At 35.9% G+C, this 72,089-nt stretch overlaps 1 long non-coding RNA gene across 1 annotated transcript; it reads right to left on the bottom strand.

Moving 5' to 3' along the window:
- Positions 1-42,712: 42,712 nt before the first annotated feature.
- On the bottom strand, positions 42,713-63,169 carry LOC144338607 (uncharacterized). The gene is made up of 3 exons (XR_013412854.1): positions 63,065-63,169; positions 50,645-50,778; positions 42,713-43,710 (listed from the first exon to the last, which is right to left on the bottom strand). It is a non-coding gene; the product is annotated as an uncharacterized LOC144338607 (long non-coding RNA).
- Between the last annotated feature and the right edge of the window lie 8,920 nt (positions 63,170-72,089).

Below are 72,089 nucleotides of genomic sequence, written 5' to 3'. Positions count from 1 at the left end.
ATATGTACAGAGGACAAGAGTTGAGGCTTGAGAGTCTCTGCCTAGATTTCAGAGGATATATGGAAATGCCTGGATGTCCAGGCAAAGGTCTGCTGCAAGGGCAGAGCCCTCATGGAGAACCTCTACTAGGGCAGTGCAGAGGGGAAATGTGGGGTTGGAGACCCTGCACAGAGTCCTCACTGGGGCACTGCCTAACGGAGCTGTGAGAATAGGGCTGCCATTATCCAGACCCCAGAATAATAGATCCACCAACAGCTTGTACTGTGTACCTGAAAAAGCCAAAGGCACTCAATGCCAGCCATTGAGAGCAGGCATGGGAGCTGAGACTTGCAAAGTCACAGGGGTGGAACTGCCCGAGTCCTCAGGAGCCTACCCCTTGCATCAGTGTGCCCTGGGTTTGGGACATGGAGTCAAAGGAAATTATTTTGTGGCTTTGAGATTCAATGACTGCCCTGCTGGCTTTCTGATTTGCATGGGGCCTGTAGTCCCTGTGTTTTAACTGATTTTTCCTTTTTGGAGTTGGAGTATTTAGCCAATACCTGTATTCCCATTGTATTTTGGAAGTTATGAACTTGTTTTTTTTAGTTTACAGGCTTATAGGCAGAAGGGATTTGCCTTGTCTCAGATGAGACTTTGGACTGTGGACTTTTGGGTTAATGCTGAAATGAGTTAAGACTTTGGAGTACTATTGAAAAGGAATGACTATATTTTCCAATGTAAAAAGGGCATGAGATTTCGGAGGGGCCAGTGGCAGAATAATATAGTTTGAATTTATGTCCCCACCAAATCTCATGTCGAATTGTAATCTTCAATGTTGGAGAAAGGGCCTACTGGGAGGTGATTGGATCATGGAGATGGACTTCCTCCTTGCTGTTCTCTCGATGGTGAGTGACTTCTCAAAAGTTCTGGTAGTTTAAAAGTGCATAGCACCTCCCCATTCACTCTCTTCCTCCTGCTCTGGCCATGTAAGATATTTTTGCTTCCCTTTCTGCCATGATTGAAGGTTTTCTGTGGCCTCTCCAGCCGTGGTTCCTGTACAGCCTGTGGAACCATAAACCAATTAAACCTCTTTTCTTTACAAATTACCCAGTTTCAGGTTTTTCTTTTTAGCAGTAAGGAAACAGACTAATACAGCAGTATTTATAGTAGCAAAAAAATTGTCATCAATTTATCTTTCAAAAATAGAAAATTTCTGAATTATAATGCATGTATTTTTAAATTATGTAATTAATATAATGTTAATTATTATAATTAATTAAATGGGCATGTGTTTATTTTTCACAAAGTGGAAAAAATCTGATACAGTATATATAGTATGTACAATACTTTGCCATATATATTTATTTGAATAAAGATAGAATAGAACCACACCAACATTGTTAAATTGTCACCTCGGGCTGATAGAATTAGGAAGTATATTTTCCATTTTTAGTCCTTTATATATTTTGCAAAATTTTTGTACAATATGTGATCTGTTATAAAATCAGAATATAAATAACATAAGCATAGGCATGAGCTTCAGGTCAATTAAGCCCAACATGACAGAAAGAGATAGAGAAAAGAGTATTGTATAGTACCTCTTACTCCATTTTTAAAATATATAATCCTGCTTTCTTCCTACTATTTGTCTAGCTTTTCATTCATATTTACAATATGTAGACATTGCTTCCCACCCTGGCCATGTGATTTCATAAATAAATGACCCAACAGTAGGAAGGATAGCTTAATTATATCACACATATCAACATTCTGTTTATATACCTAAGGTATAAAAATTTTTATATTTACACGGGCATATATAGACATATAAAAGTATAAATGTAAGCATACACATAGGTATGTGCACATATATATACACATCCATGCACACATAGACATATATTGCATATGAAGAAGAGAGACAGAGAAAGAAAGGGAGACAAATGGGTGATATATTTTCCCATGGACCTGTGTTGATCTGAAACTAAGTCTAATAATTTTATTTAAAAAGTAAAAGATATATGAGAAACATAAGAATGATGAATGATTTTTTTTACCTTTTATAGAGTTATACTTAGAAATTTATATAGAATGGTTGCCTTTCCTAATTTTTAGTGTTAATTTTATTTGATATTAATATTATGGCAATATATAGTGCTTTGTTGTATTTTTTTAAATTGACATATAATAGTTGTACATATTTTTGGAGTACATATGATATTCTGATTCCTGTATACAATGTGTAATAATCAAATCAGGGTAACTGGGATATCCATCACTTCAAATATTTATCATTGCTTTGTTTTGGAAATGTTTCATATTTTCTCTTCTAGCTACTTTGTGATATACAATAATTACTGTTAACAATTTGTTTTTTTAATTATTTTTAATTTTTTAAAATTTATTTTTTGAGATAGAGTCTCACTCTGTCTCTGGGCTGGAGTGCAGTGGCACGATATCGACTCACTGCAACCTCCGCCAACTGGGTTCAAGCGATTCTCCTTCCTCAGCTTCCCCAGTAGCTGGGATTACAGGGCATGGTGCCACGCCCAGATAATTTTTGTATTTTTTGTAGGGACGGGGTTTCATCATGTTGGCCAGGATGGTCTCCATCTCTTGACCTCGTGATCTGCCCATCTTGGCCTCCCAAAGAGCTGTGATTACAGGCATGAGCCACCGTGCCCAGCCACTGTTAACTATTTAATATAATTCCCCTACTGTTAATACTGAAATTTATTCCTTCTATCTCACTGTATTTTTATAGCTCTTAATGAGCTTCATCCACCTTCCCAACTTCCCTTCTCAGACTCTGGTAACCACCATTCTACTCTCTACCTTCCTGAAATACACATTTTTAGCTCTCACTTATGAATGAGAACATGCAGGATTTGTCTTTCTGTGCTTTACTTATTTCACTTCATGACCTCAAGTTCCATCCATGTTGCTGCAAATGACAGAATTTTACTAGCTTTTATGACTTAATAATATTCAATTGTGCATATATACCACATTTTCTTTATTCATTAATCTGTTGATGACACATGGGCTCATTTTATATGTTGGTAATTGTAAATAGTGCTATAAAAAACATAGGAGTGAAGATATCTCTGTAATTTACTAATTTCCTTTCTTTGGGATATATAACTAGTGGTGAAATTGCAGGGTAACATTGTAGTTCTATTTTTTACATTTTTCAGAGACCTCCATACACTTTTTTATAATGGCTACATTACTTTATATTTTCACCAACAGTGTACAAGTGTTCCCTATTCGTTCTGTCCTTGCCAGGATTTGTTAGTTTTTCATTACAGACATTGTAGCTAGGGTGAGATGATACTTCATTGGGGTTTTGATCTGAATTTTCCTAATGACTAGTAATGTTGAACGTTTTATCATATACCTGTTGGCTATAAGTATGTCTTTGTTTAAGAAATCATATTATGTTTTCTCAATGTCCCTTTTAGTAAACTAAAAACTTAATAACCATATGTAGGACATCAACAAAATAGGTAATATCTACTGGGGCCATCCATCACTAACATTGTATGAGCCCGTGTTTTGAAGCTACTGTCTTTCGGAGCCCTCTCCACTCAGACCTTGCATGTAGCTGCTTATATAAGACTGGCCCCAACTAGAGGCCTTGGAAGGTAAAATCTTCCCTCAAATGGGGCTTACAACAATAAAAAAATCCCCAAAAGGAAGTTGAGTTTCCTACATTTCCCTATCCCATCCTTCCAGAAGAGAAAATCATCCATCTCATTGTGGTTTGGAGCATGGGAAAAATGATGAAAAAGAATAAGGAGGAGAAGGCCAAGTTCTGCGAATAAACTATTAGTGCAGCAATGTAATTGACAGCAATTTCCTGGTTACTTCTGAATTATAGGGATAAAAACTGAATTAATCATTTCTCATCCCTTACATACATAGGTAAAAGCTGCTACTGAAGCTATGGTTTCTGCTGCTGTTATCCCCCACAGCCTGCTAAAGGCCTTTTTAAATCTTTTACTTGGGCTTTCCTAGTATCTTCCTGGTTCTATGCTCAGAATGAGCCCTCCAAGTCAGTCTCAGATGAACCATCTAGAAAAACTAATTCTGAACTCATGCCTCTGCTTAGCTCTCTATGCCTGCTGGCCAGAGATCTAGGGGCATTCTTAGATGGCAGATGCAGTTGTGACATCTGGAACAAAATCAAGGATTCAAGTTACTTGGCTTCTTTCCTTGTGGAACACAGCCACTGCCCATTTCATGTCTTGATTTTTTGTATTCATTCTGGTAGAAAACAACACTAAAAAAAAAAGAAGAAAATAATGTTTTTGTGTCTTCTCATCATGTGATAGACGGAGAAAACATTTTGATCAGTTATTTTTGCAAAAGGCAACTGGCCATGCTCTATTTGAGATAAATTGACACAAAGAAAGTACACATGAATGACACAGTCTATATATGGCAATTCTAACACACCCAATAGTATCTGCGGTTGCTTGTTCCAGCACAACAAGGCCGAGAGAATACTATTGTGGGTCTGAAATGTGAGAAAGATTCGCCAGGCCACAGCTCCTTAAATACTCCTTTCCTGCAAGTTAAATTGAGGCTTTGTAGGAAAAGGGTGCCTCTTTGTCTGATTAATGAAGGTTTAAGTTCTCCTCCTGTCATCATACAAATTCCTTCTGAGGTATGCACTCCCGATTAAAAAATAATATATAATTTAAATATTTATATATTTAATAATATAATATATTAAATATTATATATATTTAAATATTTAAATATATTTATATATTAAATATTAAATTTAAATATATTGTTTAAAAATATATATTATTTTTTAAATGGGAGTGAGTAACCTATACTTGATTATATATATTATATATATTATATTTATTATGTATAATATATAATAAAATCAAGAATTGGCTGAGGATATTCGAAACGTTGCATCATAAACATTCATGAACAGAACACTTGACTTTGATAATGATTAAGCCCTGTTTCTGGCTTAATGCCACTCAGACAATGAATGTTTGGGCAGGAAGTGGAGCAAAAGACTTCCATGGCTGAGATCAGAGTCTTCAGAAGCTGTGCTTTCTGTTGCTCACATTAGAGGATCAAGGACATTTCACATCTGTTATTACCTTTAAATGTATAAACTTACCAGAAGGTAAACTACCGTGGGATTTTGACTGGACATTAAAATAGATCATTGAAACATAAATTTCATTTGCTTTAAGACATATCGATGCACTTTTGTAAAAGTAATTACACCCCCATAATTATCACTACAAACAGAAAAAAAATTGAATCCAGAGTACTTACATAGTCAACTGACACACTGTCCCCTCTGAAATCAACTGTCATTTATTAAAAATAAATTATTTTAAAGCATTGTGGTTTTTTCATTTTGTTTTGTTTTATTTGTTTTGTTTTGCTTCAACCAGGAAGGAGAAATTCCAGAAGACGGCCAGTTTGTTTGTTATTTGGTTTTACAAAGGTGCCTAATGTCTCAATTCATTTTGTGAAAACATGTTTACCCATCTCTTCATTTCTTAACTAATTTCCTTTTTTAATTCTTATTTTAAGTTCAGGGGAACATGTGCAGGTTTGTTATGCAGGTAAATTGTGTATCACAGGAGTTGGGTGTACAGATTGTTTTGTTATACAGGCAATAAGCATAGTACTAGATAGGAAGATTTTTATCCTCACCCTCCTTCCAACCTCCAGCTTCAAGTAGGCCCTGGAATCCGTTGTTTCCTAATTTGTGTCCATGTATATTCAATGTTAGTCTCCCATTACAAGTGGGAACATGTAGTATTTGTGTTTTTGTTGTTGTTGTTGTTCCTGCATTAGTTTTCTTAGGATAATGGCCTCAAGTTCCATCCATGTTGGTGCAAATGACATGATATCCTTCCTTTTTAAAACTGCATAGCATTCGATGGCATATATGTACCACATTTTCTTTATCCATTATATTGTTTACAGGCATTTGATTGATTCCATGTCTTTGCTACTGTGAATATTGCTACAATGAACATACGCATGAATGTGTCTTTATGGTGGAATGATTTATATTCCTTTGGGTATATACCTAGTAATGAGATTACTCTGTTTAATGGTAATTCCATTTTCAGTTCTTTGAAAAATCACCATACTGATCTCCACAATGGCTGAATTAATTTACATTTTTACCAGTAGGGTACAAGTGTTCCCTTTTTTTCATGATCTCATCAGCATCTGTTATTTTTTTACTTTTTATTAATAGCCATACTGACTGGAGTGAGATGGTATCACATTGTGATTTTGATTTCCATTTCTCTAATGATTACTGATGTTGGACTTTTTTATAGGCTGTTGGCTGCCTGTATGTCTTCTTTTGAAAAGTGTCCACTTATGTCCTGTGTATACTTTGTAATGGGGTTGTTTGGTTTTTTTGCATGTAAATTTGTTTACATTCTTTATAGATTCTGAATATTAGCCCTTTGTCAGATGCATGGTTTGCAAACATTTTCTCCTATTCTCTATGTTGTCTATTTACACAGTTGATAGTGTCTTTTGTTGTGCAGAAGCTCTTTAGTTTAATTAGGTCACATTTGTCCATTTTTGTTTATTATACAATTACTTTTGTTGTTTGTTATAAAACCTTTGCCAAGGCCTGTCTGTTATAAAACCTTCGCCATACCTCCAGAATGGTATTTCTGAGGTTATCTTCCATGGTATTTATAGTTTTAGCTTTTACATTTAGTTTTAGCTTTTACATTTTACATTTACAATTCATCTTGAGTTGATCATTGTATATTGTACAAGGAAGGGGTCCAGTTTCAGTCTTCAGAATAGGGCTATCCAATTATTCCAGCAACATTTATCAAATAGAGAACCCTTTCTCCATTGCTTGTATTGGTCAACTTTTTTGAAGATCAGTTGGTGTAGGTGTGTGACATTATTTCTGGGCTCTCTATCCTCTTTGATTGGTCCATGTGTCTGTTTTTGTACCAGGACCATTTTGTTTTGGTTACTGTAGCCTTAGAGTATAGTTTGAAGTCAGTTAGCATCATGCCTCCAGGTTTGCCCTTATTGCTTAGAATTACCTTAGTTTCACAAGTTTTTTTATTCCATATGAATTTTAAAAGATATACTTTTTTCTAATTCTGTGAAGAATGTCACTAGTCGTTTGATAGGAATACCATGGAATCTACAGATTTCTTTTGACAGTATGTACCTTTTAATAATATTTATTTTTCCTACACATGAGCATAGAATGCTTTTTCATTTGTTTGGTCGTCTCTAATTTCTTTGAGCAGTGTTTTGGACCTTTTGGTGTATGGAAATGTTGCTGAAATTTGTACATTGGTGCTGAATCCTGAATCGTCGTTAAAGTTGTTTGTCAGATTTACAAGCTCTTGGGCAGAGAGTATGGGCTTTTCTATGCATAGAATCATAACATCGAAAATCAGATAGCTTGACTTCTCTTCCTATTTGGATATATTTTGTTTTTCTCTCTTGCCTGATTTCTCTGGATAGGACTTCCAGTACTGTGTTGAATAGCAGTGGTGAGAGTGGGCATCCTTGTCTTTTTCTGGGTTTTTTTTGTTGTTGTTTTGTTTTGTTTTGTTTTTTTAAGAGAAATACATTCAGGTTATCATTCAATATGATGTTTATCATATCATTCAATATGATGTTTGCTCTGGATTTGTAATAGATGGCTCTTATTAATTTGAAGTATGTTCCTTCAATGCCTAGTTAAGGGTTTTCAGCATAAATGGATGTTGAATTTTATGGAAAGGCTTTTTCATGTCTATTGAGAGAATAATGTGGTTCTTGTTTTTAGTTGTGTTTATGTGGTAAATCACATTTATTGATTTGTGTATGTTGAACCACCATTGCATCCCAGGGATACACTCTACTCCACAATGGTGGCTTAGCTGTCTGATGTACTGCTGTACCGTTTGCTAGTATTTTACTGAGGACTTTTGCATCTGTGTTCATCAAGGATATTGACCTGATATTTTCTTTTCTTGTATATCTGCCAGGTTTTGGTATCAGGATGATGCATGTCTCATAGAATAAGTTAAGGAGGAGTCCCTTCTCTTCCATTTTTGAAAATAGTTTCAGTAGAAATGGTTCCAGCTCTTCATACATCTGGTAGAATTTGGCTGTGAATCTATCTGGTCCTGAGCTTTTTCTGGATCTTAAGCTTTTTATGACTGATTTAATTTTGGAACATGTTATTGGTCTGTTCAGGGATTCAATAACTTCTTGGTTCAATCCTGAAAAGTTTTATGTTGCCAGGAATTTAATCATTTCTTCTAGGTTTCCTACTTTGTGTGCATAGAGATGCTCATAATAGTCTCTGAGGGTTTTGTTGTTGTTGTTGTTGTTTTGCAATTCTGGGTACTTATGATAATGCCCACTTTGTCACTTCTGATTGTGTTTATTTGGACCTTTTGTTTTCTTTATTCGTCTAGCTAGTGGTCTATCAATTTTATGTATTTTTTCCTAAGAATCAACTCCTGGCTTCATTGATCTTTTTCATGTTTTTGCTTCCTAATTATATTCAGTTCAGCTCGAATTTTTGTTATTTCTTGTCTTCTGATAGCTTGGGGATTGGCTTACTCTTGTATTTTAGTTCCTTTAGGTATGATGTTAAATTGTTAATTTGTGACCTTTCTAATTGTTTAATGTGGGTGTTCAGCATTATAAACTTCCTTCTTAACATAGCTTTAGCTGTGTCTCAGAGATTCTGGTATATTTTATCTTTGTTCTCATTAGCTTCAAATAATTTCTTAATTTCTGCCTTAATTTTATTGTTAATCCAAAATTTATTCAGGAGCCAGCTATTTAACTTTCATGTAATTGTATAGTTTTCAGTGATTTTCTTAATATTGATATATATTTTTGTGTGCTATGGCCCAAGAGCATGTTTGGTATAATTTTTTTTTTTTAAATTCACTGAAGATTGTTTGATGGCTGACCATGTGGCTGATTTTGGAGTATGTCCCACAATAATGACAAGATACTTCAACACACCACTGACAGTATTAAACAGATCATAAAGACAGAAAACTAACAAAGATATTCAGGACCTGAACTAAAAACTTCATCAAATTGGCCTAATAGACATCTACAAACTCTCCACCTAAAAACAACACATATACATTGTTAGTCTTCCGCCTTTATGATCTGTCTAATACTGTCAGTGGGGTGTTGAAGTATCTTGTCATTATTGTGGTGTTATCTAAGAGTCTTTGTAAGTCTCTAGAAATGAATTTTATGACTCTGGGTGCTCCTGTGTTGGGTGAGTATATATGTAGGATAGTTAGGCCTTCTTGTTGAACTGAACCTTTTTCTATTATTTGTTACCACCAGAACTGCCACCATACCACCAGAAATGCCTTTTACTTATCTTTCATGATGATCATTAGTTTTAGTCTGTTTTCTCTGAAATTTAAATAGTAACCCCTGCTTTTTCTGTTTTCCATTCTCTTGGTAGATTATTCTTTATCCTTTTACTTTGAGCTCCTGGGTGTCATTGCATGTGAGATAATCTCTTGAAGATAGCATACAGTTGAGTCTTACATCTTTATCCAGCTTACCACTCTATGCCTTCTAATTGGGGTGTTTAGACCCTTTTATATTCAAGGTTAATATTGATGTGTAAATTTGATCTTGTTAGAGTGTTGTTACCTGGCTATTATGCAGACTTCATTGTATAGTTACTTTAGTGTGTCAGTGACCTATGCACTTAACTGTGTTTTGGCTGTGGCTGGTAACAGTCTTTCCTTTTCATATTTAGTGCTCCCTTAATGACCTTCTGTAAGGAAGGTCTGGTAGTAACCAATTTTTCTTTGCTTATCTGAAAAGGATCTTATTTCTCCTTTGCTTATGAAGCTAAGTAGTTTGGTGGGATAGACATTATTTGTGGGAATCTCTTTTCTAGAAGAATGCTACATATACTCCCCAGTCTTTTATAGCTTGTTAGATTTCTTCTGAAAGGTCCACTGATAGCCTAATGGAGTTATCTTTGTAGATTACCTGCCTCTTCTCTGTATCTTTCTGTATAAGTACATTTTTACACTGCTATAAAGATACTACTTGAGACTGGGCAATTTATAAACAAAACAGGCTTAATTGACTCAGCTCCACATGGCTTGGGAGGCCTCAGGAAACATACGATCATGGTAAAAGGCAAAGGGGAAGCATGCATCTTTATTACAGCATGGCGAGAGAGAGAAGGAGTGAGCTGGGGAAATCCCAGACACATATCAAACAATCAGATCTCATAAGAACTCCCTCACTGTCATGAGAACATCATGGGGGAAACTACCCTCATGATCCAATCACTTCATGCCAGTTCCCTCCCTTGACACATGGGGATTAAAATGTGAGAAGAGATTTGGTTGGGGCTCAGAGCCAAACTGTGTAATTCCACCACGGCCCCTCCCAAATTTCATGTCCTTTACACATTTCAAAACCAATCATGCCATCCCAAATGTTCCCTAAGTCTTAACTCATTTCAGCATAAACTCAGAGGTCCTAGTCCAAAGTCTCATCTGAGACAAGGCAAGTCCCTTCTGCCTATGAGCCTGTATAATGAAAAGCAAGTTAGATACTTCCAATATATAATGGGAATACAGGCATCAGGTGGATGTTCCCATGCCAAATATGAGAAATTGGCCAAAACAAAGGGCCCACGGGCCCCATGTAAGTCCGAAACCTGGCAAAGCTGTACTTAAATCTTTTTATTATTATTATTATTATTATTATACTTTAAGTTCTAGGGTACATATGCATAACGTGCAGGTTTGTTACATATGTATACTTGTGCCATGTTGGTGTGCTGCACCCATCAACTCGTCAGCACCCATCTACTCGTCATTTACATCAGGTATAACTTCCAATGGAATCCCTCCCCCCTCCCCACTCCCCATGATAGGCCCCGGTGTGTGATGTTCCCCTTCCCGAGTCCAAGTGATCTCATTGTTCAGTTCCCACCTACGAGTGAGAACATGTGGTGTTTGGTTTTCTGTTCTTGTGATAATTTGCTAAGAATGATGGTTTCCAGCTGCATCCATGTCCCTACAAAGGACACAAACTCATCCTTTTTTATGGCTGCATAGTGTATATGCGCCACATTTTCTTAATCCAGTCTATCACTGATGGACATTTGGGTTGGTTCCAAGTCTTTGCTATTGTGAATAGTGCCACAATAAACATACGTGTGCATGTGTCTTTATAGCAGCATGATTTATAATCCTTTGGGTATATACCCAGTAATGGGATGGCTGGGTCATATGGTACTTCTCGTTCTAGATCCTTGAGGAATCGCCATACTGTTTTCCATAATGGTTGAACTAGTTTACAATCCCACCAACAGTGTAAAAGTGTTCCTACTTCTCCACATCCTCTCCAGCACCTGTTGTTTCCTGACTTTTTAATGATCGCCATTCTAACTGGTGTGAGATGGCATCTCATTGTGGTTTTGATTTGCATTTCTCTGATGGCCAGTGATGATGAGCATTTTTTCATGTGTCTGTTGGCTGTATGAATGTCTTCTTTTGAGAAATGTCTGTTCATATCCTTTGCCCACTTTTTGATGGGGTTGTTTGTTTTTTTCTTGTAAATTTGTTTGAGTTCTTTGTAGGTTCTGGATATTAGCCCTTTGTCAGATGAGTAGACTGCAAAAATTTTCTCCTATTCTGGAGGTTGCCTGTTCACTCTGATGGTAGTTTCTTTTGCTGTGCAGAAGCTCTTTAGTTTAATGAGATCCCATTTGTCAATTTTGGCTTTTGCTGCCGTTGCTTTTGGTGTTTTAGACATGAAGTCTTTGCCCATGCCTATGTCCTGAATGGTACTATCTAGGTTTTCCTCTAGGATTTTTATGGTATTAGGTCTAACATTAAGTCTCTAATCCATCTTGAATTAGTTTTCGTATAAGGAGTAAGAAAGGATCCAGTTTCAGCTTTCTACTTATGGCTAGCCAATTTTCCCAGCACCATTTATTAAATAGGGAATCCTTTCCCCATTTCTTGTTTCTCTCAGGTTTGTCAAAGATCAGATGGCTGTAGATGTATGGTATTATTTCTGAGGACTCTGTTCTGTTCCATTGGTCTATATCTCTGTTTTGGTGCCAGTACCATGCTGTTTTGGTTACTGTAGCCTTGTAGTATAGTTTGAAGTCAGGTAGCGTGCTGCCTCCAGCTTTGTCTCTTGACTTAGGATTGTCTTGGAGATGCGGGCTCTTTTTTGGTTCCATATGAACTTTAAAGCAGTTTTTTCCAATTCTGTGAAGAAACTCATTGGTAGCTTGATGGGGATGGCATTGAATCTATAAATAACCTTGGGCAGTATGGCCATTTTCACAATATTGATTCTTCCTATCCATGAGCATGGTATGTTCTTCCATTTGTTTGTGTCCTCTTTTATTTCACTGAGCAGTGGTTTGTAGTTCTCCTTGAAGAGGTCCTTTACATCCCTTGTAAGTTGGATTCCTAGATATTTTCTTCTCTTTGAAGCGATTCAATGGCATCCCCATCAAGCTACCAATGAGTTTCTTCACAGAATTGGAAAAAAACTGCTTTAAAGTTCATATGGAACCAAAAAAGAGCCCACATCTCCAAGACAATCCTAAGTCAAGAGAACAAAGCTGGAGGCATCACGCTACGTGACTTCAAACTATACTACAAGGCTACAGTAACCAAAACAGCATGGTACTGGTACCAAAACAGAGATATAGACCAATGGAACAGAACAGAGTCCTCAGAAATAATACCACACATCTACAGCCATCTGATCTTTGACAAACCTGAGAGAAACAAGAAATGGGGAAAGGATTCCCTATTTAATAAATGGTGCTGGGAAAATTGGCTAGCCATAAGTAGAAAGCTGAAACTGGATCCTTTCTTACTCCTTATACGAAAATTAATTCAAGATGGATTAGAGACTTAAACGTTAGACCTAAAACCATAAAAACCCTAGAGGAAAACCTAGGTAGTACCATTCAGGACATAGGCATGGGCAAAGACTTCATGTCTAAAACACCAAAAGCAACGGCAGCAAAAGCCAAAATTGACAAATGGGATCTCATTAAACTAAAGAGCTTCTGCACAGCAAAAGAAACTACCATCAGAGTGAACAGGCAACCTACAGAATGGGAGAACATTTTTGCAATCTACTCATCTGACAAAGGGCTAATATCCAGAACCTACAAAGAACTCAAACAAATTTACAAGAAAAAAACAAACAACCCCATCAAAAAGTGGGCAAAGGATATGAACAGACATTTCTCAAAAGAAGACATTCATACAGCCAACAGACACATGAAAAAATGCTCATCATCACTGGCCATCAGAGAAATGCAAATCAAAACCACAATGAGATGCCATCTCACACCAGTTAGAATGGCAATCATTAAAAAGTCAGGAAACAACAGGTGCTGGAGAGGATGTGGAGAAATAGGAACACTTTTACACTGTTGGTGGGATTGTAAACTAGTTCAACCATTATGGAAAACAGTATGGCGATTCCTCAAGGATCTAGAACGAGAAGTACCATATGACCCAGCCATCCCATTACTGGGTATATACCCAAAGGATTATAAATCATGCTGCTATAAAGACACATGCACACGTATGTTTATTGCGGCACTATTCACAATAGCAAAGACTTGGAACCAACCCAAATGTCCATCAGTGATAGACTGGATTAAGAAAATGTGGCGCATATACCCCATGGAATACTATGCAGCCATAAAAAAGGATGAGTTTGTGTCCTTTGTAGGGACATGGATGCAGCTGGAAACCATCATTCTTAGCAAACTATCACAAGAACAGAAAACCAAACACCGCATGTTCTCACTCATAGGTGGGAACTGAACAATGAGATCACTTGGACTCAGGAAGGGGAACATCACACACTGGGGCCTATCATGGGGAGGGGGGAGGGGGGAGGGATTGCACTGGGAGTTATACCTGATGGAAGTGATGAGTTGATGGGTGCAGCATAGCAACATGACACAAGTATACATATGTAACAAACCTGCACGTTATGCACATGTACCCTAGAACTTAAAGTATAATAATAATAAAAAAGAAAAAGCTTTATTCTTTAGACACAAGCCTGGTTTAACATATGCAAATTAATAAATGTGATTCACTAAATAAATAGAATTAAAAGCAAAACCATATGATTATCTCCAAAAATGCAGAAATAAACCATTCAATAAAATTTAATATTTTTTATGATAAAAACTCTCAGTGGATTAACCATTAAAGGAACATACCTCAAAAGAATAAAATCCATCTATGACAAACCCACAGCCAACATCAAGTAATAGTATATAGTAATTTGGTGAAAGGTTGAAACCATTCCTCTTGAGAACTGGGAAAAGACAAGGATACCAACTATCCACACTCCTATTCACCATTATACTGGAGGTTCCTGTATGAGCAATGGGGCAAGATAAGGATATAAAAGGCATTCTTATAGGAAAAGAAGAAGACAAATATCTTTCTGCTGATGATATGATTCTATACCTAGAAAATCCTAAAGACTCCACCAGAAGGCTCCTACATATGATAAACAAGTTTGGCAAAGGTTCAGGACACAAAATCAATGTACAAAAATCTGTAGCATTTCTGTACACCACAACATACAAGCCAAAAGCCAAATCAAGACACAATTCCATTCACAATAACCACACACACACACACACGTGCACACACACACACACACACACAAATACCTAGGAGTACAGCTAATCAGGGAGGTGAAAAATCTCTACAATGAGAATTACAGAACACTGCTGAAATAAAATGAAGATGAGACAAAAAGTCTATGCTAACTGATAGGAAAAATCTATATTATTAAAATGGCCCTTCTGCCAAACAGAATTGACAGTTTCAGTGCTATTTCTATCAAACTACCAAATACATTTTTCAAAGAATTAGAAAAAAACTATTCTAAAATTCAAACTGAAGCAAAAAAAAAAAAAAAGTGCCTGAATATCCAAATCAATCCTATTCAAAATGATCTTCCTACCTGAATTCAAAGTATACTACAAGGCTACAGTAAACAAAATAGCATGGTACCAGTAGAAAAACACACATAAACCAATGAAACAGAATGAAGAGCCCAGAAAGTAACCCACTCATCTACAATCATCTGTCTTTGACAAAGTTGACAATATCAAGCAATAGGGAAAGGATTAAAAATTCTGTAAATGGTGCTGGCATAACTGAATAGTCATATGAGGAAGATTAAAACTAGACTCCTTCCTTTCCCCATATAAAAAAATCAACAGAATATAGATTAAAAACTTTACAATACAAAACGTAAAACTATAAAATCCCTTGATGATAACCTAGGAAATACCATTCTGGACATAAGACCTATTAAACATGTCATGACTGTGTCTCTGAAAGCAAATAACAACAAAACCAAAAATTAACAAGTGAGACCTATTTAAATGAAAGACATTCTGCACAGCAAAATAAACTGTCAACAGTGTAAATGGAAAACCTATAGAATGAAAGAAAATATTTGCAAATGATGCATCCAACAGAGGTCTATTATTCAGAATCTGTAAAGAACTTAAACAAATTAACAAACAAAAATAAACAACCACATTAAAAATTGGGCAAAGGTTATAAACAGACACTTCTCAAGAGAAAACATAAATATGGCCAAAAAGCATATGAAAAAATAATCACCATTAATCATTCAAGAAATGCAAATCAAAGCTAGGCGCGGTGGCTCACGCCTGTAATCCCAACACTTTGGGAGGCCGAGGCGGGTGGATCACCTGAGGTCGGGAGTTCGAGACCAGCCTGACCAACGTGGAGAAACCCCATCTCTACTAAAATTACAAAATTAGCCAGGCATGGTGGTGCATGCCTGTAATCCCAGCTTCTCCGAAGGCTGAGGCAGGAGAATCGCTTGAACCTGGGAGGAGAAGGTTGCAGTGAGCCAAGATTGTGCCATTGCACTCCAGCCTGGGCAACAAGAAGCGAAACTCTGCCTCAAAAAAAAAAAAAAAAAAAAAAAAAAAAAGATAAAGGAAAAAAGAAAGAAAGAAATGCAAACCAAAACTACAGTGAGATACCATCTCACACCAATCAGAATGGTTATGACGAAAGACAAAAAAAAAAAAAAAAGATTCTGCAAGGTTGTATAGAAAAGGGAATGCTTATACACTGTTGGTGTCAGTGCTATTTCATCCATTGTTGAAAGCAGTTTGGAGATTTCTCAAAGAAGTCATAAGAAAACTACTATTCACTGCAGCAATCGCATTACTGAGTATATTACGCCTAAGAATATAAATTATTCTCTCAGTGATATGGTTCATTCTGTATTCCAACCCAAATGTTATGTTAAACTGTAATTCCCAGTGTTAGACATGGGGCCTGGTGGGAGGTGATTGGATCATGAAGGTGGTGATCATGAAGGTTTAACACCAACCTCCTAGTGCTGTCTCCTGATAGAGTTCTTACAAGATCTGATTCTTTGAAGATGTGTAGCACCTCCCCTTTGACTTTCTCTGTCTCTCCTGCCAGCCATGTAAAGACATGCTTGCTTCCCCTTCATCTTCTTCTATGATTATAAGTTTCCTGAGGCCTCCCCAGCCATGCCTCCTATACTGTGGAGTCAAGAGGAACTGTGAGTCAAATAAACCTCTTTTCTTCAAAAATTACCCAGTTTCGGGTAGTTTTTTATAGCAGTGTGACAACACAGTAATACACCCAGAAAGACACATGCACATATATGTTTATTACAACACTATTCACAATAGTAAAGACATGGAACCCACCTAAATGTCCATTAATGTGGATAGAGTAAAGAAAATATGGTACATATACACCATGGAATACTATGAAAACTGAAAACAAAAAGAAAGTATGTCCTTTGCAGCAACATGAATGGAGATGGAGACCATTATTGTAAGTCAACTAACATAGGAAGAGAAAGACAAATACTGCATGTTCTCACTTACAAGTAGGAGGTAAATACTGAGCATACATAGATTTAAAAAAAGGAAGCAATAGAAAATGGGACCTACTTGATGGTGGAGGGTAGGGGGAAAGTGAAGATTGACAAACTACTTATCAGTTACTATGTTTATTAACTGGGTGACAAAATAATCTGGACACTAAATATTCAAGACGTGCCGCTTACCCATGCAACAAAGCTGCACCTATACCACCTGAACTTAAAATTAAAAAAAGAAAAGAAAAAAGACAAAAACAAACAAACAACAAAACAAAATAGATGCCATGGTTCTGACTTCTAGACTTAGCTTCTTTATCTAAACAATTGTGAAGATAAAGATGTTCTCCTTTTTACTTGAATGACAAACACTGAAATCAGGTTACATAATAAAAAAGAAATATTATTACTTTGCATTGGTAGCTTGAAATTTGCAGAACTACTGTAAATTATTGTCACTTTTCATCTGCCACAACAAACCTTGGATTTAATGTCAACATTATCATATTTATTTTATAAAGGGTATACATTATGAAGTAATATTATTTCAAATAAAAATTATTGCTATAAGTCATTTCCTTTGAAGGAAACATACATGATAAAGACAAACACTTTTAAAGAAGAAAATTTTATCTGACTAGATTCTGGTAAAATCAACTATTTTAAATATAAGTATGGTAATATGTTTTGCAAAGAAAATGGAAGTTACCCAAATACTGTGTCTCTAGTCAGCATTTTGTAATTAGATTGTGATTCTTTATATTCCCTTTAAGTTTAGAAAATTCTCTGTTACTTTAATTTTCTCCCTGCAATCCCTTTTAACTAATCCTGGAAAAAATCGGTTCTCCCTCGAGAAAGCACTAATTTTAGTTTTTGTAGCATTATTTTTGAATAATATTACTAATGCAAACCAATGAAGAGGTTATTAGGTAGGGTTCGTCAAATGATGTTTGTAGTGGTTGAGATATAATTCTGTGTGTAGTGCATCAGAGACCCTCATCTCCTCCTGAGTTGGAATTGTTTGACTCTTCATATCTGAAAACCAATAATATCTAGATTTGAAAATAATTTCTATAAAAAATGCTTTGGGTCAATTTGGGCTCTTAAATGGGCACATTTTATTTTTTTTTTTGTCGAGGTGTCTCATAAAGACTGTCAAGGTAAGAAAAGACTCATTTTCCATTTGTAAAAAATTCTTGACTTCATCTGTATTTCAATATTACAATGGTTGAATTTGTCAGTGGGTAAGTTTTAGTTTTAGATATAAGTAAATAGGGAGAAGCATTTATGAGCATGCCATTTTAATTCTCCTTCATATGATAGTTTTAAGTATAGTTGACTTAAGATGTTCCCTACCAAATAAATTAAATGAAAATATTTTAGAGAAAACTGGAACAAGTGTAATCAGGTGGGTAGTGGGTTTGCTAATGTGGCCAAAATTCAGCAGAAAATCACCAAAAGCAAAATGAGTCTGCAGTAAAACAAAAGGATTAATAAATTAAAGGCTTAAAAATGTGTTTTGAAAAGAGAAGCAGGACCCTAGAAAAGTAAACTCACATATCAGAAAAAGTCCCAAATGTTCTGAGGTCTCAAGAAGACAGAAAGTTAACCATCTGAACTAGTAATGTGTCATGATATGAACAATTTTTTATCTATCAACTGATCGATCAATTATGATCTATTTAAGAACCTTTCTACTAGACTGTGAACTCTATGGGAGAAGGGAGAGTGCTTGATAATCAACAGCACTGACTGACCAAAGTAGATTCTCAATAGATAATGACTGCAGTAATCAACTAAAGTCATTATAGTTAAAAAAAAAAAAAAAAAAAGGATGTGAATCATATATTTCAGTACTGTCAGCAAGGTATTAGACCTTCTCAATGTAATTCCACTCCTAACTTTCCTATTTAAATATAGCTTACTTCAATACAAACAGTACAGTACTTTGTTAAAGTCAAGTACATTCTGTAGAGTTATCTGATTATTTTTTTATGTAAGCCCTGTCTCTCCATAGATTATTGGCCCCTTAAAATAACAATAATAATGACAACTGTAATTATGACAAAAATAGCCAAAACAGAACATCACTTTGAGCTCTCATATTGTGCTAGAAAATCTTCTAGGCATTTAAAACATATTAACACATCTGATTATCACAAAACCCTATGATATGATTATATTATTACCTTTATTTTATAAATGAGGTAAAGGAAGCACAGAGAAGTTAGGTAACATTGTGAGAGTTACATACATTTTAAATAGCATGAAATAAATATACCTCATTTTTCTGTACTGACAATGTTAAAGTTTACCCATTCCCCATGCTCCTAGAAAACAGTGATAGTTAGGATACCTTACCACACTTTTGTTCCCTAAAAAGGTTTGCTGAAAATAATCATTCATCTTTACATGACTTAGATAAGACTCATGGATACTCCCCATTTTTACCCGTGATCAGACACCAACCTTCCAAATTACAATTCTTATAAATGATTAGTTGAACTACTTGTCCACACTGATTAGTTAGAACAAACCGCTTGTTAATGAAACTTTAGATAAAATTATTTCCTTCTCCCAGGGCCTTGAACTTTGAACCAAACTCAGCCTCAGCCAGCATTCAACACCCTCCTTAATGTCTCCTCTCTAGAAAAGACTGACCTCAGGAAAAAACTTCCTCTGATCTTTCTAATCATTTTTTCTCAACCTTTTCATCTCATATATACCACTAGTGCTTTCCCAAACCCATTTCATTCTATCCTTGTTTATTCCTTCTAGTAAAAGAAAAATTCCTTTCCACCTAAATTTGAGATACTTGTATATCTTATGTTCAGATTATTCACACTATTGCAATAGTTCCTCGTCTCTCTATTGCAATAGTCATCTACCCACTGCAATAAATCTTTTGAAAAATATTTATCTTTATCTGTCTGAATTTTTTGTTTAATTGTACATGACACAACAGTATCTAGCATATGATAGATTAACATATACAAATTGAAATGTCAATAAAAATAAGAAATATTTAATTGCTTTTGATGTGCCTGTCTTTTTCAAGTTATTCTTATTGTACATAACAAAAAAAATGGAAAAAAAATCAGAAGAAATTCCACCTATATTTTTCTAGTCGGTTTGCCAAATCACATTCATCTCCGTTTAAGGATTCTTAAATTACTCAAAGATTTTTAGACAAATTTTTAATCTTCCTGCCATTGTCTCTTAAAATAAATTATACTTTGCCTTATATGATAGTTATATATGAAAATGTTTTTCCTTCCTGACTTTACCAGAAGTTTTGTGAGAGTAAGATAAGTGTCTCTCTCATTTTGGGGTAAGAGTTCATATTGCTTACTATACAGTACAGAAGGTCTACAGTCACACTAACTGAGTTCAACAACAATCATGTGTGATGTTCTAAAGCTGTATAAGTAACTGAGAATAGACACCTCTTGATTTTATGGTTAATTATTTTTAGATTGATTTGATGTTCAATAACAGAATATCTGGATAACCTGTAAAGTTTGATGTCAATCAAATTGTATAAATTTGTATTACTAGATTGTCATTTCTTGGAGGGCAAGTTACACGGTATGTTCTTTATACCCTGCCTCACATTATAAAGCACCTTAAAAAATGACTGTAATAAAAAATGCCCAATAAATATTCAGTAGAGAGAATAGTAGACATTTGTTCATCAGTTCATCATCTCTCACTTCTTATAAAAGCAGCAACTGTTTCCCCACCCAATATCTTACTTAAATGTTTTCTTTTTTAAATTTGTGACTCAAAGGAATGAAGTCATTTTACTACAGATTCTCTTTTTATAGCCATAATTATTAGTCCAAGAGGGCATATGACCTTAGCTATGCCAAACATACTGGTTTCCCAGAAATTTTCAGAATGGAGCTAATTTGGGTTAGGTTTTTGTTTTTTGCAATTAAGGGTCCCAGCCAATATTAGAACATGTTGTATAATCTAATGCAATTGCCCATGTTTTATACATTGAAATTGTAATTTATATAAATAACTTTTAAAAACACAACATATACTTGTCTGCATATTGTAGTAAGTGGCCTTCATTACAATGTGGTTGGAATATAGTATTTCATTTGGATGTTTGTTCAAAACTGATAACGTAAGATTCTCTAGTTTCAGTTATAGGTAAGCCAACATATTATTTGCAAATGGTTCCACAATCCTGATTCTTCTAATACTCTTTTTGTAAGCAATTTCTTTGGCCAAGAACTTTCAGACCCAAGATGTTTAAGCAAATAAAATATTTATAAACTTTGAGGCAAACCCTATCCTTTTCAAAATTGTAATTTTAATATATTTTTAAAGATGGAAAATATCTTAATAAATACAACCAAATTAAAGTTGTTTTTTATTTTGTTTTTGTATTGTTAGGATAAAGTGTTGCTATAGCATCATGAAATGTAGCTTATGATAAAATGTTTCTTCAGAAAACACATAATATTTAAGCAAACAATAAGAAGGATACAGTTGTATCTTGCCTAAACTGAAACTGCCCATTTTCTAGAGTAGAGTACACTCATGAGAGTTAAGAAGTTTGTACAAATGCAATCAACAGGAATACTCAGGTCCTGTTTAGTCTATGAAGCTTAAGAACAGTGGTATTAATGATGATGTTTATGACCTTATGAGCTCCAGTATGGAAACATATGGGCTGAACTTTATTTGGGGGTATAAATTGTTAAAACCTTTGCAGAAACGCCACAGTTAAAAATTCGACCATTGCGTATTGATTTTCACATTAATCCTAGGCATGTGGGACCATGTGAGCTTCAGATTGTAGTACCTGATGATGGAGCAGGTTGACCTTCTGTGACAAATTAACCTTTTATTGCTACAAGATTGGGTATCCAAACAAAGCAAGAATGTATACCAATCGATAAAGCTCATACTTCAGATATGTCACCTGAATCATAAAATTACTAGCTTCCTAGAAAGAATATATGAATGCAGCAAAGGCTAAAAATATTTACTGAACAAGCAGGTTCATGTAAATAATTATTTTTTAATTTCAAAATTATAATTATGTTGTAATCTATTTTTCTGCTTTTAGATATTCCTGCTTTTAGACTTTGTTTTGATATGCTTAGAAAACATTGGCCACTCACCCTTTCAGGCCTGGACAAGAGCTAGGGAATAAAACATGCTGGTATTCTCAAACATCCTGAATCAGCAGAACCACTTAAGAAACTTAAAATTGCAGGTACCTGGGATCCTATCCCGGAGATTTTGATTCAGCAGATCTAGAGACATGTTCCAAAAGTTATTTCTTATTGTCACTACAAATGATACTACTGATCAGTTATGTTTGGAAACAAATTAGATAGACCAAGTTTAAAGTCTATTTTAGCCTGTATGTTCTGTGAAACTGTAAAATTTTAAACCAGAGAATCATTTAATCTCTGTTAGATTACTTCTGATTTCTGTAATTATTCTTTCTTTTCCTTCTTTCTTTCCTTTCTTTTCAACTATTATTTTAGGTTCAAGGGGTATATGTCCAGGTTTGTTACAATGGGAAATTGCATGTCACTGAGGTTTGGTGTATGAATGATCCTGTAACTCAGGTAGTCAGCATAGTACCTGAGAGGTAATTTTTCAACCCTTGCTCCTCTCTCATCCTCCCACCCTAGTAGTTCTTAGTTTTCCATTGTTTCCATATTTATGTACATGTATACTCAATGTTTAGCTCTCACTTATAAGTGATAACATGAGGTATTTGGATTTCTGTTTCTGTGTTGATTTGATTTGGATAATGGCCTCCAGCTGCATCAATATTGCTGCAAATGACATGATCCCGATCGTTTTTATGGCTGCATAGTATTCCAAGGCATAGGTGCACCACATTATTTATAACCAGTCTACTGTTGATGAGCATCTAGGTTGATTACATGCCTTTTCTATTGTGAAAAAGGGTGCAATGAATATATGAGTGCATATGTCTCTTTGGTAGAACAAATAATTTTGATTTTTTTGTATATCCAGGAAAGTAATTGCTGGGTTGAATGGTTAGTTGTGTTTTAAGTTCTGGGAGAAGTCCCTAAACTGCTTTCCGCAGAAACTAGTTTACCTTCCCACCAACAGTGCGTAAGTGTTCCATTTTCTCCAGAAATTCACCAACATCTGTTTTTTGACTTTTTAATAAAAACCATTCTGACTCGTGTGAGATGCAACCTCCCACCTCCTGGGTTCAAGAGATTCTCATGCCTCAGCCTCCTGAGTAGCTGAGATTACAGGAGTGCCCCACTAAACTGGCTAATTTTTGTATTTTTAGTAGGGATGGCATTTTATCATGTTGGCCTGGTTAGTCTCAAATTCCTGGCCTCAAGTAATCTGACTGCTTTGGCCTCCCAAAGTTCTAGAATTACAAACATAAGCAACCATGCCCTGCTTCTTTCTTTCTTTCTATTGATTTAAACAGTGAAGCTGATTCAGTTAGTTGTATACTCAGTATCCAATTTTCTTTGCTTTTCTTTTAGCAGAACCCTAATTTGGGGCCAATGTCTACTCGATAAATATTAATTAGTGATATTAGTCATGATTCTCCAAAGAAACAGAAGAAATAGTGTCATGGGATTCTTGGGGTGTCGCTTCACCAGCTGGAACCCTCTGTGTCCAGTGGCACCTTTGCCTGAGTTTTGCTTGGGCTGGCTGGGCTTGTTTCACCCGTGTGGCCTGGCAGGCCGCACTTGGCTTGTGCTACCAGCCTTCATCCCAAACCTGCCCATGGCAAGCCAGGTGTGAAGAGGCAAGGGGTATGTGAGCAAGTGTGGGGTCTGGCCTTTGTGCACAGTCAGGTATGCCTGCTGCAGCAAGGCAGGCAGCTTCAGGCACTGATACAGGCACCAGCTCCCTGTGAGGCTGTGGCTGGACCAGTCACACCTCAAGCAGCTTCCATGGCTGCCACTGGGTAATATGGTGGTGCCCAGATGCTGGGAGACACCAAAAACCACAGATCTCCAAAAAGAGGGTCACAGCCCTGGCTCAGGGAGCTCAGAGGTCTGGGCTCCCCAAGGGGCTGCCGCTCTTCTCTCCTTCTCTCTTCTCTTCTTGTTGCCCACAACATGCCAAGCAAGGGGTATATTAAGCCCTATCTGTTAGAGCTATTTTAGCCCTGCCATTTGGTGGGTGCCATCTTCTTGTTCTGCATTCAGGAAGAATTCAGTACATAGAAAAGTGGAGGGTGAACAAGGCAAGGAGAAACTCTATTGAGCTACAGAACAGCTCAAAAGAGACCTGCAGTGGGTAGCTCCTCTCTGCACGTGGGTGTCCTAATGAGTGTTCAGCTCTCAGCAGGGAGAAGACCTTGGTGTGAGTAGCTCCTCTCCACAGCTGGTCATTCCATTGTCTCTTCAGCTCTCAGCAGAGAGGAGACCCTGGGACAGGTAACTGATCTCTGCAGATGGTCAACCAGTCATCTCTTCAGCTCTGAGCAGAGAGAAGACTCTGGGGTGGGTAGCTCCTCTCCACAGCAGATCATCCCATTACCTCTTCAGCTCTCTGCAGAGCGAAGACCATGGAGTGGGTAGCTCCTCTCCACAGCTGGCCATCCCATCATCTGCTCAAGTCTGGCTGAGTCCAGGATTTTTATGGGCCTCAGAGGGGAAGAAGTACATGCTGATTGTTCCATGGGAAGCCATGGGCGGACCCAGTAAAAGCACTACAAGTTCCCATACTGATCCACGGGACAAGCAACTCTGCCCCCAGCCTTCAGACCCTCCCTGACTGGAAGGTGGAGCTTCACCAGGGACCCGCCCCCTTCTGCCAAGAAACCTGTCTGCCTTCTGTCACCATTCATGGCACACACGCTCTTCATGCCAAGGGGTGCTTGAAAGCCCGTGCTGAGCTGCCCTCAGCTCCCTGTGCTTGCCAATGCCCAAAGCCCAGAGGGGACCAAGGCAGCAGGGAGCTGGTGTGTTAGCACTGCTCCAAACACGTGCATACCTGGCTGGGCTGGGATAACACCCAAGCTCGGCCCCAACCTTGCTCTATGTTATGAGTGGGTCCTAGGAGCAAGGAGAGGCCAAGTAGCAGAAGCAGACATTTCTGAGCATGTAGAGGTTGGGGCAGGTTTTCCTTGGCCCCCAAGAATAAAGAGAGGCCTGGGTTCACAGCCATGACTTGGGTGGCTGCAGCTGCACCTGGGAGGGCAGGGCTTCTGCCTGCTCCTGGCCCCTCCTGGCTTTGCGGAGTGCACAGCCCTGGTTGCACCTACCCCACTGCAGATGGCATCATGGCAGCAGCAATTCCAGATGGGCCATCACAGCCATCAATACCTCAGCTAAAGAGGTACTTCTAACTGCCATTAGGATTGGGACAATGACCACACTTAACTGCTTAATACAGACAGTGGGTGATCTTTTGGGGAAAATGGGAGTCATATCTTCTCTCAGAGGCCTATGTTAGGGTTCCCAGTAAAAAGGGGGTCATTGTCCAAGGCTTCAGTTGCATGACTGCTTGGAGTTTTACAGCTTCTGGGCAAGAAGAAACACACTTTACAAGGAGGTTAAGTATGTGATAGACTGTTTCACCCTGGTGGAAGAAATTAAAAATTGTATGGGGTCAGTTAAGCTTTAAAAGAGAAATGACTGTTTAGAGGGGTAGATAATCCCTTGGGAAGGGGTACTTAACAAAGATGTCTTGTGGTAAGGAACAGAACAAAGGCAAAACCATAAGCATAGCATAACAATGGAGAGTTAACCAACAGCACTTCTCTTTTGTGATTTTTAGCTTGAGGTCCCTGATTCTTTCATTCTGGTACTTCAGGTGTTCTACTGATTCAACGGAAGTAATTTCTTCAGTTTCCCAGGCCTTTAGTTGAGTGTAAAGAATCCAAGAATCTATTCCAGTGACCTTTACTGCTGTAGGAGTAGAAAGAAGTACACTGTAAGGTCCCTCTCATTTCAGGACTAGAAAGGGAGAAAGGGAAAAAACGTGCCTTTACCATTGTTAAGTCTCCTGGGTTAAACAGAAGTGGCCCTAGCTCATGGGATTGGGTTTCTGATAGTTGTTTCAGTTCATGTTGGAAACGAGCCAAAAAGATTATATGCTCAATTAAATCAGAGGGTTTTTTTGGCCTAGAAAGAAACCATTGGTGAGGAAAGGCCATCATTGTCAAGGGACTTAAACTCAGCTTCGAAGGGGTGTTTCTAAAATGTAGTGGGGCTATGGGGAGAAGAGTAATCCAGGGCATATGTGTCTCTTGAGACAGTTTTCTGATGTGCCTTTTGATAATATCATTTATCTTTTCTACCTTTCCCCAGGACTGCAGTTTCCCAGCACAATGAATGTAGTGCTGTATGCCTAATGCCTTTGAGACCTCCTGGGTGACAGCCGCCTTGAACGAGGGGCCATTTTCACTCTGAAGGTATTTAAGAAGCCCAGAGCAAAGAATTATTTCATTAATCAGAACTTTTATCACATCAGAGGCTTTCTCCATTTGACATGGAAATGCTTCTACTCAGTTAGTGAAGGTATCTACCCATACTAGGAGGTACTGGATGCCCCTTGTCTTTGGCATATGGGTGAAATCCATCAGCCAGTCTTCCTCCCAGGTAACCTCCTGTTCTTTGGGTTCTGGGAGGGAGAAGCGTCAGTTGAAGAGATTATTTTTTTTATTTTTTTATTTTTTTTATTTTTTGAGACGGAGTGTCGCTCTGTCGCCCAGGCTGGAGTGCAGTGGCCGGATCTCAGCTCACTGCAAGCTCCACCTCCCGAGTTCACGCCATTCTCCTGCCTCAGCCTACTGAGCAGCTGGGACTACAGGCGCCCGCCACCTCGCCCGGCTAGTTTTTTGTATTTTTAGTAGAGACGGGGTTTCACCATGTTAGCCAGGATGGTCTCGATCTCTTGACCTCGTGATCCACCTGTCTCGGCCTCCCAAAGTGCTGGGATTACAGGCTTGAGCCACCGCGCCCAGCCTGAAGAGATTATTTTTAAGGCAAGTCTCACAAGCATTAACAACCTGTTTGACTTTTTTTTTTTTCACCTGAGAATAACCTTTGGTCCACTTAATAGGTTTTATCCTTACCTAGGTGGAAGGCTTGGTGGAAGATTTTAAAAACTTTCCATTGGCTGGAGGCTGGTAGATGAAGTTTGCCATCCTCCAATTGCAGCCATCCTTTGGACTGAAGGGTGTATCCCTGAGAGGTAGCCCATTCTATCTCTGCAGAGGAATATTGATTTTTTTATTATTATTATCATTTTATGGAGCCCTCTCAGATCACAAGGGCCTCAAGTGGATCAGAAATCTGGAGCCCTCTCACTGTTGACTTAACTGCTTGGTCTGCCAACTTTCTTCCCTCAGCTATTTTATCTGTTCTCTTTTGGTGGCCTTCACAATGTATTACTGCCACTTTCCATGGAAGAAAGACTGAGGATAATAGACTGTTGATTTCCTGATGTTATTTAATGGATGACTTATTGGCTGTGACAAAGTCCCTCTCTTTCCAGATAGTGACATGAGCATGGAGGACTAGGAAAGCATACTTAAAATCAGTATAAATGTTAACTGCTTTCCCTTTGGTTAATTCAAGTGCTCTCATAAGGGCAATTAGCTCAGTTAGTTGAGTACTTGTGCCAGAGGAAAAAGCTCTCAATAACGTCATTTAGGGTGACGATTGCATACCCTGCCTTACAGAACCCTTACTCTACAAAGAAACTTCTGTCCATAGGTATTCCTGTCTGGTTTGCCTAAGGAGGTTTCTTTGAGGTCTCTCTGCCACATAGCTTTGAACTACTATCTGTTTACAGTCATGTTCAAGGACCTTAGCTTCCTCTCACAGTAAGGTGACTGGGTTTAGGGAGGGACAGACTTTTAACTGGACTGCAGATCTCTCTAATATCAGAGCTTGATATTTAAAGACGTAGTTGTACATTAGTCAGAGTCTCCCCTCAGAAGATAGCAGTCCTGCCACATTGTGTGGGGCATAAATGGTGAAGTTATTCCCCATGTTAAACTTAGTAACCTCTGGTACCAGCAAAGCTACCACTGCAACTGCTTGTATGCAGGCTGGCCATCCATTAGCTATTAAATCAAGCACCTTGCTTAGGTAGCCTAAAGGCTGCTGCTGGACTTCAGACCTATGTTAGAACTCCCAGGGCCATTCCCTTCCTTTCTGAAAAAATAAAGATTGAACAACTCCCCAGTGGGAAAACTATGAGCATGGTGCCTCAAGCAAGAGTTGTTTTAATTGGTCAAAGGCCCTTTTAGGCTCTGGTTCCCAAGTTAGGGATTGGGTATTAGCTGCCTCAGTCTCCTTTATTAGGTGATATAAGAAATGAGCTATTTCACTGTACCCAGGTATCCGTAGCCTGCAGAATCCTTTAATGCCCAAGAATCCCCTCAGTTGCTTGAAGGTTTGGGGGATGGAAAAGGAGGAGATAGGCTTGATTCTTTCTTTACCTAGTGCCCTAGTCCCCTCTGACAAGACTAGGCCCAGGTACTTCACTGAAGTCTGACAGAGTTGAGCCTTAGGTTTTGAGACTTTATATCCTCTGTTAGCCAGAAAATTAAGAAGAGTCTTACAGGCCTCCTGAGAGATGTCCTCAGGTGGGGCCCAAAGGAGAATATCACCTACATATTGTAAAACTTTAACCTGAGGATAAAATAACTCTGACAGATCTTTTGACAATGCCTGTCCAAACAGGTGGGGGCTAGCTCAGAATCCCTGAAGTAATACTGCCCAGGTTAATTGGGCAGAATCCTTTAATGCCCAAGAATCCCCTCAGTTGCTTGAAGGTTTGAGGGATGGAAAAGGAGGAGATAGGCTTGATTCTTTCTTTGCTTAGTGCCCTACTCCCCTCTGACAAGACTAGGCCCAGGTACTTCACTGAAGTCTGACAGAGTTGAGCCTTAGGTTTTGAGATCTTATATCCTCTGTTAGCCAGAAAATTAAGAAGAGTCTTACAGCCCTCCTGAGAGATGTCCTCAGGTGAGGCACAAAGGAGAATATCACCTACATATTGTAAAACTTTCACCTGAGGATAAAGGAACTCTGACAGATCTTTTGACAACGCCTGTCCAAACAGGTGGGGGCTAACTCAGAATCCCTGAAGTAATACTGCCCAGGTTAATTGGGTGGCCTGGTTGGAAGAATTCTCAAAAGGAAACAAGTACTGGGAGTCAGGGTGTAATGATATGCAGAAAACAAATAAATAAATAATAAATAAATAAATAAACATTCTTTAGGTCCAGAACAGTAAACTATTTAGTTCCCTCACATATTTGAGTTAGCAGAGTGTAGGGATTGGGAACTACCAGATGAATTGGAACCACAGCCTCATTAATGAGGTAGAGGTCCTGGAATAGTCTCCATTCACCATTGGGTTTCTGTATCCCTAATATGGGGCTATTACAAGAGCTGTTGCAGGGTTTGAGGAGGCCCTGCATCCTCAAGTTATCAATGATGCCATCTAGTCCTTTCCTAACTTCTAGATTTAGGGGATATTGTCTCTGGTTAGGGAAAGAGGGTAAGATCCTTAAGGTGGATCCACAGCTGTGTGGTGATTGCGGCTCGGCCAGTTTTTCCTTGAGTTGCCCAAACTTGTGGGTTAATATCTGTCTCCACCAGGGGGAGACAAAGAGTCTGTCCCAGAGCCATAAGGGTAGTGGTCCCCACAGGAGCCAAAATATCTCTGCCCGACAGAAGAGTTTGGCTTTCAGGCATAATTTTAAAAGCATGAGTAAACAAGAGGTCTCTCTCATACAAGTAAGGATTTGGGAAAAACATCAGGTTAGAGGTTTTCCTAAGATACTCCTCATGGTCGCGCTAAGAGAGAAGTGGGTGGGGAGGAAGGTGGGCTGAATTGGAGAAAACTGAAAGGCTCATTCTGGTGTCCAGGAGGAGGTCCACATTCCTTCCTTCAACTTCCAGAATCACATAGGCCTCCTGGATGATAATGGCTGTCTGCACCAACAGAGCTGAGGAGAGAAGCCCTGGGATGCATCAGTTCTGCTGGACCATTTAGGAGACTGGCTCTGGACCTGGAGACTTGTGTCTCTGGAGACAGTCTGCCTTCCAGTGGTACCCATTACAAATTGGTCAGGCTTGAGTTGACTTCCTTATGTTGCTTGAGCAGTTCTTCCTAAAGTGTCCTGAATCCTGACTTTGTGATGCTATTATTAAGTATATGAACTAACTTGTAGCTATGCAACCTCTAGATTTCCAATGTGAACTAATAAATCTTTTTGTTATTGTTTTTTAAGTTCCTGGCATATTTCAGTTGAAATAATTGTAAGGGTCCTTAGGAACTGTATTTGAAAATATTGGCAATATTACACTATGAAACAATCATAAGTTTCCCTATCTCTAATAAATGGGAAAATTTCTAGTATGTGAGTTTATTATATGTTTTGTGTTCGTCTCTTAGTTTCCTGTAGCTATCATAACATATTACTACAAATTTGGTGGCTTATAACTTAATTTATCATCTCACTTTTCAGGAGAATGAAACTTCACAAAATAGTACACCTGCACTCACTACAGGGCTGTAGCAAATAATTCATTCCTTGCTGCTCTTCTAACTTCTGGTGGCTACCAGAAATCATTGATGTTCCTTGGTTTGTAGCCACATCACTTCAATCTCTGCTTTCATCTTCACATCATTGTCTCCTCTGCATCTGTCTCTTCTTCTTTCTATGTCTTCTATAAGGAAACTTATCATTGGATTTAAGGTCCACCTAGATAATCTAGAATGATATCCTAATCTCAACGACCTTAACTTACCTGTATAAGCAAAGACCTTTTGTTTTCAAATAAGATAACAGGTCATGGGGATTAAGATGTGGACCTTCATTTTGGGGGCCACTATTCAGCCCACTCTATTCTCTAACACTAGCATTTGGCATCAAAAGATAGGGATTTTTTTTTCTAGTTCTAAAATTAACTGGTTATGTGACATTGAACTAATCATGTTTGCTCCTATTCAATTTAGTCATCCGTTCAAATAAAAGAACTGTACTTGAGAGTCTCTAAAATCCATTTCTCTCCAAATCTAATTTCTCTAATTTTTTATGGTGCTTTATTTCATAAGAAGAGTACATAGAGAAGAACATAACAGAAACTTGCATATTTCATGATATCCTAAAGTTCAGTATTTAGATCTAAAATGCATATGGGGTCTGGGAAAAAATACGAAAAAGAGAAAGCAGCATGTTTTTAAGTGAAGTTTTGTCCCTAGTGGAAATAGTTGGCAGGAGTCCCATGATGTTTATATACATATATAAAATAGCAAAAACAAATAACAACAAATTTACCATACTAACAACTTTTAAGTGTACAATTCAGGATTCCTATGTATAGTCACATTATTATGAAATATATTTCGAAAACTTTTTTATCTTTCAAATTTGAAGCTTTGTGTCCACTAACAGTCACTTTCCTTTTCTTTTCCCTTCGGTAGTTGGTAAACAACATTCTACTTTCCCTTTTTATAAATTTAATTAATTTAGACATCTCATATAAGTGAAATTGTAGAGTATTTTGACTTTGTGATTAGCTTACTTTATTTAGCATTGTGTCTTCAGGGTTTATTCATGTTATAGCATATGACAAGATTTCTTTCTTTTTTAAGACTGAATAATATCTCATTGTATATGTACATGACATTTTGTTTATCCATTCATATATCAATGGGCATTGGTGTTCTTTCCACCTCTTGGCTATTGGGAACACCGTTAAAAATATTAAATTATGCTTGTTAAAGCATGCTAAGGCAGATTTTATTCAGGATCACTGCAATAGGCATAGTGACCACTGCAACAGGATTTTGAAGTGGGGTAGAGAGATTGTTCTTCACTTCAAATATAGCGTGATTAAGGAGAAATTTATAGCCACAAACTAGTGATGAGGTCAGTGAATGGTAAATTATTAAGAGAAATAATCAAGGATAACTGAGATTCTAACTAAATGAACACAGGATTCTTGCTGAAGACAGGCCAGGGTGCTGAAGCATCACCTGGGGAATGATGAATGATGAGGATCCTGATCATATATCAAGGATGATCAGATATTGAGAGTAGGGGGAGTACTTTCTAAACTGACTGGTATGGTTTAAATGGCCTCCAAATCTATGTGTTGAAACTTCATTGCCAATGTAACAGTATTTTAAAAAAAAACTTCATTGCCAATGGGACCTTTTGGAGGTGATGGGGGAAGAGCTTTTGTGAATAATATTGATAACTTATAAATGGATTGGAAGAATTTGGCTAGGCCATTTTGCTTTTCCACATTTTACCACAGCATTCAAAAAGCTATCTTGGAAGCAGAGACATGACTCACACCAGACAATAAATCTCCTAGTGCCTAGAGCTTGGACTTTCTGCCTCTAGAACTGGGAGAAATAAATTTGTGTTCTTTATAAATCATGCAGTCTTAGGTATTTTGTTATAGCAGCATAAATTGACTAAGACATTGACTTAGCAGAATTCTCTGATAAAAATCAACTTTAAAAGGAGGTACACAGTTGAGTCTATGAGAAGGTTCAGGAACTTCACTAAAGATTACCCAAGCAAAGAATCCTTGTCAGCCTCCCTCTTGTTTAAGAAAATAAGAAACATCTTTTTTTTTCTTTGAACAGTGTGAGCCCATTTTCTCATTTAACTAGTTTTTCATTAATGAGAAAGTCACTTATCTGTTGCGACTATGTAGCAGAAAGTATTTGCTGAATTGTGATAGCAGACAGGCATTTAATGAGGGGAGGTTGATATCTATAAAAATAGAAGTAAAACCAGGTTAATAGTTGGAAAAATCTATAAACTCAGTTTCTGAGTCCAGAGGGCAACCAGTCAAGATTTTTATAAGATGGCCAACTAGACACAGCCAGGAGAAATGTCTGCCAATGACAGACTGGCACATTGGAAAGACTGACACACTCTGCAGAGGGAAGGTATTGAGAGTGGGTAGAGGAAGGACATAGATGTTGTACTGAAGGCAAAGGAAGCTGAGAACACTGCACAGAACTGATGGGCACTGGGACTCATTACTGGCCTCTGATGGCTCATGAGGAAGAAGAGAGTTGAGTAGGAGAGAAGTGGCTCAGTCTCAGCATAGACCTTGGGAATCTTGGCAGCAAGAGACCCCATGACCTTCATAGACACTTGAGCTGGTAGGAGGAGATGCTTAGAGACATAGGGAAAGCAGGACTTATGCCTGAGTGGAGCCAAGAGGGTTTAGAACAGGAATGTCTGTAGTGAAGCATGACCAGGGACACCCATCCCACAAGGCTCGCCATGCTCCTCTAAGGAACTAGCTGTGGAGTGATCATCAGACCTGGACAGAGCAGAGTGGTCTTGCCTATGAGATAGTGTCAGTTCTATCTGAGCACTCCCCTGTCTGCTAGCCCATTCCAGGCCCACAGCCCGACAAGGCTCATTTGGAGTACATTCTCAGAAGCCCAACCAAGTTGTTCTTGGGGTCCCTCATCATTGCTCCTTCACTGGCAGACTGTGCCTCACCATTGGAGAGCTCCAGCAGGGTGGCCTCCACTGATACCAGCCCATCTGTATCCTCCACACACAGCAGCCACCCCTATGCCATGAATATATGGGCCTCATCTCAGACACTGAGATTTAGAGCATGCAGTACAGGAGTCTTGAGCTGAGCCTTTATCCCCAAAACTCTTTCAGAAATAAGCAGGTTGACTGAATCCAACTTATAGCACAATCAAACTCCCAAGGGCATCAAAAAAGATAAAAGTAAAAAAAAAAAAAAATCTAAAGGATATGAACATCAAAGACAGAAGGGAAATCAGCCAATGTAGATGAGAAAGAATCAGTGCAAGAAATCTGGAAACTAAAAAATCCAGTGTATTTTCACCTCTAACCTCTGCTCTAGTTCCCCAGCAATGGTTCATAACCAGGCAAAAATGGCTAAAAACCAGAAACACTATTCAGAATGTGGATAAGAATGAAAATCATTGATATTCAGAAGAATGTCTAAGCCATATTCAAGAAATCTAAGGAATACAGTAACAAGGTACTGGAGTTGAAAGATGAAACAGTCAATTTTAGAAAGAACCAAGCTGATCTGATAGAGCTGAAAATGTCACATCAACAATGTCATAATACAATTGCGAGCATTAACGGCACAATTGACCAAGCTGAGGAAAGAATCTCAGCTTGGCTGAAGAAAGAATTTTATTAGGTGGCAAAAGTAATTGTGGTTTTTGCCATTATTTTTAATGTCAAAGGCTGCAATTATTTTGCACCAATTGAATAGCTTGGCAGAGGAAATAATTTTCAGACATGTTCTTCAAAATAACTCAGCCAGACAAAACTTTTTAAAAATAAAGAAGAATGAACAAATACTCTAAGATATATAGGATTATGTTAAGGGACAAAATCTACAACTCATTTGTGTCCCAGAAAGAGAAGGAGGAAAAGGAGGCAACCTGCAAAACGTATTTCAGGATATTTTCCATAAAATTTTCCCCAAACCCTTTAGAGACAATTCAAATTCAAATTCAAAAATGCAGAGAATCCCTATGAGATATTATAAAATATTACTATCCCTAAGAACCATAATCATCTGATTCTACAAGGCTGATATAAAAAACAAACAAACAAACAAACAAATATGTTGAAGGCATTTAGAGAGAAAGAGCAGGCCACCTATTATGCAAAGGGAACCTCCATCAGGTTAACAGTGGCTGTTTTAGCAAAAACCCAACAAGCCAGAAAGGATTGGGGACTTATATTAAACATTCTTAAAGAAAAGAATTTTCAACTGAGAACTTTATATCCAGTCAAACTGACCATCACAGGTGAAGGAGAAATAAACCCTTTTCAGACAAGAAAATGCTAAGGTAAGTTGTTTCCACCAGAACTGCCTTACGAGGCCACTGACACTATAAAGTAACTACACAATCAAGTCTGGATAATAACCAGCTAACAACACTATCATGGTATCAAATTAGCACATATCAATATTAATCTTGAACATACATGAATCACATGCTTCAATTAAAAGGTTCAGAATGGCATTGGATAAAAACCCAAAACTCAATAGTACACTATCTTCAGGAGATCAAATTTATGTGCAATGACATTCATGGGCTTAAAGTAAAGGGATGGATAAAAATCTACCAACATAATGGAAAACAGAAAAAGCAGAGGTTGCCATTCTAATTTTAGGCAAAGCAGACTTTAAATCAACAGCAACCAAAAAAGATAAACCTTTACCTAATTGTAATGGTTTGAATTCAACAAGAAATCCTAACTATCCTAAATATCTATGTACCCAACACAAGAGCATCCAGATTCATAAAGCAAGTTTTTAGACATCACTGAAGAAGAGACTTAGATAACCACACAATAATAGTAGAAGGATTTAACAACCTGCTGACAGTATTAGATAGATTTTAGAAGCAGAAAACTAACAAATACATTTGGAACCTGAACTAGACACTTCACCAACTAGGCCTAATAGACATATATGGAACTCTCCAACCCAAAACAATAGAATATACATTCTTCATATCTGCACATGGCACATGCTCTAAAATCAAATACACAATTAGACATAAAGCAATCCTTGGCAAATTTTAAGAAATTATATGAAGTGCCATAGCACATTGAAAATAGAAAGAAATTCTAAGATCATTACTGGAAACCATTACATGGAAGTTAGTGCAAGTTAAACAACCTGATTCTGAATGACTTTTGGGTAAACAACAAAAATTAAGAAGGAAATTAAGAAATTTTTTGAAATGAATGAAAACAAAGATATAATATTTGCAAACCTCTTGGACACAGTTAAATTGGTGTTAAGAGGAAACTTTATAGCATTAAACACCTACATCAAAAAGTTAGAAAGATCTTAAATTAATCACCTAACATTAAACTTAGGAATTAGAGAAACAAAACCAGGCCAACCCCAAAGCTAGTGGATGACAAAAAATAACCAAAATCATAGTTGATCTGAAGGAAATTGAGATGCAAAAAAAAAAAAATGCACGAAAGATAAAATAATCCAGGAGTTTGTTATTTAAAGAGTAAATAAGAAATGTAGACTGCTCACTATTCACAATAGCAAAGACTTGGAACCAACCCAAATGCCTATCAATGATAGACTGGATAAAGAAAATATGGCACGTATACACCATGGAATACTATGCAGCCGTATAAAAGGATGAGCTAATGTCCTTTGCAGGGACATGGTTGAAGCTGGAAACCACCATTCTCAGCAAACCAACACAGGAACAGAAAACCAAACACCACATGTTCTCACTCATAAGTGGGAGTTGAACAATAAGAACACATGGACCCAGGAAGGGGAACATCACACACCGGGGCCTGTTGTGGGATGGGGGGCAAGGGGTGGGAGAGCATTAGGACAAATACCTAATGCATGCAAGGCTTAAAACCTAGATGACGGGTTCATGGGTGCAGCATACCACCATGGCATATGTGTACCTATGTAACAAACCTGCACATTCTGTACATATATCCCAGAACTTAAAGTATAATAAATAAATAAATAAAGTAGATTGCTAGCTAGACTAATACAGAAACAAAGAGAGAAAATCCAGATCAACACAATAACAAATGACAAAGGGACATTAACACTAACCCCACAAAAATGAAAGAAAACAGCAACAACAACTACAAAGGGACTCCTAAGAACACTTTTTGCACTCAACCTGGAAAATCTAGCATAAATGGATAAATTCCTAAACGTGCAACCTACCAAGATTGAACCAGGAAAATTTGAAACCTTGAGCTGACCAGTAATGAGTTCTGAAATTGAGTCAGTAATAGAAAGCCTGCCAAATAGAAAAAGCCTGGAACCGGATGGATTCAAAGCTGAATTATATCAGATGTATAAAGAAGAGCTTGTCTCATTCCTAGTGAAATTATTAGAAAAATTGAGAAGGAGGGACTCCTTCCTAAGTCATCCTGTGAGGCCAGCAACATTCTGATACAAAAACCTGGCAGAGACACAACAATAAATATAAACTTCTGGCCAATACCTTTAATGAATATAGATATGAAAATCTTCAACAAAATACTAGCAAACTAAATTTATCAGCATATTCAAAAGCTAATCCACCATGATCAAGTAGGATTTATACCTGGGATGTAAGTTTGTCTCAACATATAAAAGTCAATAAATAAAATTAATCACAAAAATAGAACTAAAAACAGAAACCCAATGATCACCTCAAGAGACACAGAAAAGGCTTTCCATAAAATTCAACATCTGTTCATGTTTTTAACCCTCAAAAAACTAAGCATTATAGGAAAATATCTCAAAACAATAAGAGGCATCTCTGACAAACCTGCAGCCAACATCATACTGAATGGGCAAAAGCTGGAAGCATTCCCCTTGAGAGCTGGAACAAGACAAAGATGTCCACTCTCACCACTCCTGTTCAAGATAGTACTGGATCCTAGCCAGAGAAATCAAGCAAGAAAAAGAAATAAAAGGCTTTCAAATGGGAATACAGTAAGTCAAAATATCTCTGTTTTCAGATTATATTATTTTGAATGTAGAGAATACCACAGTCTCTGAAAAAAGCTCCTAGATCTGATAAACACGGGATACAAAATCAGTGCACAAAATCAGTAGCATTTCTATACACCAACAGTGTCAAAGTTGAGAGCCAAATCAAGAAAGCAAACTCATTTACAATAGCCATGAAAATGACTAAATGCCTAGGAATACTGCTAACCAGAGAGGTGAATAAGCTCTACAATGAAAAATTTTAAAATAATGCTAAAAGGTAAGATGACACAAAAAAATTCTATGCTCATGGATACAAAGAATCAATATTGTTAAAAAGGCTAAACTGTCCAAAGCAATTTGTGGATTCAGTGGTATTCCTATCAGACTTACAGCAATATTTTCAACTGAATTAGAAAAAAAAGTCTAAAATTCATATATACCCCCCAAAAGTGCCCAAATAGCCATAGCAGTCCTAAGCAGAAATAACAAAGCTGGAGACATCAGATTACCCAGCTTCACACTATACTACAAGGCTACAGTAAGCAAAATAACATGGTACTTATACAAAAACGGACACATAGATCAATGAAATAAAATAGCCCAGAAATAAATTCACACACCTACAACATCTGATCTTTGACAAAGTCAACAAAAACAAGCAATGTGGAAAGCACTATATTCAATAAATGCTGCTGGGATAACTGGTTAGCCTTATGCAGAAGATTGAAACTAGACCCCTTTCTTACACAATATAAAAAAATCAACTCACCATGGATTAAAGACTTAAATGTAAAACTTGAAACTGTAAAAATCCTGGAGGGTAACCTAGGAAATATTATTCTGGACATAGGCTGTGACAGAGTTGATGACAAAGTCATCAAAAGCAATTGCAACAGAAACAAATTTGACAAATAGGACCTAATTAAACTAAAGAGCTTCTGCACAGCAAAAGCAGCACTATTCACAATAGCAAAGACTTGGAATCAACCCAAATGTCCATCAGTGACAGATTGGATTAAGAAAATGTGGCACATATACACCATGGAATACTATGCAGCCATCAAAAAGGATGAGTTTGTGTCCTTTGTAGGGACATGGATGCAGCTGGAAACCATCATTCTCAGCAAACTATCGCAAGAACAGAAAACCAAACACTGCATGTTCTCACTCATAGGTGGGAACTGAACAATGAGATCACTTGGACTCAGGAAAGGGAACATCACACACCGGGGCCTATCATGGGGAGGGGGGAGGGGGGAGGGATTGCATTGGGAGTTATACCAGATGTAAATGACGAGTTGATGGGTGCAGCACACCAACATGGCACAAGTATACATATGTAACAAACCTGCACATTATGCACATGTACCCTACAACTTAAAGTATAATAATAATAAAAAATAAATAAATAAATAAATAAATAAATAAAATGATATAGTAATTTTGGAAAAAAAAAAAAGAAGCTATCAACAGAGTAAACAGACAACTTACACAATTGGAGAAAATATTTGCAAACTATGCATCCAACAAAGGTCTAATACCCAGAATCTTTAAGGAACTTAAACAAATTAACACGTAAAACCAACAACCCCATTACAAAGTGGGCAAAGGACATGAACAGACACTTTTCAAAAGAAGATACACATGCAACCACGAAGCATATGAAAGAATGTTCAGCATTACTAATCATTAGAAAAATGAAAATCAAAACCATGATGAGATACAATCTCACATCAGTCATTATAATTATTATTAAAACATAAATTAATAACAGATGCTGGTGAAGTTGCAGAGAAAATATAATGCTTGTACACTGCTGTTAAGAATTTAAATTGGTTCAGCCATTGTGGAAAGCAATGTGGCGATTTCTCAAATAACTTAAAACAGAATAACCATTTGACCCAGCAATGCCATTATGGTATATGGATATACATATATATTTATATTCAATGGAGTATAAATTGTTATACTGTAAAAACATATGCACATGTATGTTTTTTGCAGCACTATTCACAATAGCAAAGACATGGAATTATCCAAAATTTCTATCAAGAATAGACTGGGTAAACAAAATGTGGTACATATACATCATACAACACTACACATCCATAAAAAGGAACAAGATCATGTCTTTGAAGCAACAGGGATGTTGCTTGAGGCCATTATCCTAAGTGAACTAATGTAGGAACACATTACCAAATACTACAGGTTTTCACTGATAAGAGGGAGCTAAACATTGAGTAGACATGGACAGAAAGAAGGGAACAACAGACACCACGGCCTACTCAATGGTGAACAGTGGGAGGAGGGTGAGGATCAATAAACTACCTATTGGGTACTATGTTTACTACCTGGGTGTCAAAATACTCTGTACACCAAAACCCCACGATACACAATTTATCTACATAACAGTCCTGCGTATGTATCCCTGAACCTAAAATAAAAGTTTAAAAACAAAGATCTTTCAATTTCAGCTCATCTTCACATTGTAAAGTGAAAATGATATTGTGAATCTAATGGATATTCATTGTTTGAAGTTTATATCAGATATCATGGTGAACTTTCTGATTACACTATGCAACAATAGGCATGAAGATTCTGCATAAACAAGCTGTTGTTATTTCTCTGAAGTCTATATCTAGTTATTCAGCTTACAGGAGTGTCTGAAAAAGAGTAGTTAAATTTTTATTTACTTCAAACCAGAAGGGCGAGAGAAAAATTGGAAATATTAGTATGGAGAGCTGTAGCCAGACATTGCGGGAAACTAGAAGAATTCAGGGTCTGGTACAGTTTGTATGTAAATAAAAAAATGTCAGAAACAGTGGACAGGGGTAGAACCCAATAGCAAGTGCTATAGATATGTTATCCATTGAAACACATTTTTTTTTTACATACACCCCATTTCTATAAGACAATCAAATAAGACAAAGTTGCTTGCAAAATTGTTCTAATTAAGTCTAATTAAGCTTTGCCTGATTATTTACATAAATGAAGCATTGGTACTGATGAATCACAGAGGCTCTTTTTTAAGTGTTCTTTTCTGAAATTTTTAATAAGAAATCTCATATTGGACTTCTAAAAGCCTCGAAAGTCCAAGAAGCCAAGCCAATAACTTAGAATCCTATTTTTCCTACAATACTTACAGGTTTGGGTAAATTTATCTCTTCTCAGGATCCTGAAACTATCCAGAGGTTCCTGAGCCTGCAAGGATATGACACTTCTTAGTCAACTATAAGGTAACCATGTAAGGAAACCATGTATGTAATGTACTAGGTCATTTTTTTTTCACAAGGGGCTTCATTAGTTTCATAAAGTTGATCTTAATTTCTTAAAGTTGTCTGGTCATGTATAAAATATGACATTCCAATTAAAGCCATGGTAGTACAAACAATATTTTGAATTGTGTCTTGTTAAAGGAAGAACAGACTCTTATTAAACTTATGCAAATAGCTATATTTCTATGAAAATAATAATACTAATTACTAGTTTCTGAATTCTGGAGGGATGAGGTAAGGAAAAAAAGTAAATGTTTACATTTTTGTTCACAGAAGTATACTTTATAAAATTGCTATAAGCTATAGAGATCTTAAAACAACAAAAAAGGTTTCCTAAAATTAGAAAGAAAACCATTAAAAACTAGAAATGCTTCTAACAAAAATATCATCTAAAAATATCCTCATCAGTTTATTCAGTCTTATGTAATTAATTCTTGTTCTACTTTATCTTGGTTACCAGTTTCGTGAATGTCAGTTTCTTCGTTAGAGTCCTGAAATTTTTTTCAGTTCAATATTATGATCTTAAATTTATCAGAAATATATATTCCAGAGTACTTGTCAGAGTCTTTATAATAAATCTTCCTGAATAAGAAGTAATTTTGGACATAGCCGACTGAAAATACTTTCAGAGAAGAATCAATATAACACAATAACTGTCAATAAAAAGCTTGAAATGTGGTCGGGCGCGGTGGCTCACGCCTGTAATCCCAGCACTTTGGGAGGCCCAGGAGGGCGGATCACGAGGACGGGAAATCGAGACCATCCTGGCTAACACGGTGAAATCCCATCTCTACTAAAAATACAAACAAAAAAATTAGCTGGGCGTGGTGGCGGGTGCCTGTAGTCCCAGCTACTCAGGAGGCTGAGGCAGGAGGCAGGAGAGTGTCGTGAACCTGGGAGGCGGAGCCTGCAGTGAGCCAAGATTGCGCCACTGCACTCCAGCCTGGACGACAGATCTCAAAATAAATAAATAAATAAATAAATAAATAAATAAATAAATAAATAACTTGAAAGCTTAAAATGTTTATAGTTAAAGGTCATTACAATAATCATGAAATTAACAAGGAAATTTGATTACTTTGTGGAATCAAATATTTTAACATAATTTTAAGAGAGAAGGATAAATTCTCATTTTTCATCAGTGTACTATTAATACTAAAGCTAGTTTTTAAATGACATTTATAAATGAATCTACCCAATCTCAATGAGCTTTGAACACACAAGATTTATTTTTTTTATTTATCTATTTATTTTTTTATTATTATTATACTTTAAGTTCTAGGGTACATGTGCATAACGTGCAGGTTTGTTACATATGTATACTTGTGCCATGTTGCTGTGCTGCACCCATCAACTCGTCAGCACCCATCAACTCGTCATTTACATCAGGTATAACTCCCAATGCAATCCCTCCCCCCTCCCCCCTGCCCATGATAGGCCCCGGTGTGTGATGTTCCCCTTCCCGAGTCCAAGTGATCTCATTGTTCAAGATTTATTTTTAAAGATTGCCTTCACGTAAGCCATTTATAGCATTTAAAACATATTCATCAGCTTTTTTGCCTCCTACATTTTGTATTTCTTACTTTGGAACAATCAGTCATTCTACTTTATTAGAATTATCATTTTATTAATTTTACAGATTTAATTATTTCTTTTTTCCTTAACAGAAAAGATATCATATTTGAAACATTCCTTACCAAAACCACCTCTTATTTTCCTTGTATACTTTTCATGAGAGTTGTGTAATTTATAGTAGTTCTAATTTATATATTACTTAGAAGTTTTAATACTTAGCAAGTGTAATTTCTAATGAAAACTATAAACTAAGCATCTGTGAACTGTCAAATACCAACATTGTATAGATGAATACTATTTTATAATTTTTAGAAACATATAGTATAATTTTTGATGTTTATTAACAGACCAAAATATATTTAGCTTTTTCTGTAAATTTTAAGAAAGCAAAAGGAGATAAACTTAAATGTATGTTCAACAATTAATATTTTAGTATTTTATTTTTCTTAGAAATGAACCAGACATGTAATAAATACCTATTACTTTAATTAATTTACAATACCTTTAAGGTTGTTAGTTACCAAAAAGATTTTGAAAACTATTTTTAATTGGATATATATTTTGAAAGGAAAAATTGTTTTTGAAAAGTTTATTTATAAATTTTTATCCCATTTACACGTTTTAATTCACTTATTATGTTGAATTACTCATGAAAATATCATGAGCCATTTAACAAAGCTAGCCATCATCGCAAATAATTTTCCTGTTTACAAGTTTTTATAGCCTGTGCATGTTAGGCAGTAATCATGAAAGCAAGAATTCTAAAAAAAAAAAAAAATTATACATAGGTTTTTTTTTTTAAATTTTTGCTGCTGTGTTTAATAATCATATACTAAAGGACAGGGCAGTTTTACTTGCACATTTGTCCTTTGGCTAAACTCATACTTTATTCATCTTAAAGTAGTAGAGATACTTTGACTAGTAAATCCAGATAGAATAAAAATGTGTCTACAGTATACTTAATGCTAATAATTCTGAAGACATTTTTTTTGCCTTTATTTACTGACAATTTAAAAACTAGCTTTATTTACCAAAAATTATTCAGATCACATAAACTTAAAAAGCACTTGGGCTTTTGTACTTTCGAGAGTTTTAGGAATACTTAATGTATGTAAGTGCTCATTTATTTCCAAGCAAATCTAAATAGAATTCCTTTGATGCTCATTTGTTTTCTAGCCAATCTAAATAGAACTCCTTAAATGGATTTTATAAATTAATTTGACAATATAATCCAAAGGTAGGAAAGTATCTCATACTTTCATACTCATTTAAAACTCATACTTCTCATACTCATCCAAAACTCCTCTGAGTGGACAAAACATAGTTTTGTTTTCAAACAGCTTCTTATTTTCTTTTTGGTCTCAGGTAGTTGCTTTTATGGGATCTTGAGCGCCTTGAAAGCTGGTACTGAAGTTCAAGTAACTGAGCAGGATCTAGAAAGCAAAAAAAAAAAAAAAAAAAAAAAAAAAAAAAAAAACAAACAAAAAAAAGAGTTTGGCACTGGTGCACAGAGATATGTAGGAGGAAGGGGTTTGAAATAAGACATTTCCAAGTATTCTTGAAAACTGGAGTACAAAATTATGCCAACAAGAAGAAGGTAGACAGAAATGGTGGATAATTTAGTCAACAGGGGTTCAAAAAGAGAGGTTTCATGTGACAGAGAAGTTCACATAGGAGCAGCATGGTCTAGTAGGGAGAAAATAGAAGTCTCAAAGACGACTAGAAAGAAGACATCTCCAGCCCAAGGAGTCAGGGAATAATTCTGACTCAAGAAAAAGACCCAAGAAGAAGAACTGCTAGCCCAGAAAGTACCATTCAAAGAAACCTGGAACTCTAAACCAGCTTCAGGAGTACATTAGACTTCTTAAGATTAAAAAATCTGTAATTACCATGTCCAATTGACATTTATTCAGAGCAATAGTCTGACTCACCAATGAATCTCCAATCAGTCAGTCAGGACTAATGACAAAGGTTTCACACGTGAACACTCAGAATAAAAAAAAAAAATTCAATTATACTTGTTAAAACATGGTAAGGCAGACTCTATTCAAGATCATCACAATAAATAGATACCACTGCAATGGGATTTTGCAGTGGGAGAAAGCAGTTAGGCTCAACACCTAATACAACATGGGCAAGTGGGAATTTAGAGCCAAGAAGCAAGGTTGGGGTCAATGGATAAAAAATTACTAAGAGAAAACATCAGGAATAATTGGAATTCTAGCTAAACTTACATAACAGGATTTTTGATAACAAGCCAGGGTAATCAGACATCTCCTGAAGAATGTTAGAGGGTGAGGAACCTGATCATATATTGAAGGTGTTTAGTTATCAATAAGGGTGAGGGAGTTGCTAAACTGACTTAACAGGGTTATTTACTAAAAGTGGAATTTATAAGGAAGTGCACAGATGGGCCTAGGACTAAAATTTCCCTTAAAAAATCATTGTCATTAGTGTTGCCGTGGACATAAATGTGCAAATACATCTTCAAAAGATTGTTTTCAATTATTTTGGAAATATACCCAAAAATGGTAGTGCTGATCTAATTGTAGTTTTTAAAACATTTTTTGAGGAATCTCCATACTGTTTTCCATAGTGATTGCACAGTTTTATCCTTCCCTTAGTAATGAACAAGGGTTCAGATATCAATGCTTTCTGTTTTTTTTGTTTCTATTTTTTTGTGGTAGAAATCTTAATGGGTATGTAGTAATAAACCATTGTGGTTTTTATTTGCATTTATCTGGTTATTAGTGATGTTGAGCATATTTTCATATATGTGTTGACTAGTTGTATATAATTTTTTGAGAAATATTTTTACAAGTCCTCAGATCATTTTTAAATTGTGTTATTTATGTTTTATTTTTGAGTGGCAAGAGATTATTATCTATTCTGCAAACTAATTTCTAATTTGGTATATGATTTGCAAATACTATCTCCCAATTAATAGATTGCCTTTTCACTGTTTATTGTATCCTTTGATGAAAAAAGTTAAATTTGATGTAGTCCTAACTTGACTCCTTTTGCTTTTGTTGCCTGTCCTATTGGCCTGTAGGTGTTGTTTTGCAATAAATAATTGTCAAATTCAATATCATGAAGCTTCCCCCCTATTTTTTCTTCTAAAAATTTTAGAGCCTTAAACCTTTTATTTAGGTCTTTAAAGCTTTTCTTTTTTTTAGTTTAGTTAGTCTATGTTCAAGATGTATAATAAAGTCTTAGCTATAATTTTTGCATAAGAATGTATAGTTTTAACAATATTTGTTGAAGAGAATGTTCTCTTACCTGTAAGTTATCTTGGCCTCCTTGTCAAAGAGCATTTGACCATATATACAAGGGTTTGTTTCTGTGCTCTCTATTGCACGCCATTTGTCAGTTTGTTTGTATTTGTGACAGCACCTCACTTTTTTTCATTATTGCATCTTGTATAAAGTATTAGAATCAGAAAGTGTGAGCGTTTGAAACTTTGTTCTTTAAAAAATGCTTTGGCTATTTGGGTTTAATTGATATTCCATACACAATTTAGAATGAATTTTTCTATTTCTGCAAGAAATCCTTTTGGAATTTTGATAGGGATCGCACTGAATCTGTAGATCACTTTGTGCAGTGATAAATGTGAGTATTAAGACTGCCAATCTATGGAGGTTTTCTTAAAATTTGTTTTCATCTTTTAAAATTTGTTTCAGAAATGCTCCTTATTTTCATAGTACAAGTCGTTCACTTCTTCAGTTAGGTTTATTTTTAATAATTGTATTCTTTTTGATGCTATTATAAATAAATTGCTTTTGCTTCCTTTTCAGATTGTTCATTGTATATAGAAACGTAACTGATTTTTGAGTGTTCATTTTGTATCCTGCAATTTTCCTGAATGCATTTACTAGTTATAACAATTTTTACATTGTTGTTGGTGTTGAATCTTTAGACTTTTCTACATATACAATCAATTCATCTACAAATAGAAAAAAAAATATTTACCTCTTCCTTTCTATTTGGATGCCTTTCCTCCCTTTTTTTTTCATATTTATTGTGTCTAGGGTCTCCTATATTATGTTATATAGAAGAAGCAATAGTTAGCATCCTTGGTTTGTTCGTGCTCTTAAAACAAAAGCGTTTAGTATTTCACTATGAAGTGTGATATTAGCTGTGCGCTTTTTATAAATGGCCCTTATTATGTTAAGATGGCTTTCTTCCATTCCTACTTTGTTGAGTGTTTCTATTATAAAAGGTGCTTTACCATGAAGGGGAAGCTCTGCTGTACATGACAAATAACTTTTTCCTTGCTTCTTTGAAGCTTCTCTCTTTGTCTTTGACTTTATAGTTTGATTGTAACTTGTCTTGTAGTTCTCTTTGGATTTTTTTCCAGTTTAAGTTATTTGTGATTTTTGAATTTCCATGTCTAATTCTGTAGATTGTGAAGTTTTTAACTGTAATTTCTTCAAATATGCTGTCCTTCTATTTATCTGTTTCTCTTTTGGGAATCCACAATGTGTATATTGGTATGCTTGATAGTCTCCCATAATTCCCCTAGGCTCTTTGCTTTCCTTCTTTTTTTTTTTTTTTTTAATTTTTGCTCCTTTGACTCAATGATTTCAAATGACCTGTCTTCAAGTTCACTTATTCTTTTTTTTTTGTCTTGCCAATTCTGTATTGAACTCTTTCGGTAATTTTCTTATATTTAAATGTTTATATTTTTCAGTCCCAGAATCTTTGATGATTTTTGCATTTTATCCTTGTTGATATTTTTACTTTTATGCATAGCTCTACTGATTTCATTTAGTTATCTGTCTTTGTTTTTAGCTTATTTAACATATTTGACACATTTGAAATTATTTCTCAGGTATCTCATAGATCTGCATTTATTTAATGTCAGCTTCTGGAATTTTATTTTTCCCCTTAGATTAAGCCATATTTTCTTGTTTCCTTGTATGCTTTGTAAACTTTAATGATTATTTGGGCAGTTGGAAAGCAACCACCTCTCACAGTTTCTGTGTACTGTCTTTATTTGTGGAAGCCCCTCAACAATCAGTGCACCTGAAGGTTCTAGGATTTCCAAAGTTTTCCCATATCTTATTCCACCTGTTGTCTATCTGTATAACTTAAGCTCAAAATGTGCTGCATAGTCACCTCTGCTTTCAGTAGCTCCAAACTCTGGCACTAGTCCTTCAAGTGCTTTGAGTAAGGAAAAGCAGAAATTATTCCCTTGGATAAGCCACCAGTTAATCCTTAACATCAGATGCATTTCTATACTGAAGGAAGAGTCCTCATGTAGGACATTACCTTCTCATTGTTTCACACTATGCTGTGGCGGGAAACACATGGTCTTGCACTTCAAATGCCTTTCATTTTCCCCTTTCTTTCATAGGAATCTCTTCTTGATTTTGCAGTGGTTTGATCGCTGTAGCTTCTCAAATAGTCATTAGATTTTTTAGAGAGGTATTCTGATCTGTGTTCTTTGTGTGAGGAAAGAAGGCTTGTAATCTCTTGGTCTGCCACGCTGCTGATGTCACCTAATCCCATGGCATCTTTTAAAACTTCTATAGAAATTTATGGAAAAGACTTTGAGATATTACTGCACTTAAGCTTTGAGTTATCTGAGTGTTGGATATTTATGCAATCGTTTTTCAGGAAATTCTGAGTACTGATCAAGGATTGGCCTGATTATAATGAAATCATTCTTCTCAAATGTTATGACAGGCAGTATAACATATTGAAGATTCTTTGTGCTATAAATAAGGATCCATAAATTCTAGAACTAAGAAGCCATAAATTCTAGCATTAAATTTCATTCGGTTATCTTGGCCAAACCATAGAGTTCCTCTGTGCCAGAGAAGGTTGTAATATACATTAGAATCTTCTAGATTTGGGCTGAAAAACATTCCATTCCATTTAGAAGAGTGAACACTTGAACAAGTCTCTAAATCCAGTATGTATTATTACTATTTACAACTTTTGCATAGACGGAAATTGACCTTTTTGTGTGCTGAGTCCTATGCATTTTTATCACATTTATAGATTCATGCAACCCTCACCACAATCAAGACAGAAAACAGTTTCATTATCCCAAAAATTGTCTTTATGCTGCTCCTTTGTATTAAAACCCATCCCCTATATTTATTTCCAGGCTACCACTGACCAGTTTGTTTTCTATCACTTTAGTTTTGTGTTTTCCCTGAAGTCATATAAATTAAAGTGATTAATAAATATCATTTTGAGATTGGCTTGTTTTACTCAGCATAATTCTTCTGAGATCCATTTATGTTATTGCATGTATCAATAATCCATCCCTCTTTACTGCTGAGTAATATTCCTCTATATAAATGTACCAGTTTTTTATTTATTCACCCTTTGAAAGACAGTAGTTTCTAGTTTTTGGAATTTATAGCCAAGCTGTTATAAATATTCATATGCAGGTTTGTGTACAAATACATTTTTATTTTTCTATGCTAATACCTGGATATGGAATTGCTGTGTCATAAAGTAAATACATATTTAACTTTATTTATAAGAAATATCTAAATTACTTTTGCAAAGTAGCTGTGTTCTTTTGCATTTCGATCAGAAATATACAAAAGTTTGAATTGCTCCTAAACCTTACCAACACTTAGTATTGTTAATTTTATGTTTAAGTTTTAATCATTTTAATGTGCATAGGGATAACTTAAAATGGTTTCTTTGCATGTTCTAATGATTAGCAATATTAATCATTTTATGTGCTTTTATGCCATCTATGTATCTTCTTTGATGAAATATCTTTTAAAATCTGTTACTTATTTAAAAACTGGATTATTTTCTTATCATGTTATCAATATAATCTGAATACAATTGCTTTATTAGATATATGCTTAGCAATTTTTTTTCTAGTCTAAGGCTTGTCTTCTCATTTTTTAAGTTATGTTTTCCTGAGAGGGAACATTATTATTGTCAATGAATGTAAATTTATTTTATTTCTTTTATGTATTTTGCATTAGTTGTTATATCTGAGAACACTTCTATGAAACCCAGGAGTGAAATTTCAGTTGAGGTATTTTATTAGACATAATTAATTCTTCTAATATTATCTATTGAAAAAGAAGATACTCAACTTACTGAATTGCTTTTGTGCCTTTGTCAGTAATTAATTGGCCATATTTGTTTATGTCCAATTCTGAACTCCACTTGGTTCTATTTATCAATGAGTTTATTATTTCACTAATGCCGCACTGTATTTATTATTGTAGCTTTATCATAAGCATTAAAATAGGATAGTATGAGCCATCTAAATTTATTTTTTAATTATTATTATGCTTTTTTAATCCTTTGCCTTTCTATATAAATTTTTAAAAGAATTCGTCTAACTTATAAAATGTATGCTAGAATTTTCAGTGAAATTGTGTTTAGTCTATACCTCAATTTGGAAAGAAATAAAGCCTTAAGTATATTGATTTATTGTATTATTTAATGAACCTGATATGCCTCTTTAGAGTTTTTAAAATATATTTTACCAGCATTTTTAAATCTTCAATATACAGATCATGCAAATATTTTGTTAGATTTCTACCTAAATATTTTATTTGTGGGGTGCTATTATAAATGGGATTACATAATTTTTAATGCACTTTCTAGTTTTCACTACTCTATATGGAAATATGATTGACTTTATGTGGTTGATTTTGGATCTGCCAAACTTGCTAAAGTTTTTCTGATAGTCCTATGAGCTCTAGAGCACATTCCTTGATATTTATATGTAGATAATCATGTTGTCTCTGAATAGAGATAGCTTATTTCCTTCCATTCTGTGTTAAATTTTTTTTTTTTTTCAGTTTGCCTAATTGCACTGGCAAGGCAAGAACTTCCACTACTATGTTGGATAGAAGAGGTGAGACTGGATTTCTGTGCCTTCTGTAATTCTAGCTTTATGTTTGCTTGCTTGTCCACTTGTTTTGTATAGGTTCCTTTTAAGATGAAAGAAGTTTTTTTCTATTTGTAGGGTGCAGAGAAGTTTTATTATAAATAAAAGTTGAATTTTGTCAAATGATTTTTCTGCATAAATTGACATGGCTATGTGATTTTTTTCTTTATTCTGTTAATATGATCAAAATTAATTTTTTAAATATATTTTATTTATAGATCAGTTTTAAGTTCTTAGAAAAATTCAGTAGAATGGAAAGAGAATTCCCATATATGATTTGCCCCTACACAGCCCACACATGCACAACCTCCTGCACTATCAATGTCCCACACCACAGTGGTACATTTGTTGCAACTAATAAATCTATTGACACATCATTACCCAAAGCCTACAGTTTACCTTATAGTTTACTGTTAGTGCTTTTCTAATTCTGATCAGGCTGACATAACGAAATAACTAGAGATGAACTGGTTTAAGCGACATACACTTATTTTCTCAAAGTTCTGAAAGCTGAAAGTCAAGATCCAGTGCCAGCAGGGATGGTTTCTAGTGATGTTTCTCTTCTCAGCTTACAGATAGCACCTTCTCATTGTGTCCTCACATGACTTTTTCTCTGTGACTGCATGGAGAAAGAGAGAGAGAAACAAACAGATAAATATGGTGCCTCCTCCTCTTATTATAAAGACATCAATCCTATCATATTTAAGCCTCACTCTTAATACCTCATTTAACTTTAATTACCTTATTAAATAAACTGTCTCTAAATACAGTATAATAGGGCTTCAAAATTGAACTTTGCAACTAATACAATTCAATTCAGTCCATAATAGCGTTGCCCATTCTGTCGGTTTTGCCAAATGTATACATATCATGTACAGGAATTTGAACTGTATCTGACATTGTAGAACTATACAGCATAGTTTTACTTCCTTGGAACGTTTATGTGATATGCCAGTTAATCTCATCCTTCCTCCATCCTCTTACAAACACTGATCATTTTACTGTCTTTATAGTTTTGCCTTTTCTAACATATCATATAAATGAAGTTACATAATATGTAGCTTTTTCAGACTGACTTATTTCCCTTAGTAATATGCATTTAAGGTTTTCTCATGTCTTTGTATGCCACCATAGCTCATATTTTAGTGCTGAATAATATTCCATTATCTACGGTTTACCACAGATTACCTATCCATTCACCTACTGAAGGACATCTTGTTTGCTTCCAAGTCTAGGCAAGTATGGATAAGGCTGCTACAAAAACCTCTGTACAGATTTTTGTGTGGATATAAGTTTTCAACACTTTTGTGTAAGTACCAAAGAATATAATTGTAGGATTATGTGGTAAGAGTATGTTTAGTCATGTAACAAGCTGCCAAAGCTTCTTCCAATGAGGTTGTACCATTTTGTATTCCCACCACCAATGTGTATATTTTTAATTTTTAATGAAGTATGGCTTATCGATTTTTTTTTCCTTCATGGATTGTGATTTTGGATTTGTATCTAGATGGTTATTATTATACCCCAGTTCATCTAGATTTTCTCCTATGTTATCCTCTAGGAGTTCTATAGTTTGCATTTTATATTTAGGTCCATGATACATTTTAAGTTAATTTTTGTGAAAATTATAAGGTCTGTGTCTAGATTATTATTTTTGTGTTGAAGATCAACTGACCATATTCCTGTATGTCTATTGCTACAAGGATATTGTTCCATATTCTTACCAACAGTTGTTGCTGTCAGTCTTTTTTATTATAGCCACTTTAATTGTTTTGTAGCGGTATCTCATTGCTGTTTTCATTTGTGTGTTCCTGATGACATATTATGTGGAGCAACTTTTCATACGTTTATTTGTCACCTGTATATATTTTTGGTGAGGTGTCTGTTAAAAATTCTTGCCTCTTTTTTATTATACTTTAAGTTCTGGGGTACATGTGCAGAACGTACAGTTTTGTTACATAGGTATGCACGTGCCATGGTGGTTTGCTGCACCCATCAACCTGTCACCTACATTAGATATTTCTGCTAATTTTATCCCTCCCCTAGTCGCCCACCCCCTGACAGGCCCCGGTGTGTGATGTTCCCCTCCCTATGTCCATGTGTTCTCACTGCTCAACTCCCACTTATGAGTGAGAACATGTGGTGTTTGGTTTCATGCTCTTGTGTTATTTGCTGCGAATGATGGTTTCCAGCTTCATCTATGCCCCTTCAAAGGACATGAACTCATCCTTTTTTATGGCTGCATAGTATTCTATGGGGTACATGTGCCGCATCTTCTTTATCTAGTCTAACATTGATGGGCATTTGGGTTGTTTCCAGGTCTTTGCTATTGTGAATACTGCCACAATAAACATACATGTGCATGTGTCTTTATAGTAGAATGATTTATAATACTTTGGGTATATACCCAGTAATGGGATTACTGAGTCAAATGGTATTTCTAGTTCTAGACCCTTGAGGAATCACCACATTGTCTTCCACAATGGTTGAACTAATTTACACTCCCACCAACAGTGTAAAAGTGTCCATATTTCTCCACATCCTCATGAGCATGTTGTTTCCTGACTTTTTAATGATCGCCATTCTAACTGGCGTGAGATGGTATCTCATTGTGGTTTTGATTTGCATTTCTCTAATGACCAGTGATGATGAGCATTTTTTATGTCTGTTGGCTGCATAAATGTCTTCTTTTGAGAAGTGTCTGTTCATATCCTTTGCCCACTTTTTGATGGGGTTATTTGGTTTTTTTTCTTGTAAATTTGTGTAAGTTCTTTGTAGATTCTGGATATTAGCCCTTTGTCAGATGGATAGATTGCAAATATTTTCTCCCATTCTGTAGGCTGCCTATTCGCTCTGATGATAGTTTATTTTGCTGTGCAGAAGCTCTTTAATTTAATTAGATTCCATTTGTCAATTTTGGATTTTGTTGCCATTAGTTTTGGTGTTTTAGACGTGAAGTCTTTGCCCATACCTATGTCCTGAATGGTATTGCCCAGGTTTTCTACTAGGATTTTTATGGTCCTAGGTCTTACATTTAAGTCTTTGATCCATCTTGAGTTAATTTTTGTATAAAGTGTAAGGAAGGGGTCCAGTTTCAGTTTTCTGCATATGGCTAGCTAGTTTTCCCAACACCGTTTATTAAATAAGGAATCTTTTCACCATTGCTTGTTTGTGTCAGGTTTGTCAAAGATCAGATGATTGTAAATATATGGTGTTATTTCTGAGGCCTCTGTTCTGTTCCATTGGTCTATATATGTGTTTTGGTACCAGTATCATGCTGTTTTTGTTACTGTAGCCTTGTAGTATAATTTGAAGTGAGGTAGCATGATGTCTCCAGTTGTGTTCTTTTTGCTTAGGATTTTCTTGGCTATACAGACTCTTTTTTGGTTCCATATGAAATTTAAAGTAGTTTTTTCTAATTCTGTGAAGAAAGTCAATGTTAGGATCTTTATATGTTATGTTATCCTTATATCTCATATATATAAAGGAAGAGCTAAATGAATGAGATAGTACATGTTTATAAACAGAAAGACTCAATATCTTAAAGATGTCCATTATTCCTAAATCTATCTGCAGATACAACGCAATCCCCTTCAAAATTTCAACAATGGCAAGGCCTGATGGCATGCAACTATAATTGCAGCTACTCAGTAGGCCAAGTTTGAAGGAGTTCAGAACTAGACTGGGCAACATAAGGAGACTCCATATCAAAATCCCAGCAAATTATTTTTTGGTTATGAAAAAACTGACTCTAAGGTTTATACGGAAAGGCAAAAGATCCGGAATACCCAACTTGATATTTAAAAAAAGAATGAATATGACTACTGACACTACCTAACATCAGAACTTCCTATAAAGTTATAATAATCAAGACAGTGATATTCATAAATGAGTAGACAAACAGACCAATGAAACATAATAAAGAACCTAGAAATGGACACACATGAATATAGTCAGTTAATCTCCAACACAAATGAAAAAGCAATATAATAGAGCAAATATAATCTTTTTAACAAATAGTGCTGGAACATCTGGATATCTTCATGCAAACAAAAAATAATAATCTAGACACAGACCTTATACTTTTCACAAAAAGTAACTTAAAATTCATTATGGACCTAAATATATAATGCAAACTATATAACTCCTAGAGGGTAACATAAAAAATCTAGACGAACAGGGGTATAATAATAACTTTCTATATACAAAACCAAAGTCACAATCCATGTAGAAAAAAAATTTATAAGCCAGACTTCATTAAAAATTACAAATTTCTGCTTTGCAAAAGACACTATAAAGGGGATGAGAAGATAATCTACAGAATGGGGAGAAAATATTTGCGAAAGATACATATTAGATAAAGCACTGTTACCAAAATATGCAAAAAAAAAAAAATGCTTATCACTCTACAATACAAAAAAACTCAATTAAAAAAATGGGCAAGAGAGTTTGAAGTCAGGTAGCTTTTATCCATATATTTTATTGTATATAATATATAATATGTAATGTATATTTTATTATATATTGGAAATTATATAGAACATATTTTATTATATAATATATACTGTATATAATATATATTGTATATTATACAATATGCATTTTAGTATATATTCTATGTAATATATATTTAATATATATTTAATATATATTATTCTAGATAAGTGTATATGTATTTATTATCTATAATAAAAATATATATTATAATAATAATTATATAATAAATGTGTGTGTGTATATATACACTTATCTAGAATTCTGTCCCTGGTGATATCTTTCAAAAATGAAGGAGAAATAAAGACTTTCTCAGACAAACAGAAACAGAAACTTCCTGCCAGTAGATGTGCCTCGCAAAAACTGTTAAATAAGTTGTTTAGGTAGCAGGATAATTATATGGGTCAGAAAGTTAAATCTACATAAAGAAACAAAGATCATCAGAGAATGAATAAGTTAAGGTAAAATATAAAATTATTTTTATTCTATATATTTTACTATATATAGTAAATAATAAAATATGTAATAAATAAATATATAATAAAATATGTATATTTTATTATAGAAATACATATACTATATATAATAATATATAATTTTATATAATAAAACATATATATATTTTTTTTTTATTTCAGTACTTTAAATACAGCACTCCATCTTCACTTTTTGCTTGCACGGTTTCTGAGAAGTCAGATTTCATACTTATCCTTACTCCTCTATAGGTAAGATTTTTTTTTTCCCTCTGGCTTCTTTAAGGATATTTTCCTTTATCATTTATTTTATTTTGTGAAGTTTGAATATGATATATTTGGGTGCATAGTTTGCTGTTGTTGTTTTCAACTTTTTCTGTTTGATGTTTTCTTAGCTTCCTGGATCTATGGCTTGACGTATTACATTAATTTGGAGAAGTTATCTGTCATTATTTCTTCTAATATTTGTTCTGTTTTTTCTGTCTTCCGCTTCTGGCCTTTATATTGCACAATCAATGTTATACATTTTGGAATTGCCCCAGCATTTGTGGATGTTCTGTTCTGATTTTCTCTCTTTCTTTTCTTTTAAGTTTAGGAAGTTTCTTTTGCTATATAATTAAGCTCAAATATTGTTTCCTCAGCTGGTTCTAGTCTAGTAATGAGACATTTAAAGGCTTTCCTCTCAGTTACGTTAGACTCTGATGAAACAGAAGCAGCTTAAGTTCAGGTAAAACAGTTTCTCCTGAGTGCAGGCGTTGTTAAGAAGGAAAGAATATTCTGGCATATTTCTTTTATCTATCTATCTATCTATCTATCTATCTATCTATCTATCTATCTATCTTTTTTTTGAGATGGAGTCTCGCTGTCGCCCAGGCTGGAGTGCAGTGGCCTGATCTCGGCTCGCTGCAAGCTCCGCCTCCCGGGTTCACGCCATTCTCCTGCCTCAGACTCTGGAGTAGCTGGGACTACAGGAGCCCGCCACCACGCCAGGCTAATTTTTTGTACTTTTAGTGGAGACGGGGTTTCACCATGTTAGCCAGGATGGTCTTGATCTCCTGACCTCGTGATCCACCCACCTCTGCCTCCCAAAGTGCTGGGCTTACAGGGGTGAGCTACCGCGCCCCGCCTGGCATATTTCAAAAATAGGAAATAGAGCTCATTTTCTATTACTCCCCTTTGTGTATCTATGTATACTCAATATTAACCTCCTACTTGTAAGTGAGAAAATTCAGTATTTGGCTTTCTCTTCCTGTGTTCACTGAAAATAATGATCTCCAACTCCATTCATGTTGCTGCAAAGGACATGCTTTCTTTTTGTTTTCAGTTTTCATAGTTTTCCATGGTGTATATGTAGCATATTTTCTTTAATCTGTCCACATTAATGGGCATTTAGGTGGGTTCCATGTCTTTGTTATTGTGAACAGTGCTGTAATAAACATATATGTGCATGTGTCTTTCTGGGTGTATTACTGTGTTGTCACACTGCTATAAAAAACTACCCGAAACTGGGTAATTTTTGAAGAAAAGAGGTTTATTTGACTCACAGTTCCTCTTGACTCCACAGTATAGGAGGCATGGCTGGGGAGGCCTCAGGAAACTTATAATCATAGAAGAAGATGAAGGGGAAGCAAGCATGTCTTTACATGGCTGGCAGGAGAGACAGAGAAAGTCAAAGGGGAGGTGCTACACATCTTCAAACAACCAGATCTTGTAAGAACTCTATCAGGAGACAGCACTAGGGGGTTGGTGCTAAGCCCCCATGATCACCACCACCATGATCCAATCACCTCCCACCAGGACCCACCTTCAACAATGGGAATTAAAATTTAACATGACATTTGGGTGGGGACACAGAACGAACCATATCACTGAGAGAATGATTTATATTCTTAGGCATAATATACCCAGTAATGTGACTATTGTAGTGAATGGTAGTTTTGTTATAACTTCTTTGAAAAATCTCCAAACTGCTCTCAACAGTGGCTGAAATAATTAGCATTGCCTCCAGCAGTGCATAAGCATTCCCTTTTCCATACAACCTTGCCAGAATCTGGTTATTGTCTTGTTTGTTGTTGTTGTTGTGATTGTTGTTTTACCTTTTAGTCATAGACATTCTGATTGGTGTGAGATGGTATTTCATTGTGGTTTTGATTTGCATTTCTTTAATGATTAACGATGATAATTTTTCATATGCTTTTTGGCCATATTTATGTCTTCTCTTGCGAAGTGTCTGTTTATGACCTTTACCCATTTTTTAATGTAGTTGTTTATTTTTGCTTGCTAATTTGTTTAAGTTTCTTTCAGATTGTGAATATTAGACCTTTGTGGGATGCATAGTGTGTAAATATTTTTTCTTTCATTCTATAGGCTTTCCGTTTACACTGTTGATAGTTTCTTTTGCTGTGCAGAATCTCTTTCATTTAATTAGATCTCACTTGTTAATTTTTGGTTTTGTCATAATTGCTTTTAAAGCCTTAGTCATGACATGTTTGATAGGTCCTATGTGCAGAATGATATTTCCTAGGTTATCTTCAAGGGATTTTATAGTTCTAGGTTTTTACATTTTAAAGTTTTTAATCTATCTTCTGTTGATTTTTTTAGATGGGGAAAGGAAGGGGTTCAGTTTTAATCTTCTGCATATGACTAGTCAGTTATGCCAGCACCATTTATCAAATTTTGAATGCTTTCCCCATTGCTTGATTTTGTCAAGTTTGTCAAAGATGGATGATTGTAGACAGGTGGCTTTCTTTCTGGGTTCTTTATTCTGTTTCATTGGTTTATGTGTGTTTTTCTACCAGTACCATGCTATTTTGTTTACTGTAGCCTTGTAGTATAGTTTTAATTCAGGTGGGAAAATCATTTTGAATGGGATTGATTTGACTATTCAGACACTTTTTTTTGGTTCAATATGAATTTTGGAATGTTTTTTTTTTTCTAATTCTTTGAAAATGTCTTTGGTAGTTTGATAGGAATAGCACTGAAATAGTCAATTGTGTTTGACAGAATGGTCATTTTAACAATATAGATTTTCCTGTCACTTAGCATGGCATTTTTGTGTGAACTTCATTTTATTTCGGCAGTGTTCTACAACTCTCACTGTAGAGATTTTTCACCTCCCTGATTAGCTGTACTCCTGGTTTTATTTGTGTGTGTGTGTGTGTGTGTGTATGTGTATGTATGTGTGTGTGTGTGTGTGTGTGGCTACTTTGAATGGGATTGTGTTTTGAATTGACTATTGGCTTGTACATTGTGGTGTACAGAAATGCTACAGATTTTTGTACATTGATTTTGTATCCTGAAACTCTGCCAAAGGTGTTTTTTAGGTCTAGGAGGTTTTATGCCGAGACTATGGGGTTTTCAAGGTATAAAATAATATTATCTACAAACAGAATAGTTTGACTTTCTCTCTTTCTGTTTATATGCCTTTAATTTTTTCTCTTTCCTGATTGTTCTGGCTAGGATTTCCAGTACTATATTGAATTGGAGTGGAGAGAAATGGCATCCTTGTCTTATTCTGGTTCTCAAGGGAAATGCTTCCAGCTGTTGCCTGTTCAGCATGTTGTTGGCTATATGTTTGTTAGGGAGGGTTCTTATTATTTTGACATACGTTCCTTTAATGCATAGCTTAAAGAGGATTTTTAACATGAAGGAACGTTAAATTTTATTAAAGCCTTTTCTGTATCAATTGGGGTGATCGTGGGGCTTTCTGCTTTTAGTTCCTTTTATGTGATGAGTGATGCTTATTTTTGTACATTAACCCAACCTTGAGTCTCAGGAGTAAAGTCAACTTGCCCATGGTGGATTACCTTTTTGATGTGTTTCTGGATTCAGTTTGCTAGCATTTTGCCGAGGATTTTCACATCTATATTCATCAGAAATACTGATTTGACGTTTCCTCTTGTTGTTGTTACTCTGCCAAGTTTTGGTGTTACAATGATGCTGGCCTCATAGAATTAGTTAGGTAGTGGTCCCTTCTCAATTTTTTTTTTGAATAATTTTAGTAGGATTTGCACCAACTATTCTTTATATGCCTGGTAAAATTTGGTTGTGAATCTTTCTGATCCAGAGCCTTTTCTGGTTGGTCATTTTTGTTACTGATTTAGTTTCAGAATTTATTGGTCTGTTCAGGCTTTCAATTTGTTTTAGTTAAATCATGGAAGGCTGTATGATTCCAGTTTATTCATTTCTGGTAGCTTTTCTAGTTTGTGTGCATGGAGGTGCTTATAATACTGTCTGAGAAGTTTTTTTGTATTTCTTTGGGTTCAGTAGTCATGTCTCTTTTGTCATTTATGATTGTATTTATTTGAATCATCTCTGTATTTTATTACTCTTGCTAGCAGTCTATCAATTAAATGTATTCTTTCGAACAACCACTTTTTGGCTTCGTTGATCTTTTGTATGGTTTTTCGTGTCTCAGTTTTCTTTAGTTTAGCTCTCATTTTTATTATTTTTTTAATACTAGTTTTGGTGTACTTTTACTGTTTTTTTTCTAGTTTCCCTAGGAGTGATGATAGGTTGTTAATTTGAGAACTTTCTAAATTTTTGATGTGTGTATTTATTGCCATAAACTTTCCTCTTTACGGTATTTTAAGTGTGTCCTAGAGATTCTGGTATGCTTTATTTTTGTTTTTATTACCTGCAAAGAATTTCTCGATTTCTGCCTTAATTTCATTGTTTACTTAAAAGACACTCTAGAGCAGATTGTTTGAATTCCATGTAGCTATCTTGTTTTGAGCAGTGTTCTCAGTATTAATTTTTATTTTTATTGCTCTGTTGTCTGAGAGTGTGGTTGGTATAATTTTGGCTGTGTAAACTTGTTGAGATTTTCTTCTGGCCAAGGATGTGATCAATTTTAGAGTATGGGCCCAGTGCAGATGGGAAGGTATATTATGCTGTTGTTGAGTGGCTTGTTCTGTAGGTGTCTATCTGTTCCATTTAGTTGAATTTTGAGTTCAGATCCTGAATGGTTTTCTGCTTCAATTATGTGCCTAATATTGTCATTGGGATTTTAATGTCATCTACTATTATTGGGTGGTTATATTTAGCCTTAAGGACCTCTTATGAGGCATGTCTGGTGGTAATGAATTCCCTTAGCGTTTGCTTGCCTAAAAAGGATTTTATTTCTTCTTTGCTGATGAAGCTTAGTTTGGATGGATATAAAATTCTTGTTTGGTATTTCTTTGCTTTAAGAACACTGAAAATAGTCTTCCCCCAATTTCTTCTGACTCAAAGTCTTTCTGTTGAGAGATGCACTGTTAACCTGACAGGGTTCCCTTTGTAGTTGACCTGCCTTTTCTCTCTAGTTGCCCTTGGTATTTTTTTCTTTCACATTGACCTTGGAGAATCTGATGACGATGTGTCTTGGGGATAGTTCTCTTGCATGGTATCTCACAAGGCTTCTCTGAGTTTCTTGAATTTGAATGTTGGCCTCTCTAGCAAGTTTTGGAACATTTTAATGGATAATACCCTCAAATATATTTTCCAAGTTGCATGTTCTTTCTCCCTCTCTTTCAGGGATGCCAATGTGTCATAGGTTTGGTCTCTTTAAATAATTCTATATTTTTGGAGGCTGTGCTCATTTTTTAAATTTTTTTTTCTTTATTTTTGTTTAACTGAGTTGATCCAAATAATTGTTTTTTAACTCTGAGATTCTTTCAGCTTGCTCTGTTCTGCTGTTAATATTTCTTATTGTACTATAATATTCTTGTAGTGATTTTCCAGTTCTGTATGATAAGTTTGATTCTAAAAATTGATATTTTTTATCTCATGTTTTGTTTTTTAATATATGATATATAATATATACATTATATAATATATATGATTTATATAATATATACATTATATATTATATAATATATGATATATATTATATATACATTATATATAATATATATATTCCATACATATATATATTTCCTTAGATTGGGTTTCAACTTTTTTTGTGAATCTCTATGGTCCTTGTTGTTTTACATATTCTGAGTTCTATGTCTTTCATTTCAGTCATTTCAGCCTTGTTAAGAACTATTGTTTGGAATTGGTGCAGTTATTTGTAGGTGAGAAGACACTGACTTTTTGAGTTGCCAGAGTGCTTGTGCTGGTTCTTTTTATTTGGGGTTGATGTCCCTTTAATCTTTGAAGTTGCTGTTCATTGAAGAGTTATTTTTTCCTTTTATAATATTTGATGCCCTTGAGGGTTTGACTGTGGTGTAAGTTGGGTTCATACAACTGGCTTCATTTCTGGATGCTTGCAGGACACCATGGCTCAGTTCAGTACTGCTGGTCTGCGTGCTCTAACTCTGAGGGGCTGGGACCAGGCCCATAGCGTTTTTTCTCTGGCTTCCTGAAGTTAAGCACTTGCTGTGTCCGAGGGTCAAATATTTTCCTGGTTTGCTTGCAATGACACTCCAATGCGGTGCCCACAAAAGTGGTTCATCAAGACAGTGGCAACAGAGTTTCAGTTTGCATGCTGTGTATGCCAGTGGTGGTGTGGCAGCATTGTCTGTGTGTGCATGTGTGCCAGAAGTATGATGAGTCATGCATGTGCCAGTAAGAATGGGGTAGAGGCACCTGTGTGTGCACACTTTTGCTAGTGGTGGCAATCTTCATCTCTTTTGGGACCTGTCACTTGCTAGCCCTGAATATTTGGCTACTACCTCCTTTATCTTAGCTTCCATTTTTTTCTCACAACAAAATAAATTGTGACTGTTTGTGTGGAAGGTTCTGCAGAAGGATTGGGAAAAATGAGATTATTTTGAAATTTTCTTCTCTCAGTTATTCCATTCTAGGTTTACCTGGATAACAGCCCATTTTAGTTATACATAATGACATTTACTCATCAGCAAGCCTCTAGTAAGTCTACACAAATCCAAGGCTGTAAAGAAATACTAAACAGTAAAAGTGAAGAACTAAAAAGTTGCTCTTACTATTGCAATGTAATGGCAGAAATTTGGAAGAAGCCAATTTAAATCTTGTGATAAAATTGATGCAGTAAGAATTTTGACCTAATTTTTGACATCTAAATTGGCAGTTTTAAAAAACTGTGAAATACATCACATTGACTAAAAGGAAGCTAAGAAGCAGTGGTACTAACGTATTTAGTCTTATCCTTTAGATTTTCCATGATGTTAAACTCCTTTGGAATACTAAAGTCTTTAAAATAGAACTGAAGTTTATTCCTACAGCATGCATTTTCTAATTGCTCCCATAATTTTTATTCTTTCTTTTTCCCTTTCCTGTTTTTTGGGGGAGGATTATTTGAATATTTTTAATATTTTATCTATTAAATTTTTTACTATGTCTATGATTTTATTAATGGTTGCTCTAGGGTTTAAACTATAAAGACTTTGTAGAGTCAACTTAATAAATATTTTACCGCTTCAAGTGGAATGTAGACAGCTTATCATAAAATAAGTCCCTTTACAATTATCCCTTTCTGTTGTGTTTGTCATACCTGTACATACACTGAAAATTCATCAATGTAACGGTAGTTTCCTTTTATATGCGGTTTTGCCTTTTGTAGTTTCAATGACCTGTGGTCAATTATAGTCTGAAAATATTAAGTGGAAAATTCCAGAAGGAAATAGCACACAAATTTTAAGTTGTGTGTCGTTCTGAGTAGTGTGATGATGATGATGAAATCTTGTGTCATCCTGCTCTGTTTCACCAAGGATATAAATTGTCCCTTTTTATAACATATCTATGATGTATATGCTACCTTTTCATTAGTCACTCAATAGCTGTGTTGGTTATCAGGTTGAGAAACCATAGCATATATATAGAGTTCAGTATTATCTGTGGTTTTATGCATCTACTGCAGGTCTTAGAACATATCCCTTGATAATAAGGGAGGATTACTCTACATACTTTGCTTTAACCTGTTATACCTATTTCTTAGAACTTAAGAGGGGATTAGACTAATACATCTACTCAGATACTTACTGTTCCTGTTAATCTTCATTTTTGATGTGCCAAGTGTTCCCCTGATATCATTGCCCTCTTAGATGAAGAACTTTCTTTAGCATATCTCTTTTAGAGAAGAACTGCTGATAAAAAAAAAAAGAAAAATCTCTTAGACTCCTTTCATGTGAGAACATCTTTTTTTCATCTTTAATTCTAAGGTCATTTTCACTGGACATACAGTTATGTGTTGAGAGTACTCAAGTTCCAACACGTTACTCGTTAAGTCAGCAATATGGTGGAATAGCAGATTTCAGTTCTCATTTCTATTCTATAGAAATGCCAATTTTCCAACCACCTACAGATGAGAATAACCTTGTGGAAGCCCCAGAGTTAAGGTGAAGTTACAGCACCCCGGTGGAGCAAAATATCTGAGACTGGATATATTGAAGAGGGTAAAAAAAAAAAAAAATGTAGTTTCATTTTACCTAAAACACTCTTCCCCCGAGGCATTAGAGATCAGTCTCAAGAGAGGCCCCTTCAAATTGAAGATGATAAGAACAGTTTCATTTTACCCATGACAGCTCTCAACCAAGGCAACACAGCTTGGTGCTGAGAGAGGCCCCCTCAATCTGTAATTTCTCCCACAAGAGAAAGTGAGAGTGAAGTGAACACCTGGTGTCTCCAGACTTGCAGGATGCTTATCAGGAGGCCTGATTATGTCTTATCCCATCCAGAGCACTGAGGGGATTGGTACCTCTGAATTATCTGGGGGAAGTTAGGAGCAAGATGAAAGACCTGGAGTTAATAGCAACCTATGTGTGAATCACAACAGCCATCTGTGGATCTTGTCAACTGACCTGTAAACTCCAAGAAACTTTTCCATAAACCCTACAAAACAACACACCTGCAGAATCCCACAATCAGTTTACATATGCCACCATCATCCTCTATGCCACCATGACCAGCACCCCACATGCCCTGGTGCACAGTGCCCCATGTTATTTCTACAGAGGGCATGTACAAGACTTCTCTGATAGCACACAGATCTCAAAAGCAGGTGTGGATATCATCATCTTGCTCTATTCTACTGGATTTGATGAAGGGGTACACTGTTGAACATTTGAGGACAACTTCCTAAGGAAAATAAATAAGAGGCTGGAAACATCTGACCGATTTTGTGGGGTCAATATAAAACACACATAATATGAATCATTTTTCTAAAATGAAACAAGAGGAGTTGACTTGTCACATGCAAAAAAAAAAAAAAAAAATTCTGAGAGACGCCTCAGAATGTCTAGCAATGCTGACTGGTGAAGGTCTTTCTCTCCCAAATCCAGTCAGGAAAGACGTCAAAGGTGAATGCATCTATAAATGAAAAAAAGAAAACAGAAATGCAAGGCTTCAAGGACCACAAAGCATGAAGGAAACATGACAGCAGTAAAGGAACAAAATAAAGCCACAAAGGCTGGCTCTAACAAAATGGAGATCTATAAATTACCTTAAATATTATTAAAATAATTATTTTGAAGTAAAATGAGCTATGAAAACCACCAATAGATACCTAAATAAAGCAGAAAAGCAGTACATGAGCAAAATAATATGTTGAACAAAGAAACAGAGATTACTAAAATAAATTCTGGTGGTGAAGAGTAAAACATCTGAACTTAAAATTTCAATATGAAGCTTAGACAGTAGACTCAATCAAACAGAAGAAAAAATCAGTGAATTCAAAGAAAGATCATTTGAAATTATCGTCAAAGGAACAACAACAAAAAGAAAGAAAATCAGAATGGGGACCTATAGGACTTAAGAAACAACATTAGGAAACAAACTTGCATATTATAAGGGCTCCCAAAATAGCAGAGAAAGAGAAAAAGGTACAAAGCATGTTTTTAAAAATAATGATTTTTAAATATTTTCCAAAACCTGGATGAGGCAATGTAAGACCAGAACTATGAAAGCCCAAGAATTCTAAATAGGTTGAACATAAAGATGTTCTCACTGAGACGAGTTACAATAAAATTATCAAATATCAAAGACAACAAAAGAAAATTTTGAAAATGGCAAGTGAAAAGTTCCTCATCACATACAAGGGAACCTTTATAATACTATCAGCAGATTCCTTGGCAGAAGTCTTTTCAGGCCAAGATAAATTGGGATAATATATTCAATGTGTTAAGAGGGGAAAAATAGGGTAAAAACCCTGCACACCAAGATTGTGTGTTAACCTCATTCCTGAGTACCCAGACATTTATGAAGGTATTGTTTTATTTTTGTATGCAGATACTTGCTGGTTGGATTTCTGTGAGTGGGACTGGAACCACTAAACTCCTATTGTGCCATCTGGCTCATGTCTCTCCAGTAAATGAGCTCTTGGACTGTGTCCACTGTTTGGCTATTATGAATAAGCCAAACAAGCTTTGAACATTATTGTATAAATTTTGGTGTTGAGTGATGTTTTCAACTATATTGGGTATATTTTTGGGAGTGGGATTGCTGGGTCATACTGTGACTCCATGTTTTACCATTTGAGAAACTTGACGTTTTCCATCTTGGCTCCACAATTTTACATCCCCACCAGCAATGCACGAAAGTTCTAATTCCTCCAGACCCTCACCAACATCCTTATTGTCTAACTTTTGATTATAGCCATCATAGTAGGTGTAGAGTAGCATCTCATTGTGATTTTAATTTGCATTTCCCTGATGACTAATGATGTTGAACACCTTTCCATGTGAATTTTGTCATTTCCTTATCTTCTTGGAGAAGTACCTCTTCAGTTTACCTTTTCACGTTTTAACTGGATTATCTGTTTTTGTATAGTTGAGTTGTTAAAGTTTGTTATACATTATAAATACTATGCCCGTATCAGGCATATGGTTTGCAAATATTTTCTTTTATTCTGTAGGTTGTCCACACAATTCTATACCAGATGTGTTGCTTCTCTTATAAAAGAATATTACTTAGTAAAATTTTTTCTTTAAATTACAAGGCAATGATTTTTCTCAGAATGATATGTGATATTTGAACATTTTCCTTTAAATAAGTACAGACGCATCAGAATGACCTAAAATCTGATAGTACCTGTTTTACTTTTTTTCTGCTGTGTACCTAGAGAAGTATATGTATACCTGCCAAAGCATACTCTAGAATATTTATTCTCCCAGGACCCACAGTGGTTCATTTGTTGTGCATTAAGTAGAAAATGTATTAGAGGGAAGTGGATAGTAGGATGGTATAATTCAGTCTCCACAAACCAAAATGGAAGCTGCTAGATGACAAAGAATTTAACCTCACCCACTTTTATATCCAGCAAAATATGCAGCATGTTACAAATTAAATATTTGCTGAATTAAATAGGTCTATCCAGTTCCAGATACAGTGGATTAGCTCATTTTCTAACACTCAGCAGTTCAATAAAATATGACTGAATTTAAATACTTATAAACAAAGTGTTTGAACTCGGGAGGATGAACATAAAAGTATTACTTTCTTCACTCCTTTTTCAAATAACGCCCTTGCTTTACCTTTAGCATCTTCTCTCACAACATTCTCCGTTCAAATCACAGAGAAACAATATGAAAAAGAAATACATCTTCAGAAATAAATATGTTAGGGTTACGTGTTTTGTGTGAGCCCCAACGTTTTTTACACCAAAAATAATAAAGATCAGTAAGTATTACTAGCTCATTTTTTTCCTAAAGATCCTGCACAAAGCCATGGCCCTCTAAAAATATCCAGATAAGAACTCAAGTGACTGTACTAAAATTATACCACAGTAGAAACAACATCTGCCCCCACCGGTGAGAAAGAACCAGTGCAAGAACTCTGTCAACTCAAAAACCCAGAATGTCTTCTTTCCACCAAATAACCACAGTATTTCCCCAGAAAGGATTATTAACTGGGCTAAAATGGCTGAAATGACAGACATATAATTCAGAATATAAATAGAAATAAAGATAATAGACATCCAGGAGAAAGCTAAAACCCAATCCAAGGATTCTAAGGTTTACAGTAAAATGATATGGCAGCTGATATATGAAATAATGATTGGAAGAAAGAATAAAATTGATAAGATAGGGCTGAAAAAACACACTACAAAATTTTTATAATGCAATTGCAAGTATTAACAGCAGAATAGACCAAGCTGAGCAAAGAATCTCAGAGCTCAGAGACAGGTTCTCTGCCTGGACATGGAAAGTAGAGGATCACACTGCACTGCAGTCTCTGCACAAGAATGGTGGTTTGGTTCAGGCTGCTGCTCCAGGCAAGTGGGTATTCTGAATGATTGTAGATATGCTTGGAGGTCAAGTGGAGAGGGCCTCACTGCCTCACAATCTGCTGAGGATCAGTTGGGTGGCTCGGACTGCCAATCTTGGTGAGCAGTTGCTCCAAATGACTGAAGATATGTCTGAGCATGTAGCAGAGAGGGTCTCCCTGCACCAGACTTTCTGCACAGAAAGATTTGAGCTGATCAGGTTGCTGATCTGGGTGAGAAGGTACTTCAAATGCCTGAAGATCTGCCTGGGCATGAAGCAGAGTGGAACATATGTCACCATGGTCTCTGTCCAAATGCCTGGAGCTCTGCTGGGGTATGGAGCAGAGAGTTCCCTGCTGCAGCATAATTTATGCACAGGAAGGATGGGGAGGCTCAGGCTGCTTGTCCAGGAAAGTGGGTGCTCTGCATCCCTGGAGTTCTGCCTGTTGTTGGAGCAGAGAAAGTCCTGCCGTGCACAATCTCAGGGAAGCAGGCTTGGGCACCCAGCAATGACACATGCAGGTCAATTCCTGGTCAGCAATCTGGACTTGACGGCAACACTCATCGCCATGGAGAAACTACAGCTCTAGCAGCTCTAGTCCTGCTACAGGCGTGAAACAAGGAAGAGCACAATTTCAGTGCATACAGCTGTGAAGCTTTCCACAGTTCTGGCTATGGAGGCTCCTACCCCACTCCAGAGCAAGTACTTCAATCTTTGACCCAAATCTAAAATGCTTGCACATCCATACTGCAGGGTTGCCAAAAATGAGTTACATTGTATTCACCTGGATTAAAAATAGCACTCTGTTCTCAATCTCAGGTCTGGAAAAATCCTGCAGCTTTTCCTAGTGTTTTTCACTTTCAGTGTCTCCAAGGTTCTCCTCACATTTACTCCAGGGATTGGGAGAAGCAAGGTTCTTGATTTTGACCTCTTTTACTAAGACCCCTAGTGTAAAGCTGAGTAACAGAGGGAGGCTGTATTTGTGTATTCTCACAATGCTACTAAGAAATGCAGGAAACTGGGTAATTTATAAATAAGGAAGTTTAAATGGCTCATAGTCCTGATGGCTGTACAGGAAACATGATGCTAGCATCTGCTCAGCTTCTCGGGAGGTCTGAGGAAACTTACAATTCTGATAAAAGGTGAAGGGGAAGCAGAGATGTCACATATCCAGAGCAGAAGTGAAAGAGAAAAGGGAAAGATTCTATGCCTTTTTAAATGACAAGATATCATGAGAACTCACCAAATATCACAAGGACAGTACCGAGGGGACAGTATTAAATCGTTCATGGGAAATCTGCTCCAGGATTCCATCAGCTTCTACCATGCCTCACCTCCAACATTAACTATTATGTTTCAACATAAAATTTAAATGGGGACACACATGCAAATTATACCAGAAGCTCTCTGCCTCTATCATATTCTGGGGTTTCATTTACTTTTGTCAGACAGATGCTATCATTGGGGCTTTTTGTGCATGATCTCCTCTCTGGGATCTCTGTTGTCTTTCTCTATTCCAGTGGATTCCCATTTTCCTTCTTGAATTAAAGCTCACAGAGTTGATGTTATGCACTATGCCATTTCCAGGTGGCTGAGGCATGCAAGAGTCTCTAATTTTCCCTTTTTGAAAATAAACAAAGATTTGTGTTTTAGACTGTTCCTCCTGGTGGCAGTGTGAACAGATTGGAAGGAGTAAAATGTATATATAAAAGAAACAATTAAAAATTGATGTAATATTCCAGGAAGATGATAAAAGGAGTTTGAAATAAAGCAGTCATTTTGGGGATAGATTTAAAGGATTTTAAGACTGTAGAATAGACAGTACAAAGTAATTAATTTGATATGAAAAGTGTGAGAAAGAAATGGATATGGATTCTCAGTTTACTTGGATTATAGAATGTAAGAGGAAAGAGAATTCCAGATAAAAAGATAAGCAAAATAACACTAAGTTTTAGTCAAATGGAGTTCCAAATACCAGAATAAATTAATAATTTACTTTTTGACAGCCATAAATATTTTAGCTGAAGAAAACTAGCATTCATTTGGTTGACATTTCCATTGCACCATAGAGAAAACTGAGGCCCAGAAAAAATAAAATAAAATTATGCAGCTAGCTAGTGACAGAGCAATGACTAAAACCTGAAGTTATTGGCTGGCAACACACTGCCAACAGGTCTAGCTTTAGATATATTAACTCAGTTTCTTTTTTTATTTCCATAGGTTATTGGGGAGAAGGTAGTGTTTGGTTGCATGAGTAAGTTCTTTAGTGGTGATTTGTGAGATTTTGGTGCACCCATCACCCAAGCAGTATACACTGCACTATATTTGTAGTCTTTCATTCATCACTCCCTTCTCACCCTTTCCCCCTGAGTCCCTAAAGTTCATTGTGCCATTCTTATGCCTTTACATCCTCATAGCTTAGCTCCCACTTATGAATGAGAACATATGATACTTGGTTTTCCATTCCCGAGTTGCTTCACTTAGAATAATAGTCTCCAGTCTCATCCAGGTTGCTGTGAATGTCATTAATTTATTCCTTTTTATGGCTGAGTAGTATTCCATTGTGTGTATATATAAACACATATAGTATTCCATTGTATATATGTGTGTATATATATACACACAATGGAATATATGTGTGTGTGTGTATCTCAGTTTCTTTATCTACTCATTGACTGATGGCCATTTGTGCTGGTTTCATGTTTTTGCAATTGGGAGTGATGCCGCTATAAACATGCGTGTGCAAGTATATCTTTCATGTAATGACTTATTTTCCTCTGGGTAGATACCCAATAGTGGAATTGCTGGATCAAATGGTTGTTTTGTTTTTAGTTCTTTAAGGACTTTCCACACTGTTTTCCATAGTGGCTGTACTAGTTGACATTCCCACCAGCAGTATAGAAGTGTTCCCTGTTTACCTCATCCATACCAACATCTACTACTTTTTATTATGGCCATTCTAGCAGGAGTAAGGTGGTATTGCATTGTGATTTTCATTTGCATTTCCCTGATCATTAGTGATATTGAGCATTTTTTGTATGTTTGTTGACCATTTTTATATCTTCTTTTGAGAATTGTCTACTCATGTCCTTAGCCACTTTTTGATGAGATTGTTTTTTCTCTTGTTGATTTCTTTTAGTTCCTTTGTAGATTCAGGATATTAGTCCTTTGCCAAATGTATGGATTGTGAAGATTGTTTCCCACTCTGTTGGCTGTGTGTTTACTCTTCTGACTGTTCCTTTCACCGTGCAAAAGCTTTTTAGTTTAATTAAGTTCCCACAATTTATCTTTGTTTGTATTGCATTTGCTTTTGGGCTCTTGGTCATGACATCTTTGCCTAAGCCAATGTCTAGATAAATTTTCCAATGTTATCTTCTAGAATTTTTATAGTTTCAGGTCTTAGATTTAAGTCTTTAATCTGTCTTGAGTTGATTTTTGTAAAAGATGAGAGATGAGAATCCAGTTTCATTCTCCTACATGTGGCTAGCCAATTATCTCAGCACCATTTCTCAAAAAGGGTGTCCTTTCCCTACTTTTTATGTTTTTGTTTGCTTTGTCAAAGATGAGTTGGCTGGATTTGGCTTTATTCAAAATGAGCAATGAAGAGAGCCAACTCAAAACTGTTTTTGCATTTATTCGGTATACAGAAACCCTTCTAAATAGCATAATAATAATACTGAATTAACAAAAAATAAATTAACATTGTGGTAGAGGATAGTATTTCCTCTTTTTTATTTGTGGATTTATAAATGTGCATAAAATGATACTTCTGATGAGTTTACCTCTATTATCTTACAAATGCCTTTAAAACTTCAAGATGATCTTCAAGTACAGGAGTGTTTCATTTCTTTCTGTAAACTTTTATTCAGAAATTACTAATGGTAAAATTGTTAAGCATATGTACAGCAAGTAATGCACATAGAAGATTTACAACAGTCTCTTTTCAGCCTTACTGAGGTAAAATTGACAAAATTTGTATATATTTAAGGCATATAAGTGCCATTTTGTTATACAATACACTGTGGAATGATTACCACAATCACGCTAATTTTTATATCTATCGTTTCATATAGTCTTTTGGTGGTGAGAACACGTAATATCTTCTCTTTTGTCAACTTTCAGGTATACAATTCATTATTAACTATCATTGTCACTTGGCCATGCATTAGGTCTCCAGGACTTTTTTATCTTATAACTTCAAGTTTGGACCCGGTAACTAACATCACCCCATTTCCTCATCTTAATCTGTTTGTGCTGCTAAAGCAAAATACCTGAGATAGGGTAAAATATAAACAACATTTTTTTTTTCACAGTTAGGGCAAAAAGGGAACAAATGCTGTGTCCTCAAATTGCAGGAAACCAGAAGAGGATAAACCACCTCCCTCAAGCTCCTTTATATGGGGACTAATCTCACCCATGACAACTCTGCTCTCATGACTTAATTACCTACTAAAGGCCACCTTTGTTATTACTACATTGACCATTATAACTTACCACATGAGTTTCTGGGAACACATTCAACCCATAGCATCCCCCTGCTTGTCTCCTACTAGCAAACATTCTACTTTCTGGTTCTATAATTTTGGCTTTTTGGGTTCTATGTGTAAGTGAGTTAATGCAGTATAGTGTTGTTAGTTTTTTTCTTTTTCTTTTTCTTTTTTTTTTTTATTAGTGCATATGGCTTATTTCACCACACATAATATCCACGAGATTCATCCATGTTGTTACAAACAGCAGGATTTACTTCCTATTTATTTATTTATTTATTTAATTATTGAGATGGAGTCTCATTCTGTTGCTCAAGC

The sequence above is a fragment of the Macaca mulatta genome, chromosome X (assembly GCF_049350105.2).
Source record: "Macaca mulatta isolate MMU2019108-1 chromosome X, T2T-MMU8v2.0, whole genome shotgun sequence".
NCBI lineage: Eukaryota > Metazoa > Chordata > Mammalia > Primates > Cercopithecidae > Macaca > Macaca mulatta.
This window is presented reverse-complemented; position numbering and strand designations above follow the sequence as displayed.